This window comes from Ambystoma mexicanum, chromosome 5p (assembly GCF_040938575.1).
Source record: "Ambystoma mexicanum isolate Mex_15411 chromosome 5p, UKY_AmexF1_1, whole genome shotgun sequence".
In the NCBI taxonomy this organism is placed as follows: Eukaryota; Metazoa; Chordata; class Amphibia; order Caudata; family Ambystomatidae; genus Ambystoma; species Ambystoma mexicanum.
In genome coordinates, this window is record NC_090930.1 from 839,454,899 (window position 1) to 839,526,987 (window position 72,089).

Below are 72,089 nucleotides of genomic sequence, written 5' to 3' on the forward strand. Positions count from 1 at the left end.
AGGAGTACCAAGCACCTCACGGGTACCCACTCAGAGGAGGAGAGCCACGCCATGGAAAACAGCTGAAAAGGCAACTCCAGCCACGCAAGACACACGGCCAGAAAGCATGCTGACTGCCCCTTCAGCTACACATGCTGCCCCAACGCAGGCACAGCCAGCAGCCCCTGCAGCTACACCTGCTGCCCTGACACAGGCACAGCCAGCTGCCCCTGCAGCTACACCGGCTGCCCCAACAGAGGCACAACCAGCAGCCCCTGATGCACAGCTTTGTGCGCCAACAGTACAGCCATTCCCCCGACACCCACACATCCACACCAGCCTCTCATTTAAATAGGCACTTCTACAGATGACGATGGCGGGCAGAAGGTTGGTGACACAACCAAGGGGACACCTGAACACACCCCCTACCACTGTCCCTCATTCAGCCCCTGCGATTTCCACAGCCCTCCTCTACCAACCATCCCCAGCATCAGAGACATGGATACACGCTTACGGCGTATTGAGGAACCGCATGAACAGATGGCGGGACTTGCGCACCAGCACCTGGAGGAGTCCAGGTTGATGCGGGAGGAGACCATGTTGCTGCGTGAGAATGTGCAGGCTGATGCTGCGCACGTGCCCTGAGCCACTTAACATGTGCAGCGGTCCTGCTTGCACAGAAGGTTCGGGAGGGGAACAAGGCAATCTCAGCACTAACTGAGTCCCTTACCCTTTCCCTGCAGGTGGCACTGGAGAACAGGGACCTGCCAGGGGTAGACCCACCATCAACCATCACCACGTGCTGCATCACATGCAGTGTGTGCCATGGGTCGTGTGCAGGAGCTGTGTGCTCAGAGGTAGTTCTGTATGAGTTCCTGGTGGCCTGCAAGTCCATCTCTGTCATCCCTGTGATGGTGTATTTTCATGTCTGCAGCTGAATCCACATCACTGTCATTATCATTGTCCACCAGAGGCATGACCATGTCCAGGGTCAGGGGAATGTTCCACTGGATGCACATATTGTGCAACATGACACAGGCCAGGACTATCTTGCCCACTTTGATAGGCCTGCACATCAGTGCCTCACCGGAGCGGTAAAGGCAACAAATCCATGTCTTCAACAGTCTGAAGGTCTGCTTAATTGTTGCCCTTGTTCTGAAGTGGGCACGATTGTACGCTGTCTCCTGGTAGCTCTGTGGATGTCTCACAGGGGTCATCAGCCATGGTAGCAAAGGGTAGCCGGAGTCACATGCATGGAAAGAGACACAGGGAGGGCCACATTATTGAGGTGACTGGCTGTGCATGCATGTTAGGATGTGGATGTTTGACACATGTACCTGGGTCTGTGGGCTTGCGGGCCATCAATCACCTTGCAGCACCCTGGACATGTAATGCTGGTCAAGGCATGTGTAGGATCAGACTCCCAAGGATGGTTTAGTGATGGTGGGTGGGGTATAGTGAGGTTATGCAGTGCTTTCTGACATGGGAGTGATGCATTCTGGTACCTGTGGTGTATTACAAGTGCCTGTCCATCAGTGCACAGATTGTGCTGGTATGTCCTTCCGTAGACTCATGTGGTACATGCCAGTCGTGGCCACCAACTCTTGTGTGCAGAATGTGTCCCTGCAATTGCATGGTGCCTGTGGTCCAGGCACTGGTGACAGTGAATATCCACCCATGCCCTGGTGCACATGCAATGTGGTATGTGTGTTGATCCTTTCACTCACCGACTAGCCAGGTCCACAGTCCACCGTGACACACCATGTACCCAGGCAGAGTGCTATTGCGCAGGACCATGGAGTCATGTGTTGATCCCTGGAAGCGTGTGCAGCAGTGCTTGATCGTCAGTCCGCATCACAGATGACCTGCACATTCTTAGAGTGGTACAGCTTTCTGTTCCAATACACCTCCTCTGTGGCGTGGGCAGCCACTAGCTACATGTGTGTGCAGTCCGCTGTTCCCAATAGATTAGGCATTCCTTCAAGGGCATGGAAGCAGACCTTGGTGGCGTTCACCTGTGCCTGTGTCGTTAGTAAGGCGATGTGCTGCAATACATGATGCAGGAGGGCATCCAGGACCTGCACGAGCACAAGTGAAAATGTTGGCTGGGAGATGCCATGCAACTCTGCAACTGACACCACCTTCAACAGGGGGGATGGCAGTCCGGATGCCAATGACGCTCTAGATGCCATCCTGGATGAGGTCTGCTATTGCAAGGAGGGTCTCCCTGTTCAGGCAGTAAAGTGTGTGAATATGCTTGTCAGTCAGGGACCACAGTGTGGCCCGTGTGTGGGTATAGGTACACGCCTCTGAGGTATACTTGCTGCCTATTGTTCCCCTCCATTCTACTTCTCATCCTCCTCCTCTGTCTGTCGGCCTGTTGCCACTGTTGCACCTCCTGCTCATAGAGCTGCACTCCTGCATGCAGAAACTCCATATCCATGACTGTTGCTATGAGTGGCAGCATGGTTATGTTGGAAGGTGTATGTGGTGTGGGTGTGGTCCCTGTGCTCATTGTGTGCTGCTGGGTCAATTGGGTGTTTCTAGCTCGTGCCCAAAAAACACTTGTGTACAGGCGCGTTATAAATGGCATATCATGTCATACCTGGGGCCTGTTCCTCTGCACCTGGGCCTGGTTAGCCCCTTCTCCGCAGTGCCGGTATTTCCGGCATGGTTTTTCCAGTGGCACTGGCATTTTTGTGCCGATGTTTCAGGGAAATCCGTTGTTGTAATGCTGCTTTCTTTCTGTGGTTCTGGAGTTTCCGGCACTGATTCACAAGGGTCCCTCGGATTCAGTTACCTGTGCTCCCGGCAAAGGTAGCACAGCGCACGCTGTTACCGGCATTGTTGCTACTTGTATTCCCTCTCGTAGTACTGTGGTCCAGAAAGAGTGGCGGTAATCAGAATGATTGGCACGTTGTTTCCGGGCCGGCACACTCGTAAGGCCATGGTCTACGAATGCAGTTCATTGCTTATGGGCCAGTTGTGTAGCCATTCTAAAATATTTTTGATGGGCTTGATGGCTGGAGGACAGTTTTAACAAGCTGGTTGCAAGCGAGGCCTCAATCGAAGAGGCAATATCCAATACCCCTCTAAGTTCCTGAATCACCGCTATCAGTTGAGTCTTTGAAATGTGTTCTCTGCCCACAGTAAAACTCATCATGAGTGGCCTCGCTTCTGTGCAATAATTGTGGGTGGTGGAGGACATGTTTAACAAGCTGGTGTCAAGAAGGGCCTCGATCGATGAGGCAAAATCAAGTGCCCCTCCAAGTGCCTGCATGCCCACTATTAGCTGAGTCTTTGCAACGTGTTCTCTGCCCACAGTGAAACTCAAACATAAGCTGTCTCGCTGCTCTCAAAGGTCCTAGAAAAAATGGAGCGAAAAAAGAGTTATTAGGGTCAGTGCTGCTAAGTTACATGTGATGTGAATCAAAACAGAACACCTTCAAGAAGTAGTGTTGTGCGACTACAGGTCCCAGCACAGTGAAGTAACTTTGGGTGGTTCATCACAAGCAGGATACTCAGGAACCACACCAGAGCCAGGGTTATTATTTTGTGGTGCCAGGCGTGCTTTTTAGGGGGGTAGTAAAATGTTAAGCTCACTAGTTGACTTTGGTTATACATTTTTTGTTTTTAGGGTGGCACACACATTTTTTGGGCCAGTGTTTTGAGTGTGGTGTTTTGGGAAATTGCTGTTTTAGACTGGGTTTGAACCACACTGGCAGGTGTTTTGATGATTTATTCTACAATTTTGGAGAGTTTAGAAGTGCACATCTTATTCTTCATCTTTTATGTGCGTCTAGACTATTCTTGCAAATTTGGAGTTTTTGCAATGCACTACATTGTTCACCTTGTGTGTGTGCTTTTTGGAGTTGATTTTTTGGGAATCTACAGCAAGTGCAACATTTTTCCATCTTTTTGAGCACTTGTGCTAGAGTTTTCTTGTTTTGCACGGTAGTGTATGTGCACTTTTAGCGCACCACATCTATCGTGGTTGTGTTGTTTTTTGTGATCTTTGTGTTGTAAGTGGCTGTCCTATTATTTTTCTTTTCTATTTTTGTGTGGAGAGAGGTAGTGATGTTGTTTAGTGACGAGATGTTTGGTGCCTTAGGGTTACTTGTAAGGTTAGTTACATTCAGACCTTTTTGTTATATTTCCATGTGTCTTTATTGATATTGGACATAGGTAGGTTGCTTGCTTTACAGCTGATGGTAGTCTCCTGTATTGGGGTGAGGTTGTGCTGGGACGTGGCAGGTCCAGGGTTTGGGTGAGGCAGGTCCTTACAGAAGATGCATGGTTTTGTATTGATGGTTTTAGTTTGTTAGTGGGGTTTTGCTCAGAGAGAGCAGGTTGTGCTTGGGGGTGGCAGCGCCAAGGTCCTGGGGGGCAGACCAGGACAAAAGGTGTTTAGTTTCTCGAGGGTTATTTCTTTGTACACATTGGATAGTTTCCTTTTGTTTTATAAGGAGGGGGTCGCCAAATGAAGTAACTTCGGGTGGTTCATCGCAAGCAGGATACTCAGGAACCACCACAGAGCCAGGGTTATCAAAAGGTAAGTCTTCTTTATCAGTTACAGTATCAGTAGGAAAGGTGAGACAGGAGATCAGATGATGTGCTGCCGCTACCCTTGGCTCTCTCCCTGCAAGTCCCTAGCTGCCAATCCTGGAACCCTCACACTCACCCCATTCCAGGCCTCACACGAACACTCCAAGCTCCACAGCCACCTCAAACAGCTCACAAAGCAGATGGAAACCAACAGAGGCACTAGGTTACAACACACAGCAATCACACATGCCCATTGTATATCACCAGGAACTGGATGTGTTGCCTGCAGGTAACACATAGCTGCAGTACGTGCATTAGCCCCTTGTGCTGTGGATCTATCCCTTTCCTCTGAGACCAGGAGGCTGAATTTATATTAGTGCTAATTGGTGCAGATACTGATTCCAAATGTTAATTCGCAAACCATTTATTTAATCTAAGATGTTTTAACTGAATAGAGGCGAGGTTAAACATTACAGCACACGTTACACGGGTGGGTGGGGGATGCGGGCGTGCTTGGGACAATGTGCACCCAATGCAGAGCATGGTAGTTTATTAGTTTAATTTGAAAAACACTTTAAAAAAAACAACGGTTTCTTTGAAAAAAATCACTGATGTTTAGCAGGGGTATAGTTTTGCGCTAATAAGAACTATGCACCATTGGACTAAAAAGAAGGGAGCAGGACATTGGTATGGCTAAGGACCATTTATTTATTTATTTTATTTCATTTCATTTAACGCCCAAATCGCCCTAAGGCCTCAGTAAGCAGGAACCTTCAACGCAAGAAAAAAAGGTAGAACATAGCAGTGAGCTTCTCTGGGGACCTTAGAGAATACACAAGCAATGAATTAACTAGTGTGATTGGAAAAAATGCTCTTTTTAGGCACAAGGATATAAAAAGATGAAAATTAGTGTGGTGCTGACTCGAGAGAAAAAGCTGAAAACGGAATCCGTGGACGTGTAAGCAGAACACGTCACACCCATTGAGAATGCCAACTTTGCCTGAGGGCTTTTATAATATAAGGCTCAATATGAATCTATGTTATGGAATTCTACATAGCTAGCAACAAAGAAACCATTTAAAATAGCTAACATCGCGAGCAAGTTTTGTGGTTTAATATTGCAAGCTGGGATTTGTAGTTTGTGAGTTTAAGATTCAAGTAGCAGCATGCAATTGGATTGGTCACAAGTACTCTATTTGGAATTTACTGATATCATTGATACAGGTATAACACCAATTTCTTGGAGTAATGCACATGTGATTCCTATTTTCAAGTGTGGTAGCAGATCAGAACCAAACATTACAGGCCAATCTCTTTGATCGACATTGATTGTAAAATCTTTTCAACCTTTTTGCTGACCCACTTAGAACAATGGGTGCTAATTTACCATCCTTTAAATCAGTTGCAGACAGGGTATCGTAAAGGCCACTCAACTAATCTCAATGGCCCTACAGTTAAATGCATTCAAGAAGCCTCTTGGATGATGACTAAAGGTTATTAAAGGGTCCGAGGAATGTCTGAGGGGCCCAAAGCATGGCCATCACCAAGTGTTATACACCAAAGGAGCCGGTGCTACCAAGATATCAATCACAGAGTACTGGCAACCGGCACTACAGAATATGAGCAATGCTCTGATTCATCTTGGTTGTTGATCATAAGGGCCTGAGGAATGTCTTGGGGGGTCCCTATGATCGATGTTGTTCTTTATCTGATTCATCAAGGGGAGAGAGGAATGTTTTGGGGGCCCCGAAGCGTTGAGTTGTTCTTTTGATTTATCAATGGGCCGCTGGATTGCCTGAGGCCCCAACTAACAGAAATGTTATTTAATTATTACAAACAGGTGTTATGGAATGGCTGAAAAACGGTACCCAATGTTTGTTATAGGTGTGATGGGATTCTATATGCGGAATGGATCATTAAAACTTCTAAAGCTATTTTGTGTTTGATATATAATACATGTGTTTTATACAGTTTTCAAGAGGTATATTGTATCATGTTTTTTATTTACAGCTTTTAGTGTGGTAGAGAATGACAATTCACTGTATGTGTCTACGTAGCACTTAAACAGTAAATAGAAATGCGCAGACACAGTAATGTTTTTTATGAACTTCTAGAAGATTGAAAGGCTAAACACCTGATGTGATTTAACCTCACCTGGGGTGCTCGCACTTAGATTTCTGTTTTGTTAATGCTCAAGTATTTGTCATTATGGATACAGGCTACAACACCCCTTTGCTTGTAAAAAAAACTTTTAGAAAATGCCCATACTGTGATGTGACATATACCCCGAAAATATTATTTGGTTTTACAGTTGCTAGCAACCACTTTACAACAGCTTGCAACAGCAGTTTAAACACCTGCTGTTTGTAGAAGGTATGCTGTCATGATTCCTGACCCTCATTTCACCAGCCCTCCAAGATGTCAGGCCAGAGCCAGGCCACGATCACCTACATGGCCCTCAAGGGCCTCTCCATCCCTCCAAAGACCCACTTGGAGTCAGACTTGGCGCTTGTGGCACCAGACTCACTCACTCCCATAGGATAACATTGGGGATTGGACTTATAGTGCATTGATGGGGGACAAGATGGATGCCCCCACATATTTCGGTTCCCAGAACTGCATGTTCATTATAGTCCTTTGGGTGTGGTTCAGCCGAGAGACACCTGGGATACCCAGAGACTATTTAAGCCACGCCCAGGCTGGAAAGCATGCTTTGTGTTTTCTGCACCTGCAGCAGTCTCCAGTAGGCCTGCATCTTTCTTCTGCGCTCAGCTCCTGCAAGAACAAGAACACCGTTAGGAACAGCCTTACCTTGCGGCGCTTCTGCCCATCATTCATCGCTCCTTCTGTTCTGTGGGCATCTTCGGCGGTGTCATTCCCATCCCGGCACGCCGCTTCCTAAGGAAAAGGGAAAAGAACAGAAAAAAGGCATTAGTAAGCATTCAGCAAATCTTCGCTTATTTTTTAAAGACTGTACGAGCTTCAAACGCTTACCTGAATCCCAGCCGCTCTGGGGGAACTCTGTCTCCGAAACTTTTCAACCATCTGCAAGAGGTAAAAGACACTCCAGGTTAGCGTGGAAACATCTAGAGGCGCCGCATACCGCTCTTACTCAACGCATTTCTTCTTCATAACCGGCATCCACGCTGAAAACGTCGCGGCGCCTAAAAGACACAGAAAAAAAACTCAGTTCAATACAAATACGAAAGGGTCGCATTGCGCATAGCGCTCTCACTCACCTTCAGCGCTACTCATCTCAGCAGCACGTCGCCATCCCCGGACGTCGGCCATCATCTAAGGAAGGAAAGGAACCAAGTTAGAGAACTGTTCAAAAGACTCATTATACTTACCTGTCGGGCTCTTGCTAGTGAAGTTACTAGGCAGCAACGAGCCCGCATCAATCAACGCGCCACTGCGCTGAAAGCAGGATGGAGAGCCCACTTTCCAAGAAAACAAGGTGAGCTGTGGATTAAAGGGAAGGGTTGGACCCTGGGGAAGAAGGGGTTCAAGCACACAGAGACAATAGGGAGTTAAGCTCTACCAATCCTGTGTTTCAGGCCCAGTCTCCAGTCGAGTAGACACCAGGGAAGGGTTAGAGGTTGTAAGAGGTCAGAACAGGCTGAGTGACGTCCCCGTGGATACCAGGTGAGCGCTACAATGCCAGAGAATCTCAACGACAATGGTTTCTTGCCGCCTAGCATGGTGAATATGATCATCGTGGATGATTTGATGACCAAGGGGGGGGTCAGAATGCTGAACTCGAAAAAGCCTTTACACAATATTCCCATCACCGCAATCTGATAATTTGCTATATCGTGCAGAGCCTATTCAACAAGGGTAAGAGCAACAGATCTGTAACACTAAATGCTATTTATATAGTATTATTTAAACACCCTTGAGATAAAGAACAATTAGCCATGATAGCCCAGGAAATGTATCTGTCCAAAACGCAGGCTTTTCAAGACGCGACCAGTAAACCTTTAAGATATTTCCTAGTTGATTTAAAAACAACCACTCTAAAGGATTATAGATTGTGCACACATCTATTTCTGCCGGGATTACCTGCTGTTTATATCCCGAAAAAGACATTTAAAAAACAACATAAAGCACAATATCGGATAAGTAATTGGTAATGTTTTTGCCATCTCGACACGCATACGAAGACTCATTGCGCTGTTGAAAATGCTTGTATATGCCACCCCACAACAACACAAGGACATTCTAGCCGTGGCCTCTGACGATTTGGTGGCTGCTATTGCGGAGATGGGTCAGAACACTTTAAAGGGACACGTTCCCCTAACACACCGTGAAATAAGTGTGTTGAAAAAGAAGGTCATCAAGAAATTGAGCAATAAGCACATATCGCTAAGGGCTAAAAGAAAAGTGGTCTCACAGGTCGGCAGGTTCATAGAATCGCTCATCAGCATAGCCTTACCACTGATCCCCAGCTTCCTCAGGGGATAGTAATGGAACTCATCTATAAAATGTATTTGGTGGACAAGCGTTAGTTAAAAAGCCTGACGAATCCACACCGGATTGGGATATACGAAAAATTGTTACAATGCATCTTGATTTAGAAATGAAGGATGTTCTAAACAGATCCAATTTAGCGACGCATTATAAAGTGGCGTTATATTCAAATATTCTGCATAAATACCTAAACCACTCCCGACACAGTGATGCAGACAAAAACAAACTAACTTTAAACATGCCCTCTGAAGAATCTAGCTGTGTAAAGGCACCACCAACGGCATATCCGGTTGTGGCCGATGGGGTAAAAACGCTCAGCCAGCGTTATAAGCCTAACGCAGAACTATAGCGACATAATATGAAACTTGTAAAGGATTTGGCCGTGTGGACCGACATGGAAGAGTTTATTTACAAAGGCAGGATTTTAAGGGGTTTGGACCTGCACGATCTAGTACGGAGTGTTACAAACCAACACCCCATTGCTACAATAAATGCCCCCATCGGCTGGAAGGAGTTCATGCAGGCAGTCGCTGATTTAAACATTCTGGTGTCAGTTGTGGGTAATGATGCACAACGAAGGCTTCTGGAACAGCTAAAAACTGGGGTTCCCATAACTCCTCGCCAAAAACCCAGCCCTCTAATCAACCCTATAAGCAGTCCCTGCTACCAGAGCCCTGATAAGGAATGGAATACCAGTTGGTTTAAGGATTTGTTACCCATCCCCGTCATAAATGACTCTGAAACGTCTAGGCCAAGCCGAAGATGTGACAGGCCTATATGGTTATCCGAGTAGTGCAGGGGTGCCCTTGTTGAATGTATACGTTTCTTCTTTCCTATATAGTGATACAACATTTTTTGTTTCTGTATTATATATGTCTTTTTTTATTAATACATGTTTTCCATTCATAAAACCAACTTATTATTCATTATGTTATATTATTTGGTATGTATAATAATGCACAGTGCTTGTTTTTAAAAAATAAAAAAAAGCTATTTTATTAATAAATGTATCACTGTATAGACGCTCCACATTTACATTTTAGACACACTGTAAACATTTTGAGAGATCTATGCACATTGTCGGGGTGATTTCCCGAGGGCCGGCAGAGCCGTCCGTGGACCTCTGGGGCTGGGGAAGCCCCAACTCCTCCCGCGTCCCAAAAGGAGTATGAGGCACACGCAAGACCAAGGTAGTTATTGGGGTTCATTATAGTAATGACAGGGATAACTCTCAGCCCGTATGCATCCGGAGAGACTCTCAGCATTAGTGGGGCTCGCAGGCCCTTTTTACTGTAGTATGACACGCTACTTGCGTCACCTGGGAAAACTGTCCCAAAACCTAACGCCACTTCGGGTTGGCTCCCCGAGTGGTAGGGTCAGTATGGGTTACTGAGCAAGTACCAATAAAACCGAGTCAAAAGAGAAATCACTCCAGTGTGGAGTTTCACACGGAGTCAATTTAAAATCAACAGAATCAACCCATTTTTGGGATTTTCATGTGTGTTGTAAAGTTCAGTCTCTTGATGTTTTTTATATATTGTGTGTTCAACTATGAATTTTATGTAATGTGATCATTTTAGGAGTGTTATAATTAAATAAATTTATGTATGAATAAGTATATTTGGGAATATTTGATTCCTAGTGTTTGTCATCTCTGTGGGTATATTGTACGGTGTTTACACTCCTTTTTTTGCTATATATACTATTAGTCTTATCCATGTGGTAAGGAGTGTATTTTGATCCATTAGAGCATGGTTTTTGCCGTCTGAGAAAAACACAGGGTCAGTATGGTTACCTATAGGAGAAAGGGTTATTGGATAAGGACGGGTCAGGTGGTACACTTGGGCTGTCCCTAACAGTTGCTACACCAAATTTGTTACAAGGGGACACTTGTATTCTGATTGGTTCACCTGCGAGCCCCCAAGCCTGGGACCATCGCTGTTCCCAGCTCGCGGTGTACCTGGTGCTGGCAACAATGTGCAACTATGTGTTAGTGGTGGACAATGGACAGGTCTGACTAGTGGCTGATGTGCATGTCTTTCCCATCACTGTAGGTGTTCAACTTGTCGCTTCGTTGTTGCAGGCCGTGTCCCAGACGTGGGACCCCGGTGACTTTCTGTCTCGTAAGCCTGGCATCTTGTCAATTCGGCTTGGTCACGTGTGGAGAGACCGTGGCTGGAGCAGAATTATGAGCATTTGATTTGTATTTCGGCTCTGAGGAGCATTCGGCATTGGCAGGTGTAACCTTGGTGCGGGGAGCGTGGCATGTAAATGGCAACATTGCGGCCTTGGCTGTGAGCTCTCGTTGGGGCTTGTTCTGCGTGATCAGCGCTTTGCATTTTCGTCTGACAGGATTTTCATCTGAGAGGCTCCTGCCTGGGAACTCTTGCTTTGCGGCCTACCTTGGCTTAGTTTCTGGGTGGCGGTACATAATCCATAATATGGGGGTCGTGAGGGGCGACAGAGCGTCACAAGCAGCAGTAGATATATAGGGTGGCGTCTCCATAGGGATAGGTAACGAGAAAGCATCTGCAAGCATATATACATGAGCTCTTCAGGCGTCTTGCGTTTCTGTGGTGCTGTAGGTGGCTTATGTGGAAAATAACAACGATGCATGTCTGTGGGTGTATCGGTCCTCTGCGTCATAGCACTGAGTATGTTCTTCATGTGGGTTGGTGTGTAAGTGACCAGTGTGCATGGTGGCACATGTGTTCTTGTCTGTTGGCTATGACGTCATGGCATCTTTAACAATGATGGTGTTTTGTGGCTGTTGTCTAATCGAGTTGGTCCATGAGGCTGACGTCAGTGGTTCCCAGACATGGTAGTGGGCAGGCTCCCCGGGTGTGTGGGCCGTGGACACAAAGGATCCTTCCGTCTGGTGAGGAAGTGAATGGGTTGAACTCCTCTCGTGGGGAGTGCTTGGGTCTTGATGTCCTGGGCCATGGTTTGGATGAGAATGGGGGGAGGGTAGTTTCCCATTTTCCTACTTCAGTCCCCCCTCTGGTCGACTTGTCGACCACAAATTGATCTACTCTCTTGTCTCCGCGTGCTCTCCATACTTTCATTATTCCCGCCAAGTGCCCATACTGGTTCACGTGATCTTGAAATGACCAGTACATGTATATGCATCAACAGCCAGGCTTGCAATAAACCCACTTTCCAACGTAATTCTTTGGGTTCCTTGGGTTCTCTGTCTTCACTGATAGTGGGTATAAGTCTGCCTCTATTATCTGCTGGCGTAACCATTCTCGTTCCTTTATGATGATGTCTGTGTGTTCGTCATCTTCAGCTGGCATTAGGGCGTGCATGCCAATCATTTCCATCATTTCCTCAGTAGTACATGCTGCGCTTGCTTTCCATAACCTCATTCCCAACAGGGCGGCCATTCCCAATATTATGCATCCTGCTATAATTTTAAGACCATCTGGCAGCCACGATGGCATCCATGACCACAAGTAGGAAAACCAGCTACCATCTTCCTTCAGTACCTTTGCTTCTTCTTCCAGCTTGGCGTGCATCTTGGCAAGTTGTGATACTGCCTCAGAAAGTGTGCCATTGTCTGCGTCGATGGCAGGGTCAAATGTGCAACACGAGCTCCCAATTTTCGCACAAACTCCTCCTTCCATTGCTGTCAGGAGATCCAGCACATATCTGTTCTGGAGTGGCACCATTCGTACTGCCTTCAGTTCTTCTTTTATTGCGTTGAATCCATTGACGGTGGAGTTAATTGTCATCATTAGTTCCCATCTGGTAATCTGGAGCCACTTCGCATTTGCATATGCCTGCATCCCTGGATGTATTATGGAGGAGAAAAACATTGGCGCTCTGCTGAATAGTCTGTGTTCTGGTGGGATGTCACTAAGAGCTGTTTCTGATCTTCCCCACAGGTAGTTCCCCGTCAGTGGTTCTCCTTGTCTCTTTACTCTCGACAGGGTTGCCGTGCCGTTCTTTCCCCTTCCTCCTCCTATCTTCACTGACTTTTTCTTCCTTTTGTTCCCTTCGTCCATCCTAGGGAAGTTCCCCAGGATGACATGTTTCTGCGGTACTACCAGGGATGGTACGATGATGTGTACCATAGTGCATATTCCATTCCATGATGGTGGCAAGCTGTGGTATGCTTTTGCTCTGCATGCCCACTAGTGGTCCATCAGAACTGCTGTACCAGCACCCCCCTCAGTAATCATTATTGTTCTTTTGCAGTTGCTGTTTCTTCCAACATCGACATTCCCATCGTGCTGATAACATAGTGTAGGTGCAGTTAGTGGAAGTATGGTTATTAGTTCTTCGTCCTTTTCTAGCCAAGTTACTAGGGCTGCGCTCCTTGTCCATCCATTGTAACATTTATTGTTCTCTTCATTTACTGTTACCATTGTTGCTTTTGCCAATGTCACCATATTGCTTCCTACAACCCCGTCCACCCATCCTTCTTTCATGTATACCTTTCCATATATTAATATTAGTGGTCTTTCCGAGCACCCTGGTATCCCAGGAACTTCTCTGGTGCGCCATTCGCATGGTAGGTAGTTCAATGTTACTTGCCTTGTGTCTCCTTTGTCAGGTCCATCCGTCACATATTGGAGCCCTTGTATATGCTGCCAGTAGTTGTCGTACATGGGTAGTGTTTTGATTAAGTTATTTTCATACGAGTATGTATCCCTCAATTTCCATTTCAGCGTTGCTATTTTCCCTTGAAATCGCCCTCTTGTTTGGAACAATGCCAGGTATAGCAGGCACTCCACTGATGTTGCAGGTACCTCAGTTGCCACAAATGTTCTGGATGCGCTCATGGCGTATGGGATCAATGAGCACACATAGCAGTTGTCCTTAGTTGTCCCCTTACCAATTTTGGACATGTGCTGATACCACATGTTATTTGAGACGTGTGCGGACTCTGTAATATATGTGTTAACCCCGTGGTTATCAATAGGAACACTACATTTATCCCTCTTCCTGTTTCATCTTGGGTTACTTGTACCCCCTGACACCGTACCTGTTGCAGCCGTGATGGGGGGTCTGTTAGTAGAAGGTGATGCCATGACATAGGAAGCATAGTGTGCCTTTCAGACAGTGGCAGCAAGTAGACCAGTGATGAAAAATATGGCTATCATCTTTATTATAATTGCTCACTGGCATATTTCACTTAACTTTGCTGCGGTCCTGCAGCCTTTTGATGATATAGATGCCCGCCTGAAAATTTCAAAAAATATGTGTTATTTTGTTAGTGTTTCTTTTTTTTTTTTTCAAACTCTCCCTACCAGATGATCGTTCAAAACCCAGGCGAAAAGCTGTTCCCACGCTTTTCTTGCCGTCCTATCTCTTAGGGCTGGTAAGTGCTCGTGGAGATGCAGGAAGGATTGCTGTATGATCAAAAGGAACGTGTTATAATACACACGTATTCGTCTTTTTTTTAAGTGTTTTGGTCTTTTTATAACGTACACAAATTGGTGTGACAATGCTTCTGGGGTGTTGTCATCCGCGGGCAGCATTTACCTCTGGGCAATGACGTATGCATTAGTAACTTATATTCAACTCCTTCTATATATAACAGTACTGTGCGGTACCTGCATGTGCGAGACAAAAAGGAGAAGAGAACATGCATGTGTGTACACAGTCTGGTGTAAATTTGCAAATTATTGGACAATGTTCTTTATTAGGGATTGGCTGGGGTGGTGTTTGCTTTAATCTGGGATCTCGTGACCATGGGATGGGCTATGGGTGATTGTTCACTTATGTCTTTAGGGGGTTTGGTGTCTGGGCTGTGTCGCTGTTGTCGTTGGTTGTCGTTGCTGGTGCGTTGGCCCTTTTGTCGACGCAAGGGGGGTCTGTGCTTTGTAGGCCTTGATGTCATGCAGGTGGGACCAAATGTTTTTGTCCCTCAGTTTTACAGCTCTATGAGCATTTTTTTCCACTTGGTAGGGCCCAGTGAACTGGGGGCTGTTCCACCGGCGGTTAAAGTTCTGCAGAAGGACGTGGTCCCCCTCCTTTACTGTCCACTGTGCTTGTTCCTGTTCTTTGTTTGTTTTTTCTTCTTGTTGGGTGTTCTTCGACCCTCCCTGTGTCCGTTCGATCTGTTGAGAGATAAAGGCGACACTAGTAACCAAGGAAGAGACATATTCGTACATTTCTTCACCAAAGACATTTTGCGAGGCATGGCAGTCTGTTATAGCTCTTGATGGTGGTGTGAGCGGAAGGTGCATTTGGCGTCCGGTCACCATCTCGTGGGGCGTGAGGTGGTGGTCTGACCCTGGCCTATTTCTCTATTCAAACAAGGCCAACGGGAGGCAGTGAAGCTAACTCTTTTTGGTTGTTTGCTGAATCTTGGCTATCTCTTCTTTTAGGAGGCCGTTGAGGCATTCACAGACGCCATTTGCTTGTGGGTGGTACGCGCATGCAAACTTATGCTTTATACCAAGGAGGGTAGTTACGTGTTGGAACATTTCATTGGCAAAGTGTGGGCCATTGTCAGACCGCAGCACTTCGCATACCCCCCACCTTGGGAACACCTGCCTTACCAGGAACTTCACTGCTCTGAAGGCATCTGCATGGGAGCATGGATCGGCCTCGATCCACCTTGAAAATGGGCATACTACTACAATCATGTACCTGTATCCTTGACATACATTGATCATGTCAACGTAATTAATATGTAGGTGCAGAAAGGGTCCTTCTGGCGGGGGTATAGTACCTTTGATCACTTGCAGCGTGTGACCGGCCGTAAATTGTTGACAAGTGAGACAATTGCTAATAAAGTGTGCAACGTGTGAATTTATTTCGGGACAGAACCACGCATCTTTTATTTGTGCTGCAATCACCTCTTTTCCTGTGTGTGTGGGGTGGTGTAGTTGTGCCAAAGCTGTTTTCAACAAGGCTAGGGTCATCACTATTTTGCCTGTATTATTCAGTCGCCATAATGCGTCCGTGGGAGACATGGTGCATCCTCTTTTGACCCATAGTTCCTTTTCTGCGATAGGTGCTGCTGCCTGTAATTCCATTATTTGAGTTTCAGGGATGTGTGTGTACCCATCCTTCATCAACATCTGCCTTGCTCCCGCCCCCCTTGTCTTTTTGTTTTTCTAGGAGGGTACAAATCCCACCAAAATACACAGCATATTTAGCATGTGCGTCTGCTGTTTCGTTACCTTTTGAAATTGGGTCATCCCCGTTTGTATGGGCCTGACACTTCACCAGGGCTATTTCTCTAGGGTCTTCAGTTACTTCAATTAGTTCAGCAAGTAGTAGAGCATGCTGCACCGGGGTGCCGTCTGCTCTTCTGAACACTCTTCGTTGCCACGTAATTAACCCTGAGTGCACTGTTGATGTGACGTATGCACTGTCAGAATATATTGTTACTCTCTTGTCATAGCTTTCCTTGAGAGCTAAAATCAGGGCCACTAGCTCTGCTGCTTGTGCTGAATAGTGTTGTGGTAATTGTACGCACTTTACTGGAACGTACGTCCAATCATCCCTCAGTCGTACCACTGCTGCCCCTGTTCTTCTTACCCCATCACTCTGATCAATTGTTGAGGACCCATCAATGTACATTACCCCCCCTCTAGGGCATTTTCCTCAACTTTCTTTGTGCTTGAGTACATTTCAATGGCCTGTGTGCAATCATGGGCGTAGTTGCCATCTTCTGCTACCTCTGCTATAAATCTTGCTAGATTTACGTTACTGCACCTCACAATTTTCAATTCTGGTCTGGATAAAATAATTTCATAACCTGTTGCCCTCTGAGTGATCAACGTGGATTTGGGATTGTTCAATATTGCAAAGAGAGCGTGTTCCACGTACAGTGTAGTGGGGCACCCCATTGTTATTGATGATGATTTTTCTACCGCAAAGGCTGCTGCTGCCAGGCTCTGTTCACAGGGGAAGTGACCCATCATTACAGGATCTAAATGGCAACTCTAAAATGCTACTGGTTTGTGTCCCATGCTAGTTTTCTGTGTCGGTACCGCTTTCATTACTGCTGAGTCACAATGTGAAAATATGTAGAATGGCTCTTCATAGTTTGGGGTTGCTAGTACTGGTGCAGTGGAGATGGTATGTTTTAATTTACTGAAAGCCTCTGTCATTTCTCTTGTCCATCCCAACTTCTTCTCCCCCCTCTGCGCTTCTCTGAGGGCCTCAAGCAGTGGTCCTATGTATGAGCTGTAGTCGAAAACCCATGCCCTGCAGTAGTTGCATAGACCCAAAAACTGCTGTAATTCTCTCACTGTCTGTGGCTGTGGTGTGTTTGTTATGGCCTGCACTCATTATGGTGCAATGTTACTCCATTTTTGTGAAATCAGTTGGCCTATGTACAGTACTTGTTCTTGGCAGTATTGCAATTTCTCCTTGTGTACCTTGTACCCTTTCTCGGCTAGCACTGTGAGCATCTTTACAGAGTCTTTCCTGCACTTTTCCTCTGTGGTGCTGCAGATGATGATGTCATCTACATATTGCAGCACCGTGCTTTCTAGATCAATGTTACTCAAATCCATTTGTATCACTCTGTTAAAGATGGATGGTGACTCGCAGTACCCCTGTGGCAGCCGTGTGTGTTTCCATTTTGTGTTGCAGTATGTGAAGCTTGTCAGATCTTGTGAGTCAGGGTGTAGGGGTATCGAGAAGAATGCGTTTTTGAGGTCAATCGCGGTGAACCGCGATGCCTCTGCTGGTATTCCACATAGTATAGTGGCTGGGTTAGCCGCTATAAGGTATTCTGATTCTACAATATGGTTGAGGGGTCTTAGATCTTGGATGAAATGCCAGGACCCTCCCTATGCTTTGCGCACATGGTACACAGCAGTGTTGCATGGGGACTCTGATGTTACTAGTATACCGCTATTTATTAGTGCTGTTATTGTTTCATATATCCCCTCATCTGCTTCCTTTGATAGTGGGTATTGCTTTACTTGACTCCTCCAATGCTTTTTATGCAGCCCACATTGTTTGGACTGGTGGTCCATATAGATGCTGGTACTGCTGCCAGGTCATCCTCGTAAAATGGCACTTCAGTATGGGCAGATGCCTCTAGTGCCATTGCCATCTTTTGTGCTACTTCTTTGTATGTCACTCTCAACCAAATGTTAACGCTCATCTCAAACACCAGCTCCCCCTCTCCATTATCGTCCGAGAATAGCTCTTCATCTGATACCTGTTTTAGTTGGCATCCCTCAGCTAGTGCTATTACTGCTCTCCATGCCCTCCCTTCCCTGGGCATGCACTGCAATGTAGTCTGTTGTTGCCACAATGCTCTCAATGCTCACTGACATCATGGCCCCTTCCTTTTCACTGGCCGGTGTTTCGGGTCTTAAAAGGTAAGTTGCTGGTCTCCTCCATATTTTCCCTTCAATTCCTGGTAGCCATGCTATTGCCATGTCTGTTCCATATTGGAAGATGTCTCCATCTACTGGTTCTACCCTGGCCACTGTTTTGCCACAATAAGCCTGCTGTATTTGTCGTGCTGTGAGTATGTTAATGCCTGGTGTGGAGCAAATTATCCCCTTTTCAGTAAAGGAGATGGTCATATTCAACCTGCTCATGATGTCTCTCCCTAGTATGTTTATTGGTGATTGCTTTGAATACAGCAGTGGAAGAGACATGTTGTGATCTCCTATAGATAAGGAGATGTTATCAGTGAAGGGAACCAACCCTCTAGCCCCAGAGAATCCTTGAGTGTTCATAGCTTCACCTGACAAGTGATACTTTCCCTCCCTTATGCATGACCTAGTGGCCCCTGTGTCAACTAGGAAGGAACATTTGTTGTCACCTATCGCCACCTGTATGCGTGGTTCCTCCGCAGGGTTAGGTGTTACTGATAGGATGGGACACATCAAGGACATCTGTGGGCTGTCCTATTGTGGGTATAGTGACTATCCACTCCCTGTGTAAGGGTTGTGACCCAATATTGCCACCCTCCCCAGCTGTGTCTGTTTTACAGGTGTGTCAGTCGATGTTATTGCATTGGCCTGTATTTGTGTGAGCTACTGCACTGTTTGGGCCTGTTGCTGTTGTGTTGCAATCGCCTGCTGCTGTGGTTGGTGTTGTATCTGTTGCTGTGGTGGTGTGTATGTTTGTATTTGTAGCTGTGGTTGCTGTTGTGGTTGCTGTGCCTGTTGTTGTTGTTGTTGAATTTGTGGTTGTTGTATGTACCCTTGAAGTTGTAACTGGGGCTGTTGCAGTGGTGCGTGTTGTTGTGGCAATGGTTGCTGTGTGTCTTGCTGTTGTTGGTAAAATTGTTGTTCACCAATAGGCTCCTGCTCTCCTTCTCCGCAAGCTGCTTGTGCCAGTCTCATTCTGCAAGTGCGTGACATGTGTCCCACCACTCCACATATCCAGCTTATTGGTGGCTCCCGGGCTTGCCTTGGATATCCCCCGTGTTATCTGAGTACCCCGGCTGTCCATATTGGTTGTAACCCCCAAACCCTCCCCCTTGTTGTTGTGCATGTGTGCCAAATCCCCTCCCTCTCATTTGTCCGCCCTGCTCTCTGTAGTTGTTTGAGTATCATAACCCCCTCCAGAGTGTGCTGTGTATGGTGGGGGTGGAGGCATCTGCTGTGTCATAATTTGTGCTTGTTGTAATGGTGCTATCTGTTGTTGTGTTGTGTCTTGCGTTTCAGTGGCTTGTGTGGGTGCGGGTGCTATTATCAGTGCTCCTTCCATAGCATATTTAGATAGTTTCTTTTGGACCAATTTCACTTCCTCTGTCTTTCTATCTTCCTCCTTTTGTTTCATCTTTTCTTGATACCTCCTGCAGTGGTGTACTATTGTCAGTTGTATTTCTGGCCATGCCTTTGCTTCCATTCCCACTATTTCTTCAACTGCCTCTGTACTTCTTCCGGGAGCCCTTGTACTAGTATGTGGTAAAATATTGCTAGTGTCTTGTCCCAAGGTTCCCGCGTTTCTAGGCACCGCTTCTCCTGGATCTCCTGGATGTAATCAACAGGGTCCTCATTCTCGCGCATCTTGAGAGACATTATTGCTCCTATGTCTAAGGTGTCTGGGTATTGGACCCTCAAGCCCTGCCATAGAGCGTGCCTACAGTTAGCAAATGGCGCTCCATCATGTGACGTGTCGTTTATTGTTACCCCTGGGAATCCCGCCCTCCTCCAGATGTCGTCTGCTGCATCCCCCAGTATTGAAATTAGTAGCCCCTTTACATCACCCACCGCTAACTTTTGACCCGCAGTGTGTTTTTCCATTTCATATATCCATTTCCCAGCTCCTCCACTCAGAGACAGAAGTCTGCATTTAATATTTACTGTATCTGCATGTTTCCATGGGACATATTGTGGTCTTGATCCCCCCTCTCCAGCAGTGGTATTAAATTGTACTCCCTTAGTTCCCCTGGTGTTCGTCTGTGTGGGGATATGATGGTGTTTCATCATCTTCTATGCTATGTAACTCTTCTATACTGTCAATGTTACAGTATTTCGCGCTATCACTTCCTATGCTCTTCCTTCCCCTCCTGTTACTCTCATGCCCCATCATGGGTGTGTCTGCTCGTTCTTCCTGCCTGCGTCCTGAGAGGTCCCTAAGTCTGTTTATATATGGAGTGTGTACAGGTGTTGGTGTTAGTGGTCGTGGTTTTTTTCTGTTCACTTCTCTCCTTTTGATTTCCTCTTTGTTTTGTTCCGCGATGGTCCTGTAGTCCTCAAAAGGGGGCCACGGCAGAGTGGGCCGCGCTGCCGGGCTACCTCGTCGCAAGAGGCCTCGTTGTTCTGCCCTTAGGTTAGGTGGACCTCAAACAGATCTCAGCAGTGCCTCCAACTTGTTGGGGTGATTTCCCGGGGGCTGGGAGAGCCGTCCGCGGACCTCCGGGGCTGGGGAGGCCCCAACTCCTCCCGCGTCCCAAAAGGAGTTTGAGGCACACGCAAGAGCAAGGTAGTTACTGCTGTTTATTATCGTAACGGCAGGGATAACTCTTAGCCTGTATGCATCCGGAGAGACTCTCAGCATTAGTGGGGCTCGCAGGCCCTTTTTACTGTAGTATGACGCACTACTTGCGTCACCTGGGAAAACTGTCCCAAAACCTAACACCACTTCGGGTTGGCTCCCCGAGTGGTAGAGTCAGTATGGGTACCTATAGGAGAAAGGGTTATTGGATAAGGACGGGTCAGGTGGTACACTTGGGCTGTCCCTAACAGTTGCTACACCAAATTTGTTACAAGGGGACCCTTGGTGATTGGCTAGTTAGAATGGCATCAGTGATGAGCCCCTCGTATTCTGATTGGTTCACCTGCGAGCCCCCAAGCCTGGGACCATTCTGTTCCCAGCTCGCTGCGTACCTGGTGCTGGCAACGATGTGCAACTATGTGTTAGTGGTGGACAATGGACAGGTCTGACTAGTGGCTGATGTGCATGTCTTTCCCATCGGTCTAGGTGTCCAACTTGTCGCTTCGTTGTTGCAGGCCGTGTCCCAGACGTGGGACTCCAGTGACTTTCTGTCTCGTAAGCTTGGCATCTTGTCAGTCTGGCTTGGTCACGTGTCGAGAGACCATGGCTGGAGCAGAATTATGAGCATTTGATTTGTATTTTGGCTCTGAGGAGCATTCGGCGTTGGCAGGTGTAACCTTGGCGCGGGGAGCGCGGCATGTAAATGGCAACATTGCGGCCTTGGCTGTGAGCTCTCATTGGGGCTTGTTCTGCGTGATCAGCGCTTTGCATTTTCGTCTGAGAGGATTTTCATCTGAGAGGCTCCTGCCTGGGGACTCTTGCTTTGCGGCCTACCTTGACCTAGTTTCTGGGTGGCGGTACATAATCCATAATATGGGGGTCGTGAGGGGCGACAGAGCATCACAAGCAGCAGTACATATATAGGGTGGCGTCTCCATAGGGATAGGTAGCGAGAAAGCATCTGCAAGCATATATACACGAGCTCTTCAGGCATCTTGCGTTTCTGCGGTGCTGTAGGGGGCCTATGTGGAAAATAACAACGATGCATGTCTGTGGGTGTATCGGTCCTCTGCGTCATAGCACTGAGTATGTTCTTCGTGTGGGTTGGTGTGTGAGGGACCATTGTGCATGGTGGCACGGGTGTTCTTGTCTGTTGGCTATGTCGTCATGGCATCTCTAACGATGATGGTGTTTTGTGGCTGTTGTCTAATCGAGTTGGTCCATGAGGCGGACGTCAGCGGTTCCCGGCCATGGTAGTGGGCAGGCTCCCCGGGCGTGTGGGCCGTGGACACAGGGGATCCTTCCGTCTGGTGAGGAAGTGAATGGGTCGAACTCCTCTCGCGGGGGGTGCTTGGTTCTTGATGTCCTGGGCCATGGTTTGGATGAGAATGGAGGGAGGGTATTTTCCCATTTTCCCACTTCAACATTGTGTAACGTCTTGGTAACAAATCTGGTTACCATTTGATCGTTTTGCAGGGATTACTCAAATACAATTTCAAAACTGCTGACAGCAATTTCCATTCTGACATTTAACTGATAAAGAATATACAGTGTTGGCCTCAGGTCATGGCTTTAGAGTCTTGAACCGGTACAGTAATATAGCATAAATACTTTGCTATGCTTCTTACATAGTCTGTGAGAACTCCAGCGTATATGGGGTTCTGTGGGAACTACGCAAAACTGTCAAACACCGTTAGCCCATCTCCCTCCAGCCACAGAGCTATCCAATGTGTTCCACCCCAGACCTGCGGATCGGTAATCACCACTGAACTAATCAGGCGATTTCTGGGTCGGCGTTGGGTACATGTATCTCTGGCATACACACTGTGAAATGTTTTTCGAGCGTTTCAATGCTTGCGCAGAAATCCGTTTATCTGTAGAGTATCCATTAAATATCAAAAAGTATGTTTCTTATTTAGTATGTATAATAACGCACAATGCTCGTTTTTTAAAAAAAAGCTATTTTATTCATACATGTATCACTGTATGGATGCTCCACATTAACATTTTTGACACACTCTAAACATTTTGCGAGATCTATGCACATTGTGTAACGTCTTGTTAACAAATCTGGTTACCATTTGATCATTTGGGGGCTGGCGGTGATAGAGCCGCCAGTGGCGAGACTTTGATAAAGAAACTGTTATCGATGAGGGTCGGGTCGGGGGTATGGTAAAGAGATTGAACTCCAATTTTGCACATTCCCCCGAGGCTCTGTGTAAGAATGCCATTGTTCTTTAAAAATTATCACTGCCCTTGTGTCTTTTAGAAATAACACACTTCTTCCTGTTCGCCTGTGCGCAACAGGGTTTATATCAGCTTTTCCTGGTAGGGTTTGGGGGACCACGCAACAGGGACGCTAACCTCTTCCTCTTAACTCTCCTACGTGGTTTATAAGTGAGGGCCGATCCATCCTGACACTACTTTTTCTGCTTCCCACGTATTTTTGCAATATTGTTGGCTGCCATTTTCATGTGTGGTTTAGCTCATTCAAAGCTGCAGTGTAAAAAGGGCATTGCATGTCTAAAATGACTTTTAAAGATACCACTGAGGCCCGCCCCATACATTACGGGGGTTCTGCTGAAATATGGCTGATCGCTGTAACCAGCCTGGCTCATGTAATATTCCATATAGGCCCCGGGGTCTCCATAGTTCTTCACCAGTGCCATCATAAAGCTGCTTATATTAGTCTTTTAGCCGGAGCGGTCTGAAGTGCAACCGCAGCAAGAGTTTTCCGTATTTAAATGATACAAACTGTCCCTGATCGCCTCTTATCTGTATGTTGTTGTGTCAAAGTGGTTTTTGCACACAGGGACGTAATCGGGTTTGTTGTATTGAATGTTCACAAATCATTGTTATTCCCTTTGATCTTCACGGTTCTAAACAGCGGGGCATAGCTATACACTACCTGTTGATATTACACGATATCGCTATAAAGCAAAAAGCTACAAAAACCTCTGTTAATGTCGGCACAAGTATTGTCCCATGGTACTTTATTTCCAATGTGTTGCACAGTTCCAAAAATGTTGTGCAGTCTCCCTGCGGTTGAAAACTTAACAGATACGTCTGGGACCTGTAGAAAAGCTATATGCTGGTGGGGGTCTAAATGTAGCATTGTGTCCTCATATTCGGGTATATTTGATACGGCCTTGTTGATGACTCTAGCAAGTTCCTGAATATTTAAATGATGCCCCTGGGGAAATCCGCCCGCCCAGAGCCTCAGAGGGTTTGTTCGCTTTATGATAAATGTAGCTTCCGAAGGGACTAGAGTGGCCCACGATCGGACGTACTGAACCTCAGTGAACGCCACCGTCCAATGACCTCCAGATTCACGGGTTTGGCCAGCTTCACGGTAAAGTTGGATATTTTTATTTTGTTCCCTGGAAATGTCTTGGCTGAAGTGTTGCTGAGTAGCATAATATAAAAAGATGCAGACTCCATTTCGAAACACCGTTACACACCTGTGTTCTCTAGAGATCCGGCAGACACCCAACTGTTGAATTTGTCAGGCCACCCATGCCATTTAACTAAATATTGTTTTCTGGCTCCACGCCCTTTACTTTTTATGACTTTTTCGATTCTATAAATACGCTGCTGGTCTTTACTGACTTTCTGGATCTCCTCCCTTTAAAAATCCTCCCCCGAATAATCAATTAATCTGTATGTATAAAGACCCTCCCGATGAGTCACTTGATCTATAATAAAGATCTTGTCACTATAGTTCTGTTCATACCCCTTTGTAAAGACGGCCTTGTGTTTTGAAATCCGCACATGAGCCCCATTTTTAAGGGGTATAAGTGCCGTCTTTTTGAAAAGTCTTTCACTGTACAGTTATTTCCAGACCCCCAGAGAATTCAGTGTAGTTACGGTGGCTGGGGTGGTTTTAATAGATCTGTGATGCGTGTTGTTATACACATTTATAAATGCTGGAGCACCTCCACATATCTACAGGTGTTTTTGGCCATGAAAAATTGTCAGAGCTGTGTGCATAATTGCCTGGCACTTAAGGAAGGTGCATCTAAAACTCAGAGGTTTAACTTCAGAGTGTGTAGCAAAGTGATTCTGCATCGGCTTATTTGAAAACTCTTTACCAGTGTCCATCTGTAGTTTAGAGGGAACTTTGTCTTTGTTAAATATGCGCTTAAAAGCTGTTGCCACTGTGAGAAACCTGTGGGTGTTCTCCCAAGTAAACCTGGAGAATTCCTTTTTAAGGTGGCTAGGGAAGGGCTGGTGCTCTCAGATCCCAACCCTGGGGGTGGACGAGCGAGGGAGGATCACCTGGGTAGGGGAAACCAGGGTTGTGCTTGGGGAAATACCAGAGGTAAGGTGCAGTATTATATTGAAGAAGAAGGTGAGGAGGACGGAGTCCCTGAGGCTTTTGTAGGCTGTACCACATCTGCCACCCTTCCTCTCACCACATCTCTCTTGCCCAAATCAAACAACCCCTCCGTATATAACAAACCCCCTACGATCCCAAACCCTGCTGCATTCAGAAACTACATCTCCCAGACTCCCTGTTTTCCTGTGTCCTACCCGAACACTCCTAGTCATTCTCCTTCCCGTCCTTCTGATTATTATTTCCCACACTCCCAATCTGTTCAGACAGAACACTGCTGTTCCCACAATCCCCCTGTTCATTTCATTATAATAATCCAGTCATTCCTGTTTGTTTCACAAACCCTACCAATCTCACCCTTGTGAATTTACCAACCCGCTAGGACGAAGAATATAATTCCTCATGACACCGCCCCCTCCCCTTTTCCGGCACAAACACTTTCTCACTCTGTGGAAAACAACGAGCTAACCCTAGAGCTGTTTACTTGGCATGTCCCGACACAAGGGTCAGGCAGAGTCAGGCAATTGACCAGAATCAGGTGGAGCACGAGAGCACAATGCGAGCAATACGAGCAAGGTAAACCGAACAACGAGACAGCTATCCGAGTACGGCAGTTCAAGAGAAGGAGAAAGGCGGCGAGGAGCGAAGGATTGACAAGGAGAGAAGCAACCTTACCTTTTCTGACCTAGGTCCATGAGGCCTCCCTGATAGGAATCGTAAGACCGCAAACAATAACCAGCGTGTGTTGCAGCAGATGCCACTGATAAACGGAGCCCTCCTATGCTGATAATCAGGAAGGGGGAGACGCTTGCTACTGTGGTACCATCCTTGACTCCAGATGAAAGAGAAGCCAAACAGTTCATCACAGCCAGATGAGTCGAGGGGAGAACCGATATGAAACCGAACTGTGTTGAACGAAAGTTGTAAATGGCAACAGAAAAGGAAAATTAAAGAACTGTTAACGCTTCAAGGGGAAACCAGCTGCATAGGGGTCTGGCACCAAGTGGGTGCTCACTCGAGAAAGTCTGGTTAATTCCCCTTACTGTTGAAACTACCGAAACCAGAAGGCCATCAGAGAGCCACGAGGGAAAGCTCAAACTGGTCATAAAAGGGTCTAGCAAAAAGACATTAAGAAACCAAGGGAAGTGAAACCCACTAAAGAGAAGAAAAGGGTCTGAGCCCGACCGATGGAGATCCGGCTGAGATTGAGAAGGGTCAGCGCCCAGAAGAGGGGGCATAGGGGTGAAGCCATCACCCTACGTGAAACTGTGGTAAACAAGTGAGAAGAGTCAGCGCCCAGAAGAAGGGGACCCAGCGGTGAATCCATCACCCAGCGAACAATGGAATCGAAGTTTCAATTGTTAAATTAACTTTATTTTGGAACCTGAGAGGCCCTTGAAAGCAAGAAAACATAGCTATCTGGGGTCCTGATATCATTAAAGAACCTTCTGGGGAATTGCGCCCATAAGAGGGAAATTCCAGGGTGGAAGTCGTCACCCAATGCCCATGGAAAAGAAACTGGTTATTTGTTTTGTTATTTGAATATGTCAGGTCCTCGAAGGCAAGAAACTTTCAAGGAAATGAGACTTGGCCATCGACGGTGCTGAGAGCTGCCATTAGAACCATTGTCTCATGCTGGAGAAGCCCAAGACTGTACTTGCTCCAAGATCCTACCTTACCCCGTGCTCAAAACGTGGGGAAGGGAGACCCAGGTTACTGGATCCTAACATATTATTTCAGAACACTTCTTTCTTTTCTTGAAACCCTTCCCACACCCTTTTTTCTTATTAGTTATGGGGTTTGGCAATAGGTTTCTTAGTATAGGCCTTTTATTTTGACACAACGCCACATGGACTGCCTTATTTTTCATTTGATGGTCGACGCTTGCTCCCATCTTAGTTTTAGGTTTAGAATAGGCATTTTCCCAACCTGCATACAGCATTTATGGTTCAATAAACACCCTGGAACTGTGATCACTTGTGTCTGTCTTACTCGTTGCCACCATGAGTTCCTCACAGTATGTGCATGCATGTTTTAATAACTGTCTTGTCTCTTCACAGTGGGTTCTCTATGACCATTCCCCTTCCTTACATGCACATTATGAAACTCCTTGTTGCCGGCTTCTAGGCACTTGATAGCACACCATATCAGGATTGTGTTGTATATTACATTTGACAGTTTGGCCATTTTCTTTTTTTTATTGTTATACAGTTTTAAAAAACCCTTAATAATACAATTTAATCAATTCAAATATAAAATGATATACAATAAAACCAAAACACAATTGCATGCACAATTCACAATAACATTTTCACCGTTCAGTTCATTCTACCTGTAGAGATTTTTAAAATGGTAACTGCTAGTACCACTGCAGTAGAAATGTAACAAACAAGGGGGTCCTGCCATTTATACATTTACCATACCATTGGTTGTGTTGTAATACTAGTACAGAGTATTGGCTGAACTAGTACAGTAAATTTGCCTGCAAAACCCATCCACAGTCTAATACTGGGTGCAAGTAGTTATAGAATAAAGTAAGCTATAAAACATATTATTAAGAGCAGCCGTTTCAAATTGGCTATGCCATTGGCTTTATTCCTATTTTTGATGGCAGACGAAGAAACATAACGGTGATATGTCTACCATTTACATCAGTTTAGCATATATTTTACTAAACATTGTTACAAAACAGCACATATTACAACTGCAACAATTATAGACAGTGCATTGTGTGTGTGTACCACAGATTGCCTCAAAGCAGTACTTATGTACATTGTTGTGGAGACCGATTGTTATTGAAACATAAAACAGTGCAAAGCATTTCTTGACATACCTATAAACGCAAACACAAGCATAATAAAATAATGCATCATCGACAGAATGTTCATATACATGCTGTCCTAATGCCCGCTCCCGGGGAGCCGGTTCAAGCCCTGCATCCCCGAAAGCAGACATCCAGTCCCCAAGGAAGGACCCAGCAACCCCATATAGGGGCCCTTTGGACAGTGTCCTGGCGCCTATGGCGCCAGGCTCATAAAAGACATCAGTCCTGGCGCCACAGGCGCCAGGCTCATTATGGAAGTGCTTGGGTGCACTTACCTGATGCAGACCATGCTGCAGGATCCCGGCCTCCTTGAGGCCTGAAAGGAACTACTTTACCTGTGAGACTAATTTACCATCCGGGTGTGGTCGGGGAAGAATACATACCTGATTGGAGGAATGATACATACCTGGAACTTCTTGCAAGGCTATTTAAACCCCACCCGAACAGCCACACGTGCTTCGCGTTGTTCTGCATCTAGCAGCTGGACGCTCACCGTATCTGCTCCTGCATCCTGACTTCTGCCACGCCTGCCAGCATCCTGGATCACCTGCAAAGGAAGAGAAGAAGAGAACAGAAGAAGGAAAAGTCCTTACCTGCTAAATCCGCATCCCGGAGACATCTCGCCGACAATTCTGAAAAGGAAGACTTTTATTTAAAAGCTCATTGCATCGATCGCTGCATCGCCGCATTCCACTAACCTTTACAGGGCGCCTCCATGTTCAGCAGCGATCATCCGGATTCGTAGTCACGCCCCAGCGCCTAGGGAGAAAAAGACCAGAACAAAAGGTGAGAGAGAGAAGGGAATAAGGAAAGCTAAATCTCCATGTTAAGACTTACCTGTTGATTCATTCCCTCTTCATTTCGGGTCCGCACCGCATCCTGGCATTTCCGGACCCCGGCCCCTAAGGGGAAAAAGAGACATCAACGTTAATGAGCGAATGAAAAGACATTACCAAAAAACGCTCATTAAAGACTTACCTGATTTCTACAAGGATTTCACCTCTCATCTCGGGTCGGTGCCTGTTCCCCGGCATTCCGTACCCCGGCCCCTATGGGGAAAAAGACACTAGCATTAGTACATTAATGCATGGACACAAGGGGAACCTCTTATCAAAAAAACTTACCTGGAAGCCAAGCAAGTTTGGTTCTCACCAATCCGAAAATCCAGTGAAGTAACTGGATACCAACGCGCCCCTGCATCAGAAGCAGGGTGGAGAGCTCGTCCTTCCAGACCCTAAGGTGAGACGCTACGAGGAATCACAGAAGGGTTTCGAGGAGGGTGAGAGGGGAAAGTGGGAGGCTGATTGCATTACCCCGCAGACAGTTAATCCCCTATTTTCGCCTACAGAAGGATACTTCTGCGAGCCAGACAAGCCAGATTTGGGGGCCCGGTCCTGTCCGTCTTCCGAACCCTGCGCATCACCTTAGAAGAGGTCACAGCAGCGCGAACCAGGCCAGCGCCTCCGTGGGAGTCAGGTGAGCGTTACACATGCCCTCAGAGATGACCTAACATAGGTCTGGCTGCAGGCAAAAGGTGACCAATCCTGGATCTACGCCGGGGTGGGAATCGCAGGGTGTATAATGGAAGAAGCAGCTGGGTGTTAGCTGGGTCCTTAGACGTTTCGGCTAAAGTTCATGGTGCCTTCTTCTGGGCCATGGATTGTCTCTCTCTGCATAAAGAACACACGTGTTAACTTGGATGAGGAAAAAGTATGATGAAGAAGTTGGATAAAAAGAGACCAACTGCATGGGCTCTTGACAGACGTGTAGATCAATCAATGACGTTAAAGAAGGCTGTGCTTCATAAGTAGGTTAAGTAATTATTCAACTTTGTTTTTTAGAGTCTTTGCATTAGTACACAAGTAAAAGCAAACAACGCTTTATGTATTTCATACAAATGGTCAATGATTTAATCAGAGAACACATATAACAGAGAAGGTTAAGTTCAGTGTGGGTGGCTGACGCGTTTTGAGATATTCCTCTCTTCTTCATGAGCCAAAAAGTTTTGAACTGTAGATAGATAATGCAGGAGAGAAAAAAGCTCTGTAAGAATTGTGCATATAAAGCCAATGTGAAACATTAACACAAGGTCAGGCAGTTTCTGGTGAGTTAGCAATAACGTTCACAGTATGTATAGACATATTCAAAGCCACTAAGTAACACAGTTCTGATAATCTCAATAACAGGTCATAGGGGTTTCATGCTAATTGGATATCCGGCTCATACTGTGTGAGACTTTGTTAACTGCTTAATTTCCTAACAACCTGGCAATGCAATAACTGCATATTACAGAGAATTAACACAGCAATAAGCTGATGGGGAAGAGAAGGAGTATGGTGCACTCACCGTAGCCTTGTAACTCTTCAAATGTCTACGGTGTGTGTAGCCAAATCAAAATAGTAGAGGAATAAGTGAGCAAGCCCTTGTTCTAGCAATCGCTTGTGACAAAGCAACGTTTCTTCTCTTGTTCGACTATTCCATAGAGCCCTGCAACCAGGGAACCGAGATTAACTCAGGTGTGGCTAATTAATTTTGGAATGGTGTTAGATGTATAAAAAGTGTCTCACCCTTATGGAAAAGATGGAGTCAGAATGTGTTATCTTTCAAGATGCACGCGGAAGGCGTAAAAGGGCTTCAATGGATGGAACATGGATGATCATTTCATAATGGAATTTTCGAACTGAAAACATAATGTTGAAAAAATAAGTTGTGTGAGGAGCAGGTAGAAAACGGGGAGAATGGTATGTATGTACTGCTCAAGTGGCGTAATGGAGTTTACTCACTTGTCAGTTTATCATTCTTTAAGAGATAAAGCTGCCTGTAAGTCTGCTCACCCAGTACAGATTATCAGGACATGATATGATATGATATGATATGGCATTTGTAACGTGCCTATACACAAGTGTTTCAAGGCGCGACGAGGCAGGGAGGGGGGAACAAGGGGAAGACAGACAACGATTTTACTAGGCCAGGTGTCATTCAGATCGCGCAAGTGCAGGGGTAGGGGGAAGGGAAAAAGGGGAAGGGGAGGGGGGAAGTGCAGTACAAAGTAAGTAGAATAAAAATACATAAATAGGGCCAGCTGGTGGCAAGTGCAAGGTAAGTGCAGACAAGTGCTGGGAAGGGGGGGCTGTAGGGATACAGAGACAGTCCCGCAGTGCAGGGGTTGCCAGGGAGGCAGTGCAAGTGGAGAGTGGCTGGGCCCAGGACTGAGGTCGGTGAGAGTGGCCCAGTTGCAGATTCAGTGCAGTTTCAGTGAAGAATTTAGCAGGGGAGAGGGAGAGAGAAAGCAGAAGCAAAGAGGAAGGTTTTGAGGTGCTTCCGGAACCGGAGATGGTTCTCATCAAGTTTCAGGGAGGCAGGAAGGCTGTTCCAGAGGGAGGCCACTGCCGCGGAGAGAGATCTACCCCCAGTTCATTGCTTCGAGAAGCTGCTGACCCTGAGGGAGTTGGAGACGGATGAGCGAAGGGCTCGGGAAGGAAGATATTTAGGAAGAGAGAGTTGAAGGTATTTAGGCCCCAGAAGGCCTTGTGGACAATGCAGAGGGTTTTGAACTTAATCCTCGCAGCCACTGGGAGCCAGTGTAGAGATTTCAGTCCTGGAGAGATACGGTCCCTGGGCTTGAGGCCAAGGACAAGTCTCGCAGTTCTGTTATGGATGGGTTGCAGAGGGCGGAGAGTGGAGGCAGGCAGATTAAGATAGAGGCTGTTCCAGTAGTCCAGCTTCGAGAGAACCAGGGCTCTGGAGACAGTGAGCTTCTGAGGGAAGGAGAGGAAGGGAAGAATACCTCTGAGGAGGTGCAGCTGGTAGTGTGACTTCTTAGAGACGTCAGATATATGAGGAGAGAAGGAGAGTGTGGAGTCGAAGATGACCCAGAGGTTTTTTGCCTTGCAGGTAGGCGCAGGAAGAGGGCCAAGAGAGGCTGGCCAGAGAGCTGCAGGGAAGGAGGGAGTGGGTGTGCCGATGAGTAGAATCTCAGTCTTACTGGCATTAAGGCAGAGGTCATTGGCGGCACACCATTCCTGGATAGCAGACAGACAGTTAGAGATGAGGGAAGGAGAGGAGGAGGCCGAGGGTAGCCTGAAAATGAGCTGGGTATCGTCCGCATAGCACTGAAAGTTGGGGCAGAGAGCGGCGATGCGGTGGGCAAGGAGTGCCAGATACTGGTTGAACAGCCAGGGAGAGAGATTAGATCCCTGGGGAACACCACAGGTGGAGAAAAAGATGTCAGAGAGGAAGGACCCAAGTTGGACCTGGGAGGGGCGATTGGAAAGGAAAGAGGTCAGCCACGCCAGAGCCTGACCAGTGATATCCAGGTTATCACGGAGACGGTTGAGCAGGATGGCATGGTTGACAGTGTCAAAGGCAGAAGAGAGATCGAGCAGAATGAGAACACACAGAGTGTTGGAGTCGAGGTTCAAGAGCAGGTCCTCACGGATGTTCAGGAGAGCAGTTTCCGTGCTTCTGGCCGCTCTGAAGCCAGATTGATGGTCATGAAGACTACCAACAGTTTCAGCATGGAGGTTAAGCTGGGAGATGGCCAGTTTCACCAGGAGCTTGCCCAGGAAGGGAGTGATGGAGATTGGGCGATAGTTAGCCGGGCAGGAGGGGTCGGAGGAGGGTTTCTTAAGAAGAGGGTGCACAAGGGAGTGCTTGAGGGGGGATGGGAAGACTCCAGAGGCGAAGGAGTGGTTGCAAAGGTCAGCCAGGGCAGGAGCCAGGGAGTCGATGTGGTCCTTGATAGTTTTGGAGGAAAAGGGGTGAACCTGTTTAGACGAGACTTTTATAGATCGGACTTGTCTGGAAACCTCGTCAGCAGAAAAAAGGGGAAAGGCAGAGAAGGAGGGAGATGGGGTAGCTGCAGAAGGGCCAGAGGAAGAGCTGGGAAGAGAGGGAGGGAGGTGATAGGAGGAGAGTGAGGACAGGATGTCCTGAGTTTTAGAGATGAAGTGAGAGGCCAGTGCAGTGCAGAGGGCCTGGGAGGGGACAGGAGAGTTAGAGACTGCAGCAGGGTTAGCAAGCTCCTTGCAGATTTTAAAGAGTTCAGCCGAGTTGTTAGATGTCGCAGAGATGCGGGCTTGGATAAGGGCTTTCTTCTTGGTGAGAACGGAGAGACGGTATTGCCTTTGGAGCAGGCGGCAGGCCAGTTTGACAGAGGATGAACATGAAGCACGCCATTTCCTCTCTGCCACCCTGCACTTGCGATTTAGGGTGACGAGATCCGAGTCATACTAGGAGTTACATTTGGCTTTGGGCTTCAGGCGGATTCTCATGACAGGGGCAAGGATATCAAGAGTATCAGATATAGCAGAGTGGAGCATGGAGAGGGCTGTGTCAGGGTGGGAGTCAGCCGAAGGGGGAGGTGGGGGCGAGAAGGTGGCAGCGAAAGCCTCAACTGACACGCGCTTCATGGGTCGGATGACCGAGAAGGTGGGTGGCAATGATGAGGGTGGCTTTGCCTGTGGGGTAGGGAGGGTGAGGTGGGAGGATAGGAGAAAGTGATCACTCCAGGAGATAGGAGTGGAGAGAGGGACGGAGAGGGGAAGGTCAGAAGAGATCAGAGCATCAAGAGTGTGCCCTGCAGAATGAGTAGGCCCAGACGGGAGAATAGAGAGTGAGAGAGAGAGTTGCAGAGGTCACGAAAGAGTCCAGTGGGGGGACAGGAGGCATCCAGGTGGATGTTGAAGTCACCAAGAAAGATGAGTTGAGTGGTTGAGGACAGGAGTGAGGAGGAGAGGTCAGCCCACTCAGAGAGGAAGGAGGAAATTTGACCAGGTGGCCGATAGATAGTAGCCACAGTAAGGGAATGGCTAGGAGAGAGAGAGAGAGTCGGCAGACAAGACATTCAAAAGAGGAGTAGGTCTGCGTATGAGTGACAGTGGCAGGAATCCACTCAGGGAAGATAAGGGCAACACCCCCCCTGCACGGTTGGGCCTGGGCGCGGAGAGGATCTTGTAACCATCAGGTAGGAGTGTGTCAAAGCTGGTGACAGAGCTGGCTGTGAACCATGTCTCAGTGAGACCGAGGACGTCAAGGTCCAGTTCCTCAAGAAGGCGACAGATATCAGAGGAATGTTTGATGGCAGAGCGAGAGTTAAGAGTGGCAATGTGGAGAAGGTTGCCTTCCTTGAAGGACTTCCGGGGAGGGGTACAGATCAGAGGTACGCCCTGCGGAGGTGTAGAAGAAGGAGGTGAAGAAGGAGCAAGAGAGGGGGCAGGGAGGGAGGATAGAGGCAAGGTAGCCGAGGACAGAGGAGGGGGGACAGCAGGAGAGGAAAGGAAGTTGATGAGGCGTGGGAAGCGTCCATCAAAGAGGTGAAGGTTGGCCTGAGGGCCTTGGACCAAGACGGTCCCATTAGCATAGACATTAATGATGGCCTTAGAGGAGCGGAAGGGGGCCAAGAGGACATCCCAACGGGTACCACCATTAATGGGAGAAGAGGAAAAAGGAGAGAGCACAGAGACCATATGAAGGGTCCATAGGTCAGGCGAAGGCACGAAAAAGAGGATGTCAGTGAGAGTTTCCTTAGAGCAGGCACTAGTGTAGGTGTCAGCGATAGGGAGGCCTGGGTTGGAGACCAGGATGTCCTTTTTAAACTTTTTCCTACCAGATTTAGTGAGGAGAGCAGGATAGTCAATAGAGAAGCAGTTAGAGAAGATAGGCGAGATAGAGAGCACCATGGAGTAGGAGGGAGTGGGGGGGAAGACAGACGATACGAGAGCACGCAGACAGGAAGTGAGCGGCAACCACAAGTTTAGCACATTTCAGAACAACAACAGTAAATGCATATTAGGTACACAGTGGAGAGGCCACCTAAGTTTGAGAATCCTGCGAGGGGAGAAAAAACCCTAGTTTACCACAACTGTGGAACACAGTGAGGTGAAGACACCATGCAAATGCAGTGACCAGGTGTAGGTGGGGTGGGCCGGGAGAAGGTGGAGATAGCAAATTGAACTTGCGCCTTGCGGACACCTGCAGACACAGTGGGAGCCGCAGCTGTAGGAGCCCCCCTTTGCCTGAGGGGCCCTTAGCCGTGGGGGCTGCCGGGCAGGGGGCTGCCCAGGAGGGTCAGTAGATAAGGGGGGGGTGGGCGGGCAGGGAGGCGGGCTGGAGGAGGGCACCAGGAAGAGGCTGCAAGGGGGGGGGGGGAGAAAAACACAACCACACGCTCGGAGCGCAAAACAAATATTAAACACACACAATCCGGCAGATTCTTACTTGTGGCCCTGATGGACCGGCAGGATTCCAATCCTGCAGCTGGGCTGCCCGGCGAGCTGCTCTCAACCCCAGGAAATGCGAAAAGAGGCGAATGGGGAGAGCAGCCGTCGGGTAGTCCAGAGGGACACCGACTGGAGCCAATCAGAGGGGGGGGCGGGCAGGGAGACGGGCTGGAGGAGGGCACCAGGAAGAGGCTGCAAGGGGAGAGGGGAGGGAGAAAAACACAACCACACGCTCGGAGCGCGAAACAAATATTAAACACACACAATCCGGCAGATTCTTACTTGTGGCCCTGATGGACCGGCAGGATTCCAATCCTGCAGCTGGGCTGCCCGGCGAGCTGCTCTCAACCCCAGGAAATGCGAAAAGACGCGATCGTTCCATTGAGGTGGGTTTCGAACAGAGCCTGCCGTATGAGTTACTAATGGTAACAGTTGCTAGGGAGAAGACGCGGAGAACGCAGTGCGCGCCCTTAACGATTGGCAGTTCGGAGCATTCATGGTTGTAAAAATAAACAACGAACTGGATTCTATAGTGGTTGTGTACCGCTCTGTCTTGTTGCCGGCGGCATTCAATTTTGGAATGGAGTCTTCATATGTCAATCTCTATTAGCAGGAAGGTAAAAAGAAGGGAAGCAAGTACCAAGAAAAAAGTACTTTTGAGCGTTCGAAAAATGCGGGTCTATGCCAGGGGGATAATGTAGTAAAATAGAGTAAAAAATAAAAGGTGGAGATGAAATGGAAGGTTCCGTTTGGATCCTCTTTCTTTTGTCCTTGTTTGTTATGGTGGCTCTGTGCCAGGCCATTTTTCCTCCCCTGCACCTTGAATATTATTAACTCCTATCATTAACCTTACATAATTGACTCTAGATGTGCACCCTCAATTTTTCCTTCACTTCCTAAGTAGGTACCACTGACCTTGTGCAAATGTCCTGGGGGTATGAGTTGCCTGTGGAGTAGGTTCTGTAGTGCAAGGGCGGCTGTAAATGCACCACTGTGGCGACAGGGTGTCATCAGTGGGAGATCCTCGAGTCAAGGGGTGGACATGTGGGTCCGTCCAGGGCATAATCGGAGTCCCTGTGGACAAATAAAATAAGTGTCAGTGAAATACACAGGTTTTAAGCAAGGAGCATACGCGGCCACTTGTCCCACATATTATTGGTTTGGCAGTGAACCCTGGCCATGGGGGGAAAGAGAGAGGGTGAGGGAGGGCACTGCAAGTGCAGCATATCATGCCAGGCTCACCTCAAGTCGCGTGTTGCTGTGTGCATGAAGGCTTTGAGCAGGTGCGGGCTGGGACCATTAAGGTGTGGCGCGAGTCTAAGATCGATGTACTCTGCAAAAAGAACGTGTAAATTAAGATGTGATCTGAGAGCTTCACAGACACTGAAAATCTGTGGCGGTTGCAGGAGGTTTCATACCATTGCTGCAGGAGCAGCTGCGTGACCTTGAGTCCTGACGGTCTTAGGCTCAAGCCGCTGAAAGGGAGCTGCTCACCAAGGACAGAGCACATGCGCGCTGAGCTAGAGTCTATTATGCTGGGTGTGCGCGCATGCGTAAAAAGACAGTGTTCCCACACAATGTTTACAGGCATTCCCATGGATACTCAGCACCACTGGACAGAGCTGTAGGGCTGGAACCTACCGATTTAGGCAGTAGGATACCGCTTTTTAAGCAGTCCTACCGCCTACCGATTTATTGGCACCAAATACCGATTTTTTTTGTTAAAAAAAAAAGAAATAAATATTTTTTTTTACATTCTTTTTTTTGCCCACGCCAGCTCAGGGGATTCTTTCAAGGGCTCCCCCGAGCTGGCGTAGCGGGAGAAGGCGCAGCATGCAGGCTTTTGATGTAAAAGGCACCCACGGCGGTGGGCTAAATGTGCCCCTCCGCCGCGGGTGCCTTTGACAAAAGGTGCCATTAGCCCCCCACCACGCCAGCTCGGGGGGAGTCTTTTAAAGGACTTCCCCGAGCTGGCATAGCGGGAGAAGGTGCAGCATGCAGGCTTTTGATGTAAAAGGCACCCACGGCGGTGGGCTAAATGTGCCCCTCTGCCGCGGGTGCCTTTGACAAAAGGCGTCATTAGCCCCCTACCACGCCAGCTCGGGGGAGTCTTTCAAGGGCTTCCCCGAACTGGCGTAGCGGGAGAAGGCGCAGCATGCAGGCTTTTGATGTAAAAGGCACCCACGGCAGTGGGCTAAATACGCCCCTCCGCCGCGGGTGCCTTTGACAAGAGGTGCCATTAGCCCCCCACAACGCCAGCTCGGGGGAGTCTTTAAAGGGCTCCCCCGAGCTGGCGTAGCGGGAGAAGGCGCGGCATGCAGGCTTTTGATGTCAAAGGCACCCACGGTGGTGGGCTAAATGCGCCCCTCCGCCGCGGGTGCCTTTGACAAAAGGTGCCATTAGCCCCCCACCACGCCAGCTCGGGGGAGGCTTTCAAGGGCTCCCCCAAGCTGGCGTAGTGGGAGAAGGCACGGCATGCAGGCTTTTGATGTTAAAGGCGCCCACGGCGGTGGGCTAAATGCGCCCCTCCGCTGCAGGGGCCTTTGACAAAAGGCGCCATTAGCCCCCCACCACGCCAGCTCGGGGGAGTCTTTCAAGGGCTTCCCCGAGCTAGCATAGCGGGAGAAGGCGCAGCATGCAGGCTTTTGATGTAAAAGGCGCCCACGGCGGTGGGCTAAGGGCACCCCTCCGCCGCAAGCGTCTTTCACAAAAGGCGCCATTAGCCCCCCACAACACCAACTCGGGGGGGTCTTTCAAGGGCTCCCCCGAGCTGGCGTGGTGGCAGACGCCTCATTGTCATTGAATGCAACTGCGGCGGCGGGCTCATTCAATGACAATGGGCTGCTGACACGCCCTATTCCTATAATTACCTCCTCACCTGACTATTTTTGAAACTTTAAGATTCCTACAGATTTTCGGTCACAGAATGTTGGCATGTATGGAGTAGGTGCACCAGGGCAAAGGAGAAGGGAAAAGCCACTGTATGTGGTGATGTGGTGGTGGGCTCAGAAATGGAATGGAATAAGGAATAAACGCTGGTGTAGAGGGTACAGGGTAAAGCATGGATATGCTAGGTGGCAGCACACAGCGTGAAGAGACTGGGTGAAAGAGTGGAGCCACTACCGGATGTGTGAGAGGCTAAAGAAATGGCACAGTGCAAATCAGCTGTATGGGCAGGCTGGTTGGGCCTTGTTAAGACCTAGGAGATGGATTGGAGTTTGAACATCCACCATGCCTCCTTATGATTGAGGGCATTACTGACATTGGTATTATCTTGGACTCTATCCAGAACCCACCATTTAAGGTCGTCTTGAATGTGTTGGTATTTAATAAAATGCTATACCAGGGGCGCAGACAGTGTCCTGCAGCGTATCCTCGAACGGTGTTCCCCAATACGCTTATTGACAGCTCTCTTGTTTTGGCCCTCATACCTGAGCCTGCATTGACATTCAATGGCATAAATGACATTCATGGTCTTGTAGTTAAAAAAATGTCTTATCCAATTTTTGAATGCCACTTTGAAAGTTTTGAATTTACTTGTGAATCTACAAGCAGTGCACATACCACAGGGGTGGAGACCTGATTTGTCCCTGAGGTTCCAAAGCGTAGTTCTTGTGGTCTTTTTGGACAGCCTGGCATGGGTGAGGAAATCACTGAAGTTCTTGGAGCATTTAAGTGCCATCCTGGGGCTTGGTTCATCGGGGAGACTGAGTTGGACCAGCGGCCAGAACTGTTTGATTATCCATTTAATCTTGTTGGTGTCTGGCCCAAAGGTGGTGATGCAGGTAAAGATGTTCTGTTCAGATTGGGTTGTAGTAGCGCTTCACAGGGGGTGCAGAAAGCTCTCTTGCAGGTTTTTTTTAGGCATTTTTTGGGGTAGCCCCGGGCTAACAATCTGGACTCCAATTGTTGAGCATGTGGTCGGTATTGTGAAACCTCAGTGCAGTTCCTCCTTAATCTAAGGAATTGTCCAAAGAGTAAGTTATCCTTTAGGTTCTTAGGATGATTTCATGGTCACTGGGCAAGGGCCACTATCTTTATCATCTAAAGGGTCCAAATGGACCCAGTCCTGGCGCCTTTGGCACCAGGCTCATGAGAAAGTGTGCTGTGCACACTTTGTGTCTGGGGCACATGTTACTTCCACCCCAGCAGGGTCCCCACGTGCATCCAGGCCGGGCGTGGCCATAGGGAAAAATTGGGGTGCACATGCAGCAGTCTCTGGGAGTGGCAAGGTGGGGCCACAGGCGGAGCCAAAGGGGCGTGGCTGGGATCAGGCTATTTAAGCCTGCCCCACCCGCATGTAAGCGCTTCGCGTTAGTCTGCTTCTTGCAGCGTAACGCTTACCACCGCCTGAAGCGCTCTTACCTGATTCCAGTTCATCATCTTCAGCGCGCATCTCATCTCATTCCACTACAACATCTTCAGTGCGCACCTTACCTGACACCAGCCACACCATCGCTTGAAGTGCAGCTCACCTGAATCCGGCTTCTCATCTTCAGCGCCGACCTTACCTGCTTCCAGCAATGCCATCCCTCGTAGCGTAGCTTACCTGACTCCAGCAACACCATTGCCGGAAGCGCATCTTACCTGACTCCTGCAATTCCATCGCCTGCAGCACATCGCATCTTACCTGATTCCCATTGTCATCGGAGTTGAGGCGCATCCTCACCTGTTCCGGGTGTCTAACTACGCAGGAGCTCTTCTTCTCGCCCAGCATCCTCACGGATCCATGCATCCAGTAACCGCTGCCAGGTCTTCGGATAGCCGCCTCCCGTCTGACGCCACCAGGCCAGCCCCCCTGCAAGAGTGCAAGAGAAAAGGACACACAATGTTAGAGACTACATAAATATCTTACGCTTGGTCGCGCAACACCTAATCCTTGCACTCGACCTTGAAACCCCAATTTACCTTCTATTTGGGACCCTCGTAAACCCCTCTGACACCCATTTGGACTCGCTCCAAACATTGCGACTCCGTGTGGCCTTCTTCACACCTATTGGGGAGAGGAAAGACATTACAATGGTTACGGACAATAATCACGGAAAAAAGACATTGCAAAAGGATATGGACAATAATCATTGTTAAGAACACTTACCTTCAAAGTGGTTCAGCCACAGCTGGTCTGGGCTACCACGCACACGGACCAGTGCAGCAACTATGTCCATAAAAGGCGCCCCTGCAGTTGAGAAGCAGGATGGAGACCTCATCCTCATAAGAACACAGGTGAGACTATATGGGTAAACGCATGCTCACCTCATTCTGGAACTAAGGGTTCGAGGGAAATCACAGTCGAACCACAGCATTCTCACTGCCTCTCGTGTTCTCTCAGGGGCAGTACCAGCAACCAGAGCAGCCCACACTACATAAGCAGGGGAAGAAGTCTGATCCAGGGGAGCCAAGTCCAGGGAGGGCTACAACCGTGCCCGAACGTTCCCTCAGAGACCAGGAGAACGTAACATAACGCAAAACCTCTCTGAATCTCTGCCTGCGTGTTATGGACCCCTCGAAACTGACCAGTTGGCCCAATTGCTGGGGGAACTGTGGGCCGAAGTACATGCCTCCAGACAAGAGACCAATGCCTTAAGAAGAGACCTTATTGTAAACCGAGAATGAACGGATGATCTGGCGAGACAGATGCTTCAGACACACGCAGGGCAGGTTCCATTACCCGGAATTGCACCAACTCCTATGCCGCAGCCATCACCACCAGTTCAAGTGGTGCTCCACTGACCCTGCCCGAACATTTTAACGGCGATCCTAACAAGTATGCCATATTCACAAACAAAGGTCGCCGTCACTTTTTTGTGCTGTCCTTTGGGCCTTCCCTAACGATAGCGCAAGAGTCGCATTTGTACTGTCATACTTGGGAGGCAGCGCAGCGGACTGGTCCATACCATTAGTAAATCAGGATGATCCACTAACTTTGGAGAATTGTAACGGGAATTGGAAATATTGTTTGCTAGGCACACACAAGGACAAGTGCTAGCCCAAGTGGTCAACCCTCCTGAGTGTTGTGCAGAGTACATCAAACTGACGGTACAACTGGACCATAGGTTGCAGGACCGAAAAATGGACTGTGCATAAGAACTGAAGGGAGGTCGGTCTATATGCGACCCCAGAACAACCAAGTCAAAGCCCATGAGCCATCCGAGCCCATGCAGATTGGGGGATTACGGGCCCCTATCTCCAAGATGGAGAGAAAAAAGGAGACAACAACAACTCTGTTTATACTGTTTATACATTCCCTCTGGGAATGCCCGATAAACCCCCCCCCAAAAAAAATAGTAGGGGCAACGGACAACGGCAACAAAGAGAAAGAACAAAATCCGGAAAACTCCAACACCCGACAAGCGTAGGGGGTCCACTTGTCGAGCGAAATGAAGAAAGCTGTACAGACCTCACGCCTGGTCATCCCGGTACTCTTGGTCCACCACCAACAACCATCAAAGGTACATGCCTTGGAAGCATATATTTATAGTGGAGCGGTGGGAAATTATATTGATCAAGATCTGGCTGCACGAATAGGCATTCCCCTCCAGCAAAAGCTACAATCGGAAAACGTCACAGCAGTGGATGGTTCTCAGCTGTCATCCGGACCAGTGACGCAACATACCGAGAAAGTCATGCTGATGTGTCAGGCTGGTCATCGGGAAGACATTTCTTTCGATCTTATGGGGGCACCCCAGTTGCAGATCTTAGGATTGCCATGACTAGAAGCCCATAACCCCAGGATTGATTGGCGAACACGAGTGCTGACCTTTCCTCAAGAATGCGCCAAAAGTTGCTACCACAAAGGTGTGAAGAGCCTGAAACTCAAGACGAAACCTAGCCTGGGACTCTCTGGTTCCCTACCCCCTGAATATCTGGATTATCTGGATGTGTTCCAAAAGGAGCAAGCAAACACCCTACCTCCGCATAGACCTTACGACTGCCAGATCGATCTGGTCCCAGGAGCACAAATTCCCTGCAGTCAAATTTACGCTCTAACTGAGCAAGAAAATCAGCACCTAAAGACTTGCCTAGATCAGTACCTAGCTAACGGATTCATCCGCCCGTCTAAGTCTCCTGCCTCCTCGGCTCTCTTTTTCGTACCCAAGAAGGAGGGCGACATCAGAACTTGTATAGATTATAGAGCACTGAACCAAATCACAGTTAAGAACAGATATCCTCTGCCACTCATCCCAGAGCTGATTGATCAGATGAAGAATGTTCAAATCTACACAAAACTGGACCTACGGAGAGCCTATCACCTTGTGAGGGTTAAAAGGGGAGACAAGTGGAAGACGGCATTCCAAACCAAACATGGGCATTTCGAGTATCAGGTCATGCCCTTTGGGTTATGTAATGCACAGGTCAGCGTTTCAATTCTTCATGAACTATGTGCTTCACAAATTGTTGGACGTCTGTGTCCTCGTTTACATCAACAACGTTCTTATCTACTCAACATCCAAGGAAAACCCTGTTGGCCATGTACGGGCAGTTCTGGAAAAGCTTCATCAGCATTGGCTGTTTGCTAAATTGGAAAAATGCTTCTTCCATGTCACAGAAGTTGAATTTTTGGGCTTCATGCTTACCCAACGAGGAGTAAACATGGACACATGCAAAGTGGATGCCATACTTCAGTGGCCATCCCCAACAACTACCAAAGGAGTGCAAAGTGTGCTCGGATTAGCCAATTTTTATACACGGTTTATCCCAAGGTTTTCACAGGTAGTCCATCCAATCACCTCTTTACTGAGAAAGAATAAAAAGTTCTTCTGGTTTCCCAAAGCGGAAAACGCCTTCCAGGAATTAAAACGGGCCTTCACCTCACCACCTGTTCTTCGGCATCCCCGACCTGACCTGCCTTATGTGGTTGAAACAGACGCCTCCAGTGTGGCCATTGGAGCAGTATTATCACAAAAAGACCCGGACACGGGGCAGTTACATCCCATAGCATTTTGGTCCCGTACGTTTTCTGCGCCGGAAATGAACTATGCAATCACTGACAAGGAACTACTAGCAATCAAAGGAGCCTTCAAAACCTGGAGACACTACCTTCTAGGGGCAAGACACATGGTCACAGTTATCACAGATCACCGTAATCTGCAATACTTGAAAACTGCTAAGGCCCAATCTTCGCATCAGTTTCGCTGGGCTCTCTTCTTTGCCGAATATGATTTTGTCATTACTTACAGACCAGGAGTATGTAATGGAAAAGAAGACGCTCTGTCACGCATGGGTGAGGACAAAGAAACTTTCACACAATCTGAACCAGTGGCCATTATTCCTGAAGAACGGATTCAAAATCAATCACTGCAACCGCCTGCTGGGAAGACTTGAAGACCGATCTCCAATCTCGGATGGACCAAACAACCCAACAGGAGTGGTTGGTTAACGGAGACCAGTACTCCATCAAAGATAACTTACCCTATTTTCAATGAAGACTATATATTCAGGACAAGGAAATGCAAAACGAAATAATAGAAAACTACCACAAGTCATTAGTGGAAGGACATCCTGGGATTGCTAAAACTAGGGCCAAAATTCAAAAGAACTATTGGTGACCAACCTGGAGAAAAGACGTTGCCCAATTTATTGCGACTTGCAGTGTTTGCGCTCAACACAAATCCCAGAAGTTAAGTCCTGCAGGGTTGCTGTGTCCATTAACTGTACCACCAGCACCATGGCATACGCTGTCTATGAACTTTATTACGATCTGCCACCCTGCAACGGGTTTAACACAATCCTGGTCATAGTAGACTTAGGCCCTCATTACAAGGTGGGCGCAAAGGGATACAGGGCACCGGTAATGACACTGGTGCCGGTAATCCCTTTGCGCCCTATTCTGAGGTCCCTTTGCGGGTCCTTCCCTTAATGCCTGATTTTACCAGGGGTTAAGGACGGGACCCGCAAAGGGATACCGGGGTCAATAACGGTACCGCAATTTGCGGTACCGTTATTGCCGCCTTCCCCCTTCCCATTGAGCCCTATGGGGGCTCAAATGGGAATGGGGAATGGCTCTGGTGAATGGGGAATTACTGGTCCCGCCGACCTCGGACTGGACCGGTAATTACTCCCTTCACCAGACCGGAGTCGGACTGATTTTGGAGGCAGCAATGGCGCTAATAGTTAATAGCGCCATGGCTGCCTCCAAACTCGGAATGAGGCCCTTATTCTCAAAGATGGCGCATTTTATTCTGTTAAAGGGGCTTCCCACTGCCTCTGCTCTGGCCACTGTATTTTTGGAGCAAATTGTCAAGTTACATGGTTTCCCATCTGTATTGATTTCAGCTCATGGAACTCAATTCATCTCGGCTCTCTGGAGGAGGTGTTGTAAGATAACCCAAATTGATCTTCGATTATCCACAAGTCACCATCCCCAAATCGATGGTCAAACTGAAAGGACCAATCAGACTCTAGAGCAATACTTGAGGTGTATGTTGCAGCAAACTGAAGGATCCTGGAAAGGTATTCTCTGATTAACTGAATTTGCCTACAATAACTCTATCCACAACTAGCACCGGACAAACCCCATTCTACACAATGCACGGTCGGCATCCTCAAACGTCCTTCTTTGATCCACTTGACGAACTGGACATGCCAGCAATTACCTCATTACATAAAACCATTACTCAAACCCTTAAAGAAGCAACCGAGAACCGGATCAGAGCCAAGGAACAACAGAAAAGGTTTGCAGACAGACATAGGAGGGAGGCCCTGCACTACCAAGTCAAAGATAAAGTATGGTTGGCATCCGAGAATATTCCATTGAAGGGACCTCGAGCCTTCCGTCCCAGGTACCTAGGACCTTATCCCATCAAAGCCATCATTAACCCTAATGCCATGAAATTGGATTTACCAGCCAAAATGCAATCCATCCGGTGTTCCATGTTTCTCTCCTGAAACCAATGAAACCAGATACTCGGATTAAAACACCACCTGAGCCTGATATCATAGAAGGAGAACCGGGGTATGAAGTCAAAGGCATTCTAGATTCCAAGACTACACTGCTTGATTGACTGGGAGGGCTATGGACCCTAAGACCGCACATGGGAACCTGTTGAATTTGTCCATGCTCCACAACTAATCGGACAATTCCATCGTGACAATCCTCCCAAACCAGGACCAGGGAGAAGAACGCCCGTGAGAGGGGCCTTGAGGGGGGAGTACTGTCATGGTCACAGGGCAAGGGCCACTATCTTTATCATCTAAAGGGTCCAAATGGACCCAGTCCTGGAACTTTTGGTGCCAGGCTCATGAGGAAGTGTGCTCTGCACACTTTGTGTCTGTGGCATGTGTTACTTCCTCCCCAGCAGGCTCCCCATGTGCATCCAGGCCAGGCGTGACCATAGCGAAACATTGGGGTGCACGTGCAGCAGTCTCTGGGAGTGGCAAGGTGGGGCCACAGGCGGAGCCAAAGGGGCGTGGCTGGGATCAGGCTATTTAAACCTGCCCCACCCGCATGCAAGCGCTTCACGTTAGTCTGCTTCTTGCAGCGTAACGCTTACCACCGCCTGAAGCGCTCTTACCTGATTCCACTTCATCATCTTCAGTGCGCATCTCATCTGATTCCAGTACAACATCTTCAGCGCGCACCTTACCTGACTCCAGCCACACCATCGCTTGAAGCGCAGCTTACCTGTATCCGGCACCTCATCTTCAGCAAGCACTTTACCTGCTTCCAGCAATACCATCGCTCGAAGCGCAGCTTACCTGACTCGAGTAACACCATCGCCAGAAGAACATCTTACCTGACTCCTGCAATTCCATTGCCTGCAGCGCATCGCATTTTACCTGATTCCCATTGTCATCGGAGTCGAGGCTCATTCTAACCTGTTCCGGGGGTCTAACTATGTGGGAGCTCTTCTTCTCGCCCAGCATCCTCACAGATCCATCCATCCAGTAACCGCTGGCAGGTCTTCGGATACCCGCCCTCCGTCTGACGCAGCCAGGCCATCCTGCAAGAGAAAAGGACACACAAGGTTAGAGTCTACATAAATATCTTACCCTTGGTCACGCAACACATAATCCTTGCGCTCGATCTTGAAACCCCAATTTACCTTCTATTTGGGAACCTCGTAAACCCCTCTGGCAACCATTTGGACTCGCTCCAAACATCGGAACTCTGTGTGGCCTTCTTCACACCTATTGGGGAGAGGAAAGACATTACAAGGGTTACGGACAATAATCACGGAAAAAAGACATTGCAAAAGGATACAGACAATTATCATTGTTAAGAACACTTGCCTTCAAAATGGTTCAGCCACAGCCGGTCTGGGCTGCCATGCACGCGGACCAGTGAAGCAACTAGGTCCATCAAAGGTGCCCCTGCAGTTGAGAAGCAGGACGGAGAGCTCATCCTCATAAGAAAACAGGTGAGACTATATGGGTAAGCGCATGCTCACCTCATTCTGGAACGAACGGTTCAAGGGGACTCACAGTCCAACCACAGCATTCTCACTGCCTCTCACATTCTCTCAGGGGCAGTACCAGCAACCAGAGAAGCCCACACTACAGAATCAGGGGAAGAAGTCTGATCCAGGGGAGCCAAGTCCAGGGAGGGCTTCAACCGTGCCCCAACATCCCCTCAGAGACCAGGTGAGCGTAACAGATGACTGCTCCTATAGTGTAGAAATGTATTTCGGTGTCAGGTTTCGGCCCTGGAAACTATGGCATCACTGGAAGCGCTGAAGCACACTAGAACCAACAGTAGCGGTCTAGCCTTCCACCAATATGGCATACCGCTAGTATATCATTGGGCCACGCCCCCTTGATGGTGCAATGTATCCATCTGGAATCCTTCAACGCTGCTGTGTGTACACAGTTGTTTTCTCTCTGTATCTCAGTTCCCGCTTAGTGTATTGTTCCCTTTCCCTCCTTGTCCGGTTCTTCCCAGCAAGGAGCGTTCTTGCAGTCACTGTACTCGGGTGCCCTCGCCTTCTTACTATCACTCGGGTGTCAGGTTGGTGTATTTGCCTATTCTATCACTCCGCTGACTGTTACTGCAGTTTCCACTGTTCTTCGCTCTTTCTGTCTGTCTCTATGGTCTCTGTGTCTTGCATTCACTCTGTTCTATTCTCTGTCTTCGCTAACTTGCTGGTGTCTTTCTTCCGCGGGTATTTCACTTCATCCACTGTCGGTAATCCTCCATCTTCTTTCTTCCTTATTATCCTGCCACTATTCTACCATTCTCCTATTGCTCATCCAAGTTAGTGACTCCTTATCTTACATTCCGAGCAGAGGTGCAGACTCATCTCAGATCAACAGCTACACGGTTCTCCTTGCCTCGCTGGGCTCATGCAGGATTTACAGGGTCCAGCTATATTCTTTGAACTCTGCACTACAGGAAGATCGTACTTACTTGAAGCAGCCCTTTTCACCTGACTCCCTTACTCTGTTCCAACTCATATCTTGGACTTTGTTTGGACACTCATCCAGTCAGAGGCATTGTGCCAAATATTATTCTGAGAAGATATAGTATCCGGTCATTCTCAGTGGAACTCCCTCAAGGCCTTCCATCAGTAGGCAACACGCCACCATCTCATCTAAAGGATTCTCCCATCCCTGAGTTTTTTGTTGCTAAAAAGGGCTTTTTCCCTGGTTGTGGAGGGTTGACTCCTCGGAGTCCTCTGAGGTCAGGTTTCCATATCCTGCCAAGGTGGCCTCTGAGGGAGCCAGACCTTATTTACACAAGAAGGACAAGAGCGCGAAGGAAAAGAAGGACCCTGAAAGCAGGAAGCCACGCCAGAGGAGGACCTCCGAATTCCCAAACAGCGCATCTGAAGGTACAGGTGAGGAGCAGGTTTGGGAGGGTAAGCAGCTTTCTGACAGTCATCGTTCTTGTATAGGGTGCATATAAGTTTGGCATCTTGCACCTTGATGGTGAGGTCCAGAAAATTGATAGCAGAGGGGCTGGTGGTGAAGGTACATTTTATTTCCATGGCTTGGATGTTAGGCCAAGTATAGGATTCAGTAAGTGCAAAAGGGGTCCCTTTAGAAATGAAAATAATGTCGTCAATATGCCTCCTCCACATTTTAATATTGTTGTAGAACGGGTTGGTCATATTGATGACATATGTCTTTTCATACTCCGCCATGTAGATCACAGCAAGGCTGGGGACAAAGGCAGCCCACATGGCTGTCCCACAGATTTGAAGATAAAAGGTCTCATCGAATGTGAAGTAATTATTGGTTAGGGCCAATTCAAAGAGCTTGCTGATGAAATTGACAGTACCCTTCTTTGAGTCATATGATGGGTGAGGTGGCCCCTTACACACTCTAAGGTTGCTCCTTGGGGGATGCTAGTGTTGTGTGCCTTAATGTCCATGCTGACAAGGAGGTCCTCTGTGTTGTTGAATGGTATATCCTCAAAGGTTGTAATAGTGGACATCATGTCTCTGAGGTAAGTGGGGGTGAGTTGACTCAGGGGTTTGAGGAAATAGTCAATGAATTTACAGATGGGCTCGAGAACCGAGCCACATCCGGAGACTATGGTTCTACCAGGTAGATTGACTGCGTCCTTATGCATTTTGGGTAGCCCATAGAACGCTGGGATTCTGACTCCAGAGTTGTTGAGAAAGGCCTCTTCTTTTTCACTTATCCAGTTATGGTCAATGGCATACCTGGTGATGTCTTGGATTTGGTGCTTGATTTCCATGGAGGGGTCTTTCCTCTGTTTCCTGTAGTTGGTTTCATCATCCAGTAATGTAGTCACCATCTTTTTACATTGGTCGATGTTCTGGATGATGATTCCTCCTCCCTTGTCAGCTGTTTTCACTACTATGTCCTTGTTGTCAGTTAGTTGTTTAAGTGGACGGAAGTAGTTTTACCTGCCAAAAAACATTTTATAAAAGAAGAGTAGATAAAATTGTTAAAAAGCATCTAAACAGTGTCTCAAGTTTAACCCTTAAAACAGAACATGCTGATATCAAATGGTCTATTGTTCATATTTTTTCACCACAAATCCTACATTCTGTCTGATGTGTGTTTATGTTTATGTTTAAGTTTGTGTGCTTATATCGTGCCGAAAGCCTGCAGGCATCAGGGCACGTGAAACACAAAAACAAAGACGGCCTATGAGATAAACATTCAAAAGATTTTGGATGGTAATACATTTAGACCATACTTCCAGAATGACAAAAAAAGGGAAAAAAAACTATTTAAACAGATAGGTTTTAATTTGACTCTTAAAAGTCTGGTATTTGTTTTCCAGCCGAAGGGACAAAGGCAGCTTGTTCCAACGTTGCACTGCTTGTACCGGGAAGCATTGCCCAATGCCTTTTAAACGACTAAAACGTGGCACATTCAGCCAGCCGTGGTCTTCTGATCTTAGCGACCTCGACGGAGTGTATCTAGAGAAATGTTTCTTCAAATACATAGGGGCCGTGCCAAATAGACATCTAGGTACAATTAACATAGATTTGAAGATAATTCTTTCCTCTATTCTTAGCCAATGTAGTGATTTCCTTCCTTCTGTTATAGGCACTCTATTTTCTATCCTTTTAATAATACGAACAGCAATGTTTTCCATCACTTGGAATTTCTCAACTTCTTTCATTGGTGCTCCTAACAGCAGTGCATTGCCATAGTCCAGCTGCAACAGAATAATGGCTCTGGGAATCATTGCCGTAATTTCCACGTTTAGGAAGGGCCGGATGGCTCTCAGAAGGCGCAGGTAGTAGGCATTATTTTTATGCAGGTATTTAACCTGCACCTCCAATCCCACCATTGCCTCCACCATCATCCCCAGCATTTTGACATTGGTCCTAACTGGGATGATTGCCTCCTTAATCACAAAGGCTTTATATTCTGCGCCTAATTTAGCTCTGGCCTGATGTGTTCCAAAGATCAGTAATTCTGTCTTGGTATTGTTTAGACACATCCAGATATGTTTCATCCACTTATCTATGATTTCGTAGATTTCAGTTATTTTGGCACTATCACGCAAATGGTCGCCTTCCAGTTCCAAGACCAACTGGGTATCATCGGCGTAGTTCATGAAGTAGATGCAACGCTTTCCAAAAGATCACAAACGCATCTCATGTACAGGTTGAATAGCAAGGGAGGTAGAATTGCCCCCTGTGGGAACCCGAATTCGATATGGGTGGCCTCAGAGTACATTTCCCCCCAGTGCACTCTGGCTTTCCGGTCCGCCCGCTAGGAAAGATGTCAGCCACGCTAAGGCAGCCGGAAAGAATCCCACTATTTTTTCCAATGCCTTTCGTAGCAGTTCAGTTGGTGATCCACCAAATCAAATGCTGCACTAAGGTCTAACAGCATCAATATCCCCACCTTTCCCCTGTCCAAGATAGCCAGCATACGTGTCTGCAGGTATAACATTGCGGTTTCAGTGCTGTGAGCCTCTTGGAAACCAGATTGTTGCTCATTTAGAATCACATGGGTTTCTACATGTTTTTGGAATTGGTTTGTTGCTACTTTGCCCAAGATTTTTAAGATAAAATTTTAATTTGTAATGGGGCGTACGTTTGGAGGATCTTTAGTATCTAAGTCTGCCTTCTTGATTAAAGGCATGATGGTTACCTCTTTAATACACTTTGGTACAATGCCTTCCTGGAACGATGCATTCACAATTCTGGTGAGAATTGGCGTAAATAAATCTTTGTTTTCCAGGATGATTTTAGCCGGCAAAATATTTTCCGCACATGACGTTGGTCTCATCTTGGCCAGTACTGAAGACAGCTCTTCCTCCGAGACAGGTAGGAAGCTAAAATTAGGCAACTCACACTGTCTAGATTTTAGTGAGGATTGAGGTACTGCAACTCCAGATTCCTCTCTCGATGAAATTATGTTATCTCTGGCCTGTATGGTTTATGGTCATAAAACCGAAATTAGAAATCTCGAGAAAAAAAAAATCACGAAAAAAAGGCTGAAAAAAAAAATATCGAATTTTTTTTTTACTTTTTTTTCTCGAATTGGGGGGGTTCCCCCCAACCCCCTTTTTTCTATTTTTTTTATTTTAACCCTTTTTTTTAGTTACCTGTCCCAAAAAATACATATATATAAAAAATGCAATATTTTTTTTTTCCAGCCTTTTTTTTTAGATTTTTGTTATTCGGGATTTTTTTTGTCGGCCTTTTGACCGACCACCGGCCTGTATTTTTGCCAAGAAGTCTTTCTGCACTATTTGGCAGTCCTCCTCTGTGGGACTAAATGGAGGAGTGATAACCTTAGGTTTATCCATACTCTTGAGGATTTCAAAGATTTTTTTGGTAGCATTCGGGGCTGCTAGTATCTGTTTGTTAAAATAGTTCTTCTTTGCTTCCCTAATCTTTTTTCTGTATTCTGACTTTATTTGTTTCCATCTCTCTTTATCATCTAATGTGGGATTTTGTATCCATTTCCTTTCCAAGTTACGTTTTTCTATTTTAAGTTTGTTCAGTTCTCCATGAAACCATTTATGATTTCTATTCATTTTCCTAACTAATTTGTGTTTTAGCGGGGCAAACTGTTCCACCATTTCACTAATGTGAGAGGTGAACTGTTTAAGCATCTTTTAGCATGAGTCATTGGCTTGGATCCTTTTCAGACGGGGCATGTGGATTACGTACAGCTATATCTGGATTTCTTAGCAGGACTTCAAAACAAACCGCGTAGTGGTCTGACCAAATGCAGGGTTCTGTGATAACATTCTGGGTATCCAAATTGTGTGTTCTCACCCAATCCACTTGGTTGCCCTTAGGTGTGGTAGGTTCCTTGTTTATCACTACGTGATCTAAGTTGTTCAGGGCTTTTTCCAGTTGGATCGCTTCCTTATCTGAATTGTTCCCTTTCGACCTGTGAATGTCTCCCACCAATAATGTTGCCGTGTTAGAAGAGATATTCAATTGGGAAGTTAGCTCATTGCAGAAGTCCGACACAAGTGATGATGGTCTGTACAGTACTATAATGTTGGTGCAGTCATGTGGAGTATACGTATATTTCAGATGTAATACTTCGCATCCGTTACATGATAAGTTTGCTTTAAATAGATTAATGGATTCTTTTGCAATGATTGCCACCCCTTCACCAGCTCCACAGACTGTTCTGATTATAGATTATATAACCTTCTGGCACTGCTATATCACCTACTGGGACCACTGGGTCTTTAAGCCACGTTTCCGTAATGCACATGATGTCCAGCATTTTCTCCTGGATCAAATCATGAATGTTAAACGCGTGCTTGTTCAGGGAACGAGTATTGATTAAGCCAACTTTCAAGATTTTGGGTGGTCGAGTTGGTGTGTTGCCTCCTTCTCCTCCTATGTCCTCTACCATGCCAGGCACAGGGGAGATCTCTCTGATAGCTCTTTAACACTGGGTTTTGTTAATGCCTAGGTTTGTGTGTTGAGGCTTTAGCTCCTCTGAGAGTATATCCATGCTTTTCTTTTCTTAACGTTTTGCACTATGTCCTGAGACATGGGTGATGGTTTAACTAACATGGCTGACCTAAGGAGCTGCTCACCTCTGGCTTCAGTGATCGCTTCCAGCACTTCCTTTAGTCCCATATGCAGGCGGAGGAGCTCCAAGTAATAGAGTATCAGGCTGCGCTTCCACGTCCTTTCATGGAATGCCACAGACTGCCCATCCGCGCCTGTGTGTGCGCAGGGTATGTAGGGAAAATTGGCTCTGGAACTACAAAAATGCTGGGATTCGTAGTCTTTAACGTGAAAAATCACATGCATGCAGCAACTAGCTTGCTGCTTTTACTCACACGGGTTAATATACACGGAAATCCCTAATCAAAGGCTTGCTGTGATACTAAGGCTATCAGCACACGATTTTCTAGCTGCTTAAAATGACACAATTAGAAAGGCTAAAAAAAGGAATTTTAAGCACCACAATAAGGTTAAAGAATTCTAAAACACGACAATTAAAACAAATAGCAAATACAATAACAAACGTCAGACTCTGCTAGCATCTTATACTGTATCAAGATTTCTTTTGTTTGAAGGTGATTCATGCGAAATCTAAGAAATAATCACCTCGCTGTCTTGTGTGGATACACAGTTAAATAAGGGGTAATTACTCCAACACATTTGAAATCTGATCTTAGGTGGATGAGCGATTCATATAAAGAATCCATCGTATTTCCCCAATCCCTCCTATATAGAAGTTTTTTCACTCTTTCTGGATTCTGCATGTGATCTGTTGCTGCTGTAAATCCCAAGTATGATGTGAGTAGTAAACCACATGATTCTAAAAATTCTTGTGTAAATGCTTCCTTGCCATTTAACATTAACCTATTAATTTCCTCATATAGGGCTGGCGAGCAAGGGGGACACGACACTTTAAAACACAGTGATATATACTTACGGCCTTAGAGTGAAAAATAAACTGAGTTCATATCGAATTGCGGCTATTGGAGTCCCCTGAGACAGTTGAAGTGTCCTCCTCTACAATCAGCCTTTTATGCCTGAAAGCAAGTCTAATGCACAGAAAGGAAGCATCTGAAATCTGTACAACATTGTGGCTACAATTTTCCCCTCATAAAACTTTAAACCACAAAAAGTATTTGATTGCTCAACGCCATTCCCATTGAAAATAACTATTCCTTAACAAATTAAACATTTTCTTTCACTGCAATGGGGAATACCAAATACACCAAACCTGTCACTTTTTCAAGGGACACATGTTCAATTTTCAACGTAAATGATTTAGATCTATGTTTTAAGGAAAAATGCAGTATTTTACATTTTATTAAAATTGATTTTCAGTTTATGTTCGGTTGCAAAATTATAGAAGGCAGACAGTAAATACTGTAATCCAACCGAGGTCTGATCGAAGATCAAGAAGTCATCAGCATACGCCAGCCAAAGTAACTTCAAATGCTTTATATTTGGCATGGAGAGGGCATCTGGAGTAAAATAATCGCCAATATTGCTAAAATATGAATTAAGTAAAATGTGCGCAAATACACAGCCCTGCCGAACCCCTCTAAAAGTTGGTATACATCTTGACAGGTTGCCCTCATGATCCAAGACAACCTGCATTTTGGTCTTGGAGTACAAACCAATTATCAATCGTAGCAAACCCTGTGGAATTCCCCATTTCAATAACTTGTTCCACAATAGACCTTGGTCCACTGCGTCAAACGCTGCCGACAAGTCAATAGTCGCTACATATAGCGAATCAAATTTACGAGAATCAACTTGTCTGCAGCTAGTTTCAATAAAAATCTGTTAAGTGAGGTAGCATGTTGTTTCCTGAACCCTGTCTACAATAAAGCAATTCTATTACATGACTTTTGCCATGTTTCCAAATGGTCTAAGACTAAGGTAGCAAATAACTTGCTATCAGCATCAATTATTGCAATTGTCTGAAAATGTAGGGGATCAGCGCATAAGCTCTTTTTGAAAACTGGCAAGATGTATCCACTCGACCAGGATTCAGGAAACATACCGGTAGAAAAAATGTTATCAAATAAAACCAGTACTATCGAGACCGAGGTTTCTGGATCCCCCTCAAATAAGATATTGGACAGATTATTGGGTCCACTGGCTCTCGAAGCGCTAATCCTATTGATAGCTACTATAAGTTGTTCTCTTCTTATGGTCATCACCCAAGAAACATGGGTAGTGGCCAGGAAAGGGAGTTCTTCAGGTTCCTTATCAGAGTGATTGCCAGAAACTGTGGTGAAAAGAGAGCCCCATTGATTTTCCACATCTGAATAAATTCTATGTTCAGGCTGCGAGCATGCAAGGTCATTCATTAAGCGCCGAAAGGACCCAATGGGCCTCATTACACGGTAGGCGCTCAGGGATTACCGGCACCGGTAAGGGTGCCGGTAATCCCGTAGCACCCTACTACGAGGTCCCTCAGCGGGTCCCGTCCTTAACGCCTGGTCTAACCAGGCGTTAAGGATGAGACCCGCTGAGGGACTTCAGAGCTAATAACGGTACCGCAAATTGCGTTACTGTCATTAGCTCCTTCCTCATTCCCATTGAGCCCTATGGGGGCTCAAATGGGAATGGGGAATGGTATTTTGAATGGGGACTTACTGGTTCCTCCAGGGTCGGAATGACCCGGTAAGTCCCCATACTGCCTACCCGGACGTAAGGGAGTAGCCATGCCGCTAATAGCAGCATGGTTACTTCCTACCGTGTAATGAGGCCCAATGTCTTTATTTCTAAGGGTGGGGAGCATTTTATTCTGCATCGCTTTGATACCAAAAATTACGATTAATTCTTATAATTACGTCCAATTCTTATATGCTTGCTTAGCCTTTTTTATCTGCTATAATTTGAGCTTGTGAGAAACAGTCATATCATTCCTTATACATTTAATCCCACCATTGCCACCATCATCCCCAGCATTTTGACCTGGGTCCTAACTGGGATGATTGCCTCCTTAATCACAAAGGCTTTATATTCTGCGCCTAATTTAGCTCTGGCCTGATGTGTTCCAAAGATCAGTAATTCTGTCTTGGTATTGTTTAGACACATCCAGATATGTTTCATCCACTTATCTATGATTTCGTAGATTTCAGTTATTTTGGCACTATCACGCAAATGGTCACCTTCCAGTTCCAAGACCAACCACTATGGGATCAAAAACATAGCAGTGCTTCTTATATGAGTCACAAGTCCGATTATTTTTGCCAAAACTGACAGACAGTAGCTCTTCAAGGAATCCGCCATAATTTTCCACAATAAAGGTTGAATATTGCCAGTCTAGTGAAAGTAATTGATAAACAAGCTGAAGCAGTTTCATTCCCCCTACCTAAAAAGGTCTAATTCCAAGTGACTCGTGTTCCAGCAAGACTGACTCTTCTATTAGGGTATTTGACTGGTGAATTTATTTGAAAAGAAACAGGAAAAAGAAAAATAGTAGGCAAATAACTATGATAGTTAAAATCATTAGGTATATGTAATAAATGGATACATCTTTCAAACAAAGCAAATCTTACAAAAATGTAATCAATAATAGAATTCAAGGAGCCATTTGACCACCCCCTCCTATAGATCCATTTAGCATAGATAAACCAAGACCCTCAAACATCCTCATCCAAATTTGGCCATGCTGTTTTTTCTCCAAACTGCACACTGCAACATGCCCTGTCTCACACAGCAATGCTTGGCCACTTACCGCTCAACTCCAGACGGGTCTGCCTCTGAAGGATCTGGGCCTGTAGCGCTGGGCATATGCGTTCCAGGACCCTCATCTGGATGTTACTCATGCTGCCCCGGCCCCCCTCTGCGAGGCGCCGGGCCTTGTAGAGGGTCCTGGACCTCAAGTCCTCCCAGCGCTTCTTGACGTGCTTGATGTCGTGGGTTGCCACCCCCTCCGTGTTGATGGCAACCACTACGTCTTCCCAGATCCTATCCCGTCCTTCCTTGTTGGCGCGTGATGTTTCGAAGAGGGCATCATAATGCCCCAGGACATGCCCCACCAGTACACCAACTTCCTTCTCATTGAAGCTGGTGGCACTCTGCCTCTCTGGCTTGGGGTCGCCAGTGGTCTCAGATGGTGTTTGCCCCGACATGGCGACCCCCGAGGCAGACGTGGGTGGGCAACTGGGTCCTGGGGCTGGGCTGTCGAGCGATGGTATCCAAGTCGGGAGTCTTCTGTTCCAGCAGGAGTGGACACAACAACTGGACCCCTGCAGATGGCTGCCGTGCAGGCACCAAATAGCAGGGCACGTGGGCAGCAGGCAGGCAGCAGCAGATGGCTGGTGGGAGCATGCTCAGGGCTCTTGGGGGCAGGACAATTGCCTTTTGGGCAGGAGTGTGGTCTTCCATGTGTTTTCGCGTGGCCAGCTTGATACGGAGTGATTTGGCACATGGAAAAATTGCACGTCAGTGTGAAATCCGAGGAAAGGCCCTTAGCGTGTTAGCGCGTCAGTAACGTTACGCAGGCAGGCGTTGCCCACAACAAGGGTGCATAATGAATCTGCACGTGAGAAAACTGCACGTCGCCGTGCTATTGGAGGAAAGGCCTTAGCACGTAAGCGCGTAAGTGACGTTTCACGTGTGGGCTGGCTTAAAAGGTACGAGTATCACGCTATTTCCTTGTACGTGCTTTTTGTGGAGAGCGAGCGGGTGTATCTTGTACTTCTTGTCGGTTCACACGCGATTACTTCACAAAGTTTCCAGTTCGTACTCCCTGTTTCCTCAGACTGTGTTCTTTTCTGCTTTTGGCCGGGGTGTTGCCTACACGCACATGCGCATCTTTTTCATGTACTTTTTCAAGGCAGAGGGTGAGTCGTGCACGTATTTTCCAACTGTGGTTGCCCCCATGTGTGTGTTCCCCTTCAGAGGTCATTGTAGGCTGCATGTAACACGCGTATGCTTATTTGTGTGTTTCTGGGTGCCACAGCGTAGTGCAGGTTTATTTTTCCATGCACGTGGTCTACCAGGGGTTGCGTGCACGTGTGCTTTTGTTTTTGGGGTGCCTGTGCGTTGCGTGACCCGTCATCTTCCCCCAGGAGTCACATACAGCCTTGCTAGAGCACTAGGGTACGAATTCCATCTAGTACCCTACCCCTCTCCCACCAATTGCCCACGACAATTGTTTACTGCAACTCCCATACGCACAACAACATCAGTGCCATGGTTGGGAGGTGACCAAGCAGTAAGGGAGGCAAAGGTGGTCGACCTCCAAAAGGTGGGCATGGTGGCCACGGTAGGGGACGTGGCCAGGATTTGCAGGGTGCCCATAGACCCCCGTGTGTGGAGGACCAATCAGGGACACCTATGCCCCCCCCCAATGGTTGTGGGAAACGTAGCTGACACCATCCCAGCTCAGCCCTTGTTGGTCTGGCCCATTTTGGCACCTGAACCGGCACAGGATGACTCCCAGGGTGACTTCCAGGTCAGCAAGTCTAAGCCACGTGTGGCAGGGAAGGTTGCTGTCACCGGGCCACGTGGATCTGGGGCAGCAATGTTATCTGCTGCCCCAAGTAGCCAGGGTGGGGAGGCTGAAGGGGCAGTTGCAGCTCAATCCACCCTAGCTCTGAGTCTCCCAGCCAGGACAGTGTCGGTCCAGGTCCATCAAACTGACGTTGCCCCTGCCAACATCACCCTGCAACCAATGCCTGCACCAAGACCTATGGTCATTGTGCATTCGCACACTTCTAGTACCCAGTCCAACTGCGCTTCTGCCCCTACTGACCAGAGTGGCGTAAGGCACTCAGGATCCGCACCACCTTTGAAAAAGAAGAAGGGTGCTCTGGCACTACAGGCTGAGACCCCAGACACGGCTACACACTCCGGCACGTCAAAGAAGCCTAGCTTTAAAGAAGCCGAACTTGATGCACTTGTGGCCTATGTGTCAGCACATAGCCGCAAAATGGTGGTGACTGAAGGGTGCAAGACCACACCAGGTCAACGTAGGGCACACTGGCAGACCATCACCGACCGCATTAGTGCCCTTGGATTTGTGAGGCACACAGCTGATGATTGCTACAAGCGGTGGAATGACCTGAAATACAGAGCAAAGAACAAGCTGGCCTCAAATCATGCCTCTACTCTGGTGACTGGCGGTGGGTCTCCACCAGAGGACAACCAACTCACTGAACATGAGTCTGTTGCTGGAACCTTCGTCACAGAGGAACAGATACAAGGTGTGGGAGACCTACCAGATTACAACGCATTGTCCGGTGAGTGCCCATGCATGAGTGTGTAATCCATGTGTATGTTGTTTGGGTGACGGGTTCTGTTTGAGTGCCAGGTGAGGGTGTGTACTCCTCAGTGGTATGGGTCACCCATGTGCTTCCTTCAAAACATTCACCGGCCTTGGATTTGGGTATGACAGTATCCCTTCTGACCACAGTAGCCAATTAGCGCCACATTACTGCAGTTGCCCTTGAACTGTCATCTTACAACAACATTGTTCTGAATTTCTCAGTGTTCATTCAGGCTGATTGTTTCAATTCTCCTATTTTTCCAACGCATTTTTCTGCCCTAATGCCACATATGTGGCATGCTTCTGTCATTGATCACACCCCACATTGGCCCACATTTGTTAGCTTGTTATGTGAATGATTAGACCATTCAGGCTGATTGAGTATTGGCCTGCTCACATTAATTTTTGGGGCCTGTTTGAATGTGGAACATGATAGTTGTTTCCTGTCATGTTGAAGTGACCAACCATTGATGTGTACATCTGCCTGCGATCACTGTATTGTTGTACACTGGATGTGTTGCAGTGTGTGGCACATGCATATTTTGTCACATTATTTAGCATTTTTCATCTCATCATGTCCATCTCACATGGTTGGGTGACAGTACTCATTCACTGACATATGGCTGTACTTGTCAATTGTACCATGGCTATGCTACATGCCATCTGTGTGCTGGCATGTGTCATGTATGTGTATTGGACATGCCACTCACAGGCTGATGTGTGATGCCAGTGCTACCCAGCATGCAGCAAATGTGTTTCTTTTCCATCTTGGTGTCCTCAGTGTCTGCTTTTTGCCTCCCCTTCCAACTCGTTGACAGTGCATGCATGCCAGGGTTATAGTAATGAGGGACATGTGTAATTCATGTACTGGATCTCTGGCTTGTCAGGCCTATGTGTGTGCTATGGTGCTCATGCCTGTTTCCATTTGTTGTCTTTCATGTTTTTGGAGGTGAAGACGCACTTGATGCTGTTGAGGTTGAGGAGATGGTGCAGACCGAGGAGGAATCTCAGCCATGACCGGGCACCAGTGGAGGACGTGGTGTGGTGGTGGGTGAAAACCCTTTCTTACTGCCGACCATACTGTCCAGGGGTGTCTCTGGGTGCACCTCCCCAGACCTCTATTCAGGTGCTGAGTCGGATGAGGAGACTTATGTGCTGTCGCAGGTGAGTGTTTCTGGCAGGGATTCTGTTCTGTACAACCCACCTGCACCAGGGGTAGAACCTTCAATGGGGATGTCAGTGTTGGTAGGTCCGCCTTTGGCGGTTACGGATGCAGGGTCACACTCCACAACATCTGATCCTGTTCCTGGGCCAGCAGATCAGAGGGGGAATGCAGTCCTGCAGCCTCAGGCAGTGCCAGCACAGCAAGTTGCAGATCGCCTTGCCCCGAACAGGTGTGGTGCCCGCCAACGCAGTGGCCATACACCACTAGGCAATACTGTATGGGAAAACTCCATGTACAGTATAGCAGCCCAACAGGGAGCATCGGTTGAAATGATGGCTCAGGCAATGGAGAGGGTGGCCACTTCCATTCTCCCCCCTGAAAGGCAGATGGAGCAACAACAGCAGGCAACAGACTCCATTTGCCAATCACACAGGGAAGAAATGTTGGCGTCCAACAGGGACCGACGGGCGGCGCTGGAGACTCTGCGTGAAGCCATATCTATAGAGTCACCGGGCCACAGGGAAGCCCTGAGGGTAGACCTCCATAACCTCAGGGAGACTCTGGTTGAACTTGAGGCTTCCCGACATTTTAGGGCAGAACAACAGCTGGAGCAGGTCACACATTTGCTCTCAGCTGAGCTGCAGGCTACCCGTGAGGAGATCCGGGCATCACGCGAGGCCATGCGTGCAGAAATGCAGGCAACCCATGAGGTGCTGCATGGCGATCTCCGCACTATCATCCTCCAGAATCAGACCTTCCACACCCGCATGCTTGCTGCCATGGAGGACCATACCAGGGCTTTGCGTGGGCTGCCTCCCATAGAACCACCTCCTCCTGATGCAGCAGCAGAGGGTGAAGGTGGGTGTTGAGGTGCACCTTGTCCTCGAACCTCCTGGGTGGCCTACACACCCCCCCTGGCTCCCACATGGCCATTTTCTTTTTAACAGTATGTTGCCTTGTGTGGCTCCCATGGGCATCCACTGTGTATTCCGGCTGGGCACATGCAGGCTTGTCCTGTGTTTGGATTAGATGCTTGGGTTCCTGACACACACACCCCTCCTGCTTCCTATTTCCATGGGCTTGCAAAGGGTTTGACCAAGTGACAGTGACTTACACAGTGGCATTGGGCTCCCATGAGCTGTGTGGGCAGTCTGTAGTCAATACTCTGTGGACATCCCTAGTGGGTATTGTTGTTGTATTGAACACTGCATGGTGTATTGATATGTGCTTGTGCATCCATGTCTTCCTCCTTATTCGCAGGTACCTTCTTCATGTCTTCACAAGGCCGTCTCCTTTGCAGATGCAGTTCATGTTGCATGCAGTACACTGACACATTTGCCTGACAGCAGCACTCTGCAGTTGGAAGGGGTCGATGTGCTGGCTTATTCAGGTTGTAAGACTTGCACTACTTTGAGTTTGTACTGTCATATTTTGGCAATGTTTCATGCTGTGTTGCTGGTAAGTAATTGGTCATGTGTGCTGTTTGTTATTGATTACTGGGAGCATATTGTCTGTGGCCTGTTTCCATTTGGGACAGTGCACTTTGTGACACTTGTGTCAGGTGTTGTGCATTCCTTTGTTTGCTTTCACATTGCATGACATGCCATGGTGTGTTGGGTGGCGGAGATTGGGAGGGGTTGGGTGACATGGCGCTATTTTCATGTTGTAGTTTGCAAGGGGGTTGTCATTCATGTTGCATAAATGTGTCTCTTTTTGTGACACAGCATTGGTTGTCTTTCGGTAGGTATGGATGCACACAATGTGACACTTCCAGGTGACCAATCTCAGGCTGGTATGGTTGTGACAGTTGACTGTCCCTTATGTCATCATCATTGATTGTCAGCTGGTATGTGCCAGGCCTATGTGCACTCCACAGGGGTGTGATTTTAGGTGAAGTAATAAGCCACCAGCTGCGTACGGGCTGCCTCACCACGTGCCCTTTCCCCTCCCATGCAAAGCGGCCGTGCATGTGGTTGGGTATGTGGGGGCACCACCATGTCCACCGGCAGGCCCCGGCGTGTTGCAACATTGTGCAGGACACATGCTGCCACTATGATCCTGCACACTACTGGGGGAGCGTATAGCAGCTGCCCACCAGAGCGGTCAAGGGAGCGAAAGTGTGACTTGAGCACTCCAAATGTGCGCTCCACTATGCCCCGGGTTGCAATATGGGCTGTGTTGTATTTTACCTCGGGTGGTGTGGTGGGGTTCCAAATTGGCATCATCATGTGGGTGCTCAGAGGGTAGGCACTGTCCCCTGGGGAGGTGATGATGGGTATCATTGGTGGGGTTGTGACATTACTCAGTATCTGGCATGCATGCATGTGCAGTGGCATTTATACTCACCAACCAGCCATTTATCTCCATGCCGCCCGGCTTCTAGGTCCCGGTTTAGGGTTGACATTCTGTAAATGAAACTGTCATGGGTGGACCCTGGATAGTACTGAGGTGATGATTCCCTTGGCATCACATACTACCTGCACGTTGATGGAATGCCAGTGCTTGCCGTTTCTATAGATGTGCTCAGTTGCCCTGGGAGGACGTAGAGCCACATGGGTGCAATCAATGGCACCTAGCACTTTGGGGAAGTGTGCCACCCCGTAAAAATCCTGGACGGCAGCCTGCCTTTCTGCAGATGTTCTGGGCAGGTATATGTGCCTGCGGACTGATGGGTGTGCAGTCATGATGGCCCACACCTGGTGTAGGCAGCGTGACTGCGTGGCCTGTGACACCCCCCCCCACTATGGCACTTGTCCGCTGAAATGAACCAGTGGCCAAGAAGTGCAGTACATTGAGCACCTTTTCCAAGGGGCTCAGTGCTTGGGAGCACAGGGTGGGTGATGTGGGGTCATCCTCCCACTCACTCACCAGGTCGAGTATTATGTGAGGTGAAAACCTGTAACTCCCATGCACCTGGTCATCAGGCATCCCAAAAAGGTTGGTCCTGGGTGTAAAAATTCTGGCCCTGACTATCCTCCTCCTCCTCCTCCTGCGGTATCCCACGACCACTGCTGCGAGGAACGGTATATTCATTGTAGCGTCTGAGCTTGTTTGTTGTTTGCGCGCACTTTTATGCTGCGCGGGTCCGCGTACGCCTGCTTCCTGCTGGCGTATGTGTTTCCGGATTAGCGCGTCTTTTTTGGCGCACGCGTTAGCCCTGTTCGATTCTATGAATACATGTTGTAGGCGCGCGTGTGGGTGTTCCGCGCATTTGCCTCCTGTACTTCCCCGTAACGCCCACATTTTCACACGTTGTTCCCCATTCTGCGTGTTACGCCCCATGTTCCGCCTAATGTTGTTGTGTGCGCTGCGCTATGTGCGCTTTCGCTGTGCACGTAGCGCATGCTGTTTGATGACGTGTGCGCCCGTGTGTGCCACGCAGGATTTTAGCGCACATCCATGGATTTACACGCACACGGACTTCCATGAATCGATGGGCGTGGCTTTTGATGAAATTTTCGCTGCGATTTTCGCACTTGCGCTGCGATTCGCACGCTTTCGCAGAGATTTTCAGCACACATTAATTCCATGAATCGGCCTGAAAACCTTCCTGTCCATATGTGGATAGGAAGGTTTTCGCAACATTATGAATTTTAATATTTTCGAATTCAGACAATAAAAACTTCAGCAAAACAGAATATGACTTGGATTCTACTTTCAAGCCTTCGTATAGTGTTACACGCACACAAAGGACCTGGTTAATCTCTAACACTACAGGGGAGTCCACCTTCTCCTTCAAGTTCTGAAAGGCTGCAGAAAGTCTTCTTGAAGGTAAGAAAGGGGGTGTTGGATTAAAACTAGAAAGCGTAAAATCGGAATTACAGTTTGCAGAGGACACTAAACGCAGGAGGCGAGTCTATCATGTCTGAAGAGTCTACATTTAAACGCCTTTTTCGTTCATTGAACAAGTAGAGCAATTTAAATCAAGCAGAGGAACAGTGATGGTCACATCTTGTAGAAATGTAATTTCTATTACCGGATAAAATGCGTTAATTTTACTGACCTGTGAGGCAAAATTAGAGTCTAAAGTACGACGAGCCTTAGGATCCTACACAATTTGGGACATCGACAAGGCAGTTTGTAGATTTTGCATAGCAGTCCCATCTCTTTCCTCCAAGAGTGCCACAGGGGACTCAGGCAGTGGAAGCGCTATTGTGGCCAACATTTCTTGATCAGTAATTTCAGCCGAGTTCACAGAAAGGAGTGGAGGCCCCACCATCAATGAGCCACACTCCTAAGCTGCATGGCACAAGACCATTAGAAAGGACAGATGCTTGTTCAAGTATTTCGAAACGTTTTCATACTGCGAGTACTTAGTCCAGAGTGAGCTGGCTATGTGAGGCTATGGATTAGTGATTGTGTATTTCTCTGCTATTATCCACACTACCCAACGCCCTCCCGCTCATCTGGCCAGTCTTTAAGTGTCACAGACTTACTTGTAGTGTCCACGCCGAGCGGAGACAGATAGCTGCAGCGGGGAGGGGAGCAGACACCAACACCAGCTGCAAGCTCCGACTGTTCCGACTGCTTCTGCCAACTCAGAACAACTCTGCTCCACTCAGTGGTGAAACAGAGTTTTTATTTTGCAGCTCCTCCTTCATAGAAAGTAGAAAAATACTCCCAACTGCTACGACTGCTTTTGCCAACTCAGACCAACTCTGCTCCACTCAGTGGTGAAACTGAGCTTTTATCTTGCAGCTCCTCCTTCATAGAAAGTATAAAATCCTCCCAACAGCTTCAACTACTTCTGCCAACTCAGACCAACTCCGCCAGTTTTGGCATTTATCTTTCTACACCTGCAAATCTAATATGTATCAACTTGAACACAAAGCATCCCACTCACATTTAACTACACTGGAGACATATATAAAATTGCAACCCCGTGCCCATTTTGTTGCACCCTCAGTCATAAATATGGCATGCACAATATCAACCCCTCTTTATCGTTGGGACCTTTCCTGATCACCCCAACATTTACAATATGCCAAATCTGCATTGGATACTGTGAGGGGTCAGAAATGAGGGATGGGCAAGTAGATATAGTTTTCTCAAAAGTAGCCATTTCATTAAATAATAAAGGTGAGATAAATGCCTGCTTTGCCTAACCTAACGAGGATACCTGTCAAACTAAGAGTAAAGGAAAACACTCTAATAAAAAGGTATCTTTCCATCACACTTATACATACAACAAAAACATACAGGTATCATCATATGGCTGTTCAAACCCAACAAAATAGCAATTATATTTAAACATAAACTCTGTAACCATGTATCCTTGTAAACAGGGTCAGATACCCAGAATGAATTCAGGATTTCCAAACCTAAGTTTAAATCAAGAAAGTTCTTTTCAATGGCCAAGTTCTGCTCCAAATATAATACAGCGTTCCTTTTTCACTCCATAAGTCCTTCACTTGGCACTTGGATTGTCTTATTTCTGAACAGGATTAATCATTCTTCAAAATGATTGTCAAAGTTTCCACAAGCTCTTGCTCGATAAACCAAAAAGACTTTGGGCCTCATTACGAGGAAGGAGGTTACCATGCCGCTTTTTGCAACCTTGGAGGGCCCGGTATTTCCCCATCCAAGGAACCCGGACCCGGTCCATCCCCATTCCCATTTGAACCCCTATAAGGCTCAATGGGAATGTGTAGCATGCTAACAACGGGCCCGTTAATGACGGGCCCGTTGTTAGCATGCTGGACCGCTCGCGGGACCCGCTAAGGGCATCTGGTAAAACCAGGCGTCCTTAGCGGGTCCTGCGAGCAGACCTCGTAATGAGGCGGTAGGGGGTTAATGGGGCCGGCAGCGCTACCGGCCCCATTTACCCCCTACCGCCTTCCTCGTAATGAGGCCCGTTATAGGCACACTTCAATATTCAATATAATTTCTCTTCTTTGAAGGACAACTACTTTCAAAATTCTTTTTCATAAACAATAAATGTTTGTCAGGGTGATTTTTACACATTTCATAACTTCTCTTCTCTGAAGAACAACCACTTGTTAAAATTCCTAACATTTCTACAAGTACTCTGTGGTGAGGTTTGCTTCAAACTTTAGAAATTTCTTTGACTTTCAACAACACCACTGAGGTTCACAACTTCTTATATTGTACAATACACATTGACGCTGTTTGTTCCACTGATTTGTTTGCCACATGCAATGCAGATTGTATTCATCTCTCCCTTGATGATTTCTACAATAAGGTCTTCTTTCTCGTCATCTTTGGGTTCCTTCTACAACACCAGCTAGTTGTTGGTAATGTTTCTTTTCCAAGTTTCCTTTTTTAGGAAAGTTGTATCCACTTTTATATATAATTTTGTTTCCTTATCTTAGGAAATGTTGGGTATCATCTTCCCTTTTAAATAATCTATCTTTGTGTAAATTACATTTGTTTTGTTCAAATATTGTCCTCTCTTTACTTTGGGAATGGTGGTAACAATGTTTCTCCACCCGGTCTCTCTCAAGATAAGCATTACACCAACAATGCTTTAATTCATTTGTTCGGTATTCAAACAGATTGCTTTCATTCAGCAGTCTATTACAGAGCGCCCCAGGGTTAACTATCGAAGGCCAACTTACCGGTCTTTCCCTGTGCTTTTGTTCAACTCGCTGCTGCTTTAACTTCTTCTCTCGTGGGGACTTGGGTGTCTGATAGCTACGGTCACAGTTCTGTTGCTTGCACCTTCTGCATAGGGAGCCTGCTTTGCTCCTCACATACTCCAGTGAACGCCAACCACCAGATTAGGACATAGAATTAGGAGAGCTTCTCTCTCCCTTGGGACAGCCAGTCTCAGCAACGCTTCCCATTGCACAATCTGCATTTTCAAACTCCTGACTCCTATGACTCTTTCAGCACTGTGTCCCACTTCGACTGCTCCCACTGCTGCTGTTTAATGGCCTGCACCTGAAGGGGCTTTAAATATTCAAAAGTCCTGCTCAGGTGTGGATCCTTAGAACCACTGGACCACACACTACAGTCTGAACCTTTGAACCCCTCTTCCTCGTCTCCGTACCTAGAGCATTATGGGACTTGAAGTCTCTAATGTTCTGATCCATTTTAACCTTATCTAATTCACTCCGTTTTAATTATTTCCTTTTAGGGGAGGGTTTCAAAGGAATACTTGGTTGGTTCTTGGTTTTACAATGCCAACCTAGGGTGGAATTATAGCTATCAGAATTAGTGGTATTGATTCTCTGATCCTTACATTCCCAGGTTGATCATAAGGGGTTTCACCACTGACAATTTGGGAAATAAAATTCTGGGAAGCGAAGTCTTACTATGACAAGACATTATGTATTCCGGTATCATGGAAATATCACCCTCCGAAGAAGATGAATACCTCGTCTCTCCTAACTGAGTCATCCCATTCCCTTGGTGGCCTTCTCCCCCAGGTGATCCCCCGGATAATACCACCCCCAGGGTTAGGATCAGGTAGCGGCTGCCTTTACCTGTCCACCTGGGAGGAGTCATTAGACTGGGATTCTGTGAGTACTCTGCAGATTTATCACTGTACCCAACCCAATTATCACAATACTTTTCGACCTTTGCACCGGCTCACTTTTACAGGAATCATGGTCCAACTTAAATGCACCTATGATATCGCAAAACATTCTTCCCCAGCTTCACCTTTCCATCCCTGTGTTCCTAGCATCTGTTTCCCACTTTTCCATTTTCTTATGTTCCCCTCGCTCATTTTGGTCTTGCAGCAGACCGAGGTCTAGATACTGCTGGTGGGGGCACAGTACGCCACTCCACAGACAAGCACAGGTCCTTTGATTATAGTAAGGTGATGATTTGGCACACTATAAACGCAGAGTTTACATGTCATTACTTGAGTACAAAGAAACCTTTTAAAATATTTTTGAGAGATTGTTTTGAGAGATTGGGGAAAATAGTTTTGAGCGATTGGGGAAAATGAACTTCAGCAAAAGAACAAGCACAATAATGAATATGAATGACAAAGTCAGAGAGACGCTGAGGATGTTTTTCATTCGCATTTATTATCATGGGTACACTGGGACAATGAAGTGCATCCCAAAAGACCTGTACACATTAATATTTGGGTAGAATCCTGTGAAATATTGCCAGCCATAATTTTTGTACTCCCTGAAGAAGTTATTCTGGGGCGGGATTTCCCTACCTTCTCTACTCTCTTATAGGAAACTCCACCTCCGTTTGGAGATTTTCTACACCAGAGTTGTTGGCAAGCAGACTACTACTCCCAAAACTCTCCAATCTGGGACTGGGAAACCTCTGTGCCTAGGAGACCTGAACCAACCCTTGAAACCCAATTCATAGGCTTCTGTAGAGAGACCACCAAAAACACGATACCTCTACCAACACCGACCAGGACAAACCAATGGAATATGCAAGAGTTCTTGGACATCTCTTGTCCCTGTACTCTTCCAGGTCTTCACAAAGTGGAGCCTGGACAAAGAACAAGCATATCCACCTCACATAGGGGAAGGGTATGTTAGAAACCTAAAGGTAGCTTTAGGTTTAGATTAGGTGTTTATCTCACCCATTTTAACAGTTTAATAAACACCCTTGAACCGTGATCACTTGTGTCTGTCTTACTTTGATGCCATGCACTTCTTACAATGGGCATTGAGCTGGACCTAGAACATTGGACATACATCTCGATCCTCATGAATGCAGGTAATGGGAACTGCCTTATTAGGGAATAATTCTTCTGCATAGATCAGGTCAGCTCAGACCTCTGATTTGTCTACTTGCACCATCCAACAATACCAGCATGGGTTTTCCTTCTATTCCTAGTGAGAGGTAGTACCTTTTGAGGTTTTTGCCATGGGCAAACGTACACCTGCTGGTTTTCAGGAAGTGGAATTGGGCTTCTTTGGCCCAGTCATCATCCAGTTCCTGTTCTTCTACCAAACACATAGCTATTGTCCATGGACTCGGGCTCTGTAATGGAGGCAGGCAAAATAGCATTTTGGGGACTTCTCTACCAGCATTAACAAGGTTTTCTTGGCCTACCTGACCATCATTCTGCATAGGAAAAGGCAAAGAGGAGTGCAAATCTTCTGATGAACCTCATTAGCTTTGCTCAGTATTTTTTCAGATGGGTTTCCTCTTCCTGCCAAACGTTCCTGATAACTGGCATTTTATGGGAGACTTACAGACTTACAGACTTTATGGCCATCAATGAACGCTGGAAACCTGTAACCATCGAAACAGTGTTTTCCACATTTGGTTGGTGTGGTTGTCTAAATATGGAGTTTGGAAATTGGGAAATTGCTTGTGAAAGAGTTATTTATTTACCTCTGCAAGCTTTCTCTCTCCCAAACATCTTTACAACTTGGTTCTGATCCAGTATACGATCTGTTGAGGTGTTTCAGTGGGTAGCAAATTTGGTTGCAGCAACTGCTGTTGATAAATCTCCAGATCATTTCCCAGACTGGCTAGGATGGCATCTCTCGCAGTTTCGTAGTTAGTCTGTGTGCATTAATTACTTTATAGGAGGTCTGAAACTCCCCGGATAACAAAGGTGAACTATACTTGGACAAGCAGTTCTTCTTCGAATCCACCACGTGGGAAATGCAAAGTTTTTAAAGACTGCTTCCGTTCCCTCTTCTGTAACAAAGTTTTGGAGTAGGGACATTGGGGGAGAAGGCTGAGAATGTTGCATCTGTCCCAACACTACTAGTTGTCCTCTGACCAGTTTAGTTAATATGTTCTTCAGGATAACAGGATTTTCCACCCCACTGGGCTCTCCAGATTCACTGGAACCAACATCTTCCATCTAGTTGCTGGATGGTTGATCTTCATTAAAAAAAACTGCTGATTCGGATCAATGTAGCCCAAAGGTGTACTTCTCTTACTCAATGCTCCCCGAGATCTGACTTTGAGGCTCCGTCAAGCCGATTCAGAGTAGTCGAGGTGGCTAACAGAAGATTTGTCTATGTGGGCTGTTTCTCCCCAGTGGGGAAAACTCTCCTGATTTACTGCCTCATCACGAGTTTGGCGGTAACCCTTAAATACAGCGGTAATGCTATTGCCGCTGCATTTCAGGGCCCGCCAAATAAAGGGTTTGGCAGGATTCACCCCTGCCGACGGTAGTAGCGTAGAAAATTCCCCATTAGGCCCAATGGGGAATTACCGTTCTGCCAAACCCGTAATCCGGCGCTAATAGCACCGGGGGTTTGGTGGTAACGCTAATACTTCCGGGATACCACCCAACTCGTGATGAGGCCCATAGACCCGGGACCACTTTTCTCATGATGAGATTCTTCTTTCTCTGAGGCATTTATTTATTCATTTATTGATTTTTTACATTTATATAACACACAAGCAGCCCAAGGGTATTGTGGCGCTGTTACAAGCAGGCTTTCTTAGTTACATGAGACGAAAAAGGGCAGGGGACAGGGAGACAAAAAAAGAGACAACCTGACTATGGTTCATGGTTACAGTGAACCTGCTGTCAGTAAGGTAAAGCAATATCTAGATCTGGGTAGTCCTAGTGCACTCCTGTTTTATTTGGCAGTATTAAAAATATAGGCTCGTTATTAATAAGGTAATGGGATGCCGGGGAGAAAACAAACAACCCTGACACTGGGTTGTGTTACTATACAAAAATACAACAGATGTCCACAGTCTTGTGGATCTCTCCCGTCCCCTGCACACCCAATAGCAATTGTGAAGACAATCAAATGTAATATATTTTCATAAATTCAGTTCATATGTCAAAAAATAATGTAAATCACACATGTGTGTTATGTTTTATGCACCAATTTATAGTAAAATTAATATTCTATTCAAGTATACAATATTAGGCAACAAAAATGTATTTCTTGTTCACTGTCAACTTCAGTACTTTTTCTCAATTATACACAATTTGAATAGACAAATACAAATTATAAACATCAGATAGTTTTCCTCCAACTCTGACACAATACATCACAAAGGCACAGCAAAGCACCTGTAGAGACACAAGTATGGATCAAGGATAGTGTGTTTATTAGTGTTTTACAGGCACTTGGTATGGGGTACATTATTAATTAACTCCATTTAAACTCAAAAGGTTGCAGAACGTCTTTAGTCGATATGCCAGAGCCGCTACCAGTTGTAACAAAATCCCTTCTTAGATCATTGTCTTCATTATATACTTGGTTGGCTTCCCCAAAATGCTTAATGGCTCTTCCCAATGGCAATAAGGTTTAATGGGTCACTTCTTGACGTCTCTCCTTCTCACATCCTGGTTGATCTTCCAGAGAGTGGATCAAGATGCAAACCAGGCTCATTAATCCGTGTTTGCCCTCTTTATAAGACATTGGCCCTGATTACAAGTTTGGCAGTATCCCGCCGGTATTACCTGCGGTATACTGGCAAACTGAGTTTACTGGCTCCACCGCCCGATATCCCGATATTACCGGAATAGTACAGGTGGCAGAGTGCTGGTCAGTTCCCATTCCCATGGAGTCCCATAGGACTCCATAGGATGGGATGTACTGAATCAGTGACACCGTTAGTAACAGTGCTGGTGATTCAGGCATTTGTTTACCAGTTTGGGCCTGAACTTCTGGCAGGTCAGGCCTTGAATTACCAGCATTTTTACCAGCATTTTTACCAAACCGGCACACTTGTAATGAAGCCAAATGTATCTGGAAGAAACCATCTGTGGTTCTGTCTTTCTCTGGTATCACTCACAGCCTCTTATTGCATGGCAATGGGCCTCATTACAAGTGTGCTGGTCCAGTAACAACGGTACCATTAAGCCTACAAGCACTGTTGTTACTTGACTGGCACACTACAGGTCTGCTTGCTGGAGTTGCTGTGCCCGGCAGGTCGGACCCTGCTGGGCACAGTGGCCACGGTAAGCAGGCCTACACAGAAGCGCCGGCACTGTTATTAATGGTGCTGGTGCTTCTGTGTTCCCCATTCCCATAGAGTCCTATTGGATTCTAACCCTGCCGGTCCAGAAAGTTAGGTGCCGGAAAAATGGTATTCCTCATTCCCATAGTCCTATTGAACTCTATGGGGAATACAATTTTTCCGGCACCTAACTTTCCGGACCTGCGGGGTTAGAATCCCCTGCTGTTACCGGCA

General features: G+C 47.1%; 1 long non-coding RNA gene across 1 annotated transcript; it reads right to left on the bottom strand.

Moving 5' to 3' along the window:
- Positions 1–29,440: 29,440 nt before the first annotated feature.
- Positions 29,441–36,747, bottom strand: LOC138481715 (uncharacterized). Its single transcript, XR_011274351.1, has 3 exons — positions 36,497–36,747; positions 36,170–36,328; positions 29,441–30,044 (listed from the first exon to the last, which is right to left on the bottom strand). It is a non-coding gene; the product is annotated as an uncharacterized lncRNA (long non-coding RNA).
- Positions 36,748–72,089: the final 35,342 nt, after the last annotated feature.